Below are 72,089 nucleotides of genomic sequence, written 5' to 3'. Positions count from 1 at the left end.
ACCGCTTCTGGGGGAGGTGGGACCTGTATAAGGGTTGCACCTCAACAGAGCCGGGACCAATATCCTCACGGGGGCGGTTGCTAGAGCTGTTGGGGAGGGTATAAATTAGCTTGGCAGGGGGATGGGAACCTGAAAATAGATTCAGTAAGGAAGGGAGTAAAGTTGGAATTAGAAAGCAAAAATGAAGAAAGTGAGTTTGAAGGACAGAGAAAACAAGCAAGAAAAAAGAGTAAAAATACAAATTTAAAAGCTCTTTGTCTAAATGCACGTAGCATTCGTAACAAAATAGATGAGTTGATGGCACAAATAGATACAAATGGGTATGATCTGATAGCCATTACAGAGACATGGTTGCAAGGTGACCAGGACTGGGAACTAAATATTCAGGGTATTTGACAATTCGGAAGGACAGACAGAAAGGAAAAGGAGGTGGGGTAGCACTGTTAATAAAGGATGGGATCAGTGCATTAGTGAGAAACGATATTGGCTCAGAGGATCAAGAGGTTGAATCAGTTTGGGTGGAGATAAGGAATAATAAGGGGGAAAAGTCGCTGGTGGGCGTAATCTACAGGCCCCTTAACAGTAGCTACACTGTTGGACGGAGTATAAATCAAGAAATAATGGAGGCTTGTAAGAAAGGAACGGCAATAATCATGGGCGATTTTATGCTTCATATTGATTGGACAAAGCAAATTGGCCAGGGTAGCCTTAAGGAGGAGTTCAGAGAGTGTATCCGGGATAGTTTCCTTGAACAGTACGTGGCAGAACCAACCAGGGGGCAAGCTATCTTAGATCTAGTACTGTGTAATTTGGTAGGATTAATAAATGATCCCATAGTAAAAGATTCGCTAGGAATGAGTAACCATAATATGGTTGAATTTCAAATTCAGTTGAAGAGAGAGAAAGTTGTATCTCAAACCAGTGTCCTAAGCTTAAATAAAGGGGACTAAAAAGGTATGAAGGCAGTGTTGGCTAAAGTGGACTGAGAAAATAGATTAAAGTATGGGACGGTTGAAGAGCATTGGCAGATATTTAAGGAGATATTTCATAACTCGCAACAAAAATATATCCCAATGAGAAGGAAAGACTGTAAGTGAAGGGATAACAATCCGTGGCGAACTAAGGAAATAAGGGAGAGTATCAAATTGAAAACAAGGGCATACAATGTGGCCAAGTCTAGTGGGAGAACAGAGGATTGGGAAATGTTTAAAAGCCAGCAGAGAACGACTAAAAAAATGATTAAGAAAGGGAAGATAGATTATGAAAGTATAAAATATAAAAACAGATAGTAAGAATTTCTACAGGTACATAAAAAGGAAAAGAGTGGCTAAAATAAATGTTGGTTCCCTGGAGGATGAGACTAGGGAATTAATAATGGAGAACAGGGAAATGGCAGAGACGTTGAACAAATATTTTGTATCGGTCTTCACGGTAGAAGACACTAAAAACATCCCAATAGTGGATAATCAAGGAGCTATAGGTAGGGAGGAACTTAATACAATCACTATCACTAATGAAGTAGTAGCTGCACTCGATTAAATAATGGGACTAAAGGTGGACAAGTCCCCAGGACCTGATGCCTTACATCCTAGGATCTTAAGAGAAGTGGCTGCAGAGATAGTGGATGCATTGGTTGTAATGTACCAAAATTCCCTGGATGCTGGGGCGGTCCCAGCAGATTGGTAAGCCGCAAATGTAAAGCTCCTATTTAAAAAAGGAGGCAGACAAAAAGCAGGAAACTATGGACCAGTTAGCCTAACATCTGTCATTGGGAAAATGCTGGAGTCCATTATTAAGGAAGCAGTAGTAGAATATTTGGTAGAGCATGATTCAATCAAGCAGAGTCAGCATGGTTTTATGAAAGGTGTCATGTTTGTAACATTCACATAACTGTAACCTTTATGTAACAACACTGTACACTGTATACACCTGAGAAATGCACACCTTGACCACAGGGGGTGAACTTGTGGGAGACACTCCTCACCTGGTCATCCAAATATATAAAGGGAGGTCCCACGCAGGGTCAGCACTTCTTGGTCCTGTGAATAAAGGTACAGGTCACAGAGTGACCTTGTTTCCAGTATGTGCCTCGTGTTGATTTGCTGTAGTGTGTAAGGACACAACATTTGTCGACAAGAAACGGGAATCAACGACTCAAGAGAACGGCCACCGGTAACACGGAGGAACGGTACTGTGTTGGTGAGGACTGGGACGATTTCGTTGAGAGGCTCCAGCAGAGCTTTGTCACGAAGGACTGGCTGGGAGCGGCAGTGGCTGACAAGTGAAGGGCCCACCTACTGACCAGCTGTGGACCTAAGATGTACGCGCTGATGAAAGGCCTGCTCACACCCGAGAAACCGGCGGACAAGACCTTCGAGGAGCTCAGCAAACTGATCGGTGAGCACCTCAAACCGGTGAGCAGTATACACATGGCCCGACACCGATTCTATATGCACCGACATTGGGAAGGGCAGAGCATACCAGACTTCGTTGTGGACCTGCGCCGCTTGGCCAGCCTCTGTAAGTTCACAGACATCTGCAGGGGGGAGATGTTACGGGATTTCTTCATTGAGTGCATTGGTCATGCCGAAAATTTTAGAAGCTAATTAAGACAAAGGACTTGACCTTGGAAGCAGCGGCGTTGATGGCTCAAACCTTCATGGTGGGGGAGGAGGAAACCAAGATCATATACACGCGCAACTCTGCTCCCAACGTGGCGATGGAGCAGGGAGTTAACATGGTAAATGCGACTCAGAACCCCGCAGGCAGGCAAGGGCAATTCGACACCAACCAGGCAGTAACAGACTATAGGGTGGGTCCTCAACAGAGACAATGGCAGGTTGAACGAACATTTACACCATCACAAAGGACAATACGTCCCGGGATGGGACCATTGACACCCACAAACAGAGTGCTCAAGAGTAATCAATCAGAGAGGAATGCCTGGTAACAGTTCTTTTGTTCACAACAATCTCAGCTCATGCTGGAGGTGCGGGGGCAAACATGCTGTGAAGACCTGCCGGTTTCAACAATTCATCTGTAGAAATTGTAACTTGAGTGGACATTTATCCAGGATGTGCAGGAGGCCGCAGCGAGGCTGGTTTACGAAGTGGATGAACCACAAGAGGGGTCTGCGAGGCAGGGGTATGCCTGGGACACAGCAATGGACGCTGACGTTCAGCGGGTCCAGGTGGCAAACATCCACAGCTCACACAAAAACGCCACCTATGATGATGAGCGTTCTGTTAAACGGCATCCCGCATGGAGCTGGACACAGGAGCCAGCCAGTCACTTATGAGTGTCCAACAATTCGAGAAACTGTGGCCACTCAGAGCTAGCAGACCCAAACTAGAACGCATTGACACGCAATTATGGACGTACACCAAAAAGGTCATCCCAGTGCTAGGCAGTGCAATGTTTCTGGTCACACATAATGGATCTCAGAACCGGCTGCCATTCTGGATTGTCCCGGGAAATGGTCCCGCGCTTTTGGGGAGGAGCTGGCTAGCCGAGATGAACTGGAAATGGGGGGATGTGCACGCCATTTCATCTGTGGAGCAAAGTTCATGCTCACAGGTCCTACAAAAGTTCGAGCCATTATTTCAAGCTGGCGTCGGGACTTTCAAAGGCACCAAGGTAAGGATACGCATCACCCCGGACGCCACACCAGTGCACCACAAAGCCAGAGCTGTGCTGTATGTGATGCGGGAGAAAATTGAGAGTGAGTTGGACAGGTTGCTAAGAGAGGGCATAATTTCGCCCATTGAATTCAGCGACTGGGCAAGCCCCATCGTCTCTGTTCCAAAAACGGATGGCTCAGTCAGGATCTGTGGCGACTACAAGGCCACCATCAACCGAGTGTCCCTTCAGGACCAATAACCGCTTCCGAGAGCAGAGGATCTTTTTGCCACACTGGCAGGCGGCAAGCTGTTCACCAAGTTGGACCTCACTTCGGCCTACATGACCCAGGAACTGGCCGAAGAATCCAAGCTACTGACCACCATCACCACGCACAAGGGGCTGTTTGTCTACAACAGGTGTCCGTTTGGCATTTGTTTAGCAGCTGCTATCTTTCAGAGGAACATGGAAAGCATGCTCAAATCCATCCCCGGAACAATTGTATTTCAGGACGACATCCTTATCACGGATCGAGACACCGAGGAACACCTCCACAACCTGGAGGAGGTGCTACGCCGACTGGACCGGGTAGGCCTGCGACTAAGGAAGTCCAAGTGTGTGTTTTTGGCCCCAGAGGTCGAGTTTTTGGGCAGGAGGGTTGCCGCAGAGGAGATCCGGCCTACCGAATCCAAAACGGAGGCGATCCGTCGCGCGCCCAGGCCCGGCACCACATCAGAGTTGCGTTCATTTCTGGGACTATTGAACTATTTCGAGAACTTTCTACCGAACTTAAGTACATTGCTGGAGCCGCTTCACGTACTCCTGCGTAAGGGTTGCAATTGGTTTTGGGGGGACTGTCAGGAACGGGCTTTCAATCGGGCGTGGAACCTGCTTTGTTCTAATAAGTTATTGACCCTGTACGACCCCTGTAAGAAATTGGTTTTGACATGCGATGCATCATCCTATGGGGTTGGGTGCGTGTTGCAGCAGAGTAATGATGAGGGCCAACTCCAACCTGTGGCTTATGCCTCCAGGTCCCTCTCCCAAGCAGAAAGGGGGTATGGGGTGGTTGAAAAGGAAGTCTACGGGGTGAAAAAGATGCACCAGTACCTTTTTGGCAGAAGGTTTCGAGTTAGAAATGGACCACAAGCCATTAACATCCCTGTTGTCCGACAGCAAAGCTGTCAATGCCAATGTGTCAGCTTGCATACAGCGATGGGTGCTCACGCTGGCTGCGTATGACTACACCATATGGCACCGGCCAGGCACCGAAAATTGCGCTGACGCGCTCAGCAGGCTTCCACTGGCCACCACTCAGGGGGCAGCGAAGCAAAGCGCAGAGATGGTCATGGCTGTCAATGCCTTTGACAGTGCAGGCTCCCCCATCACAGCCCACCAGATCAAACCTGGACAAACAGAGAACCCCTCCTATCTCTGATTAAGAAATGTATCCTGACTGGGGATTGGGCGCCTGCACACGGAACATGCCCTGAAGAGGTCAGACCTTTTCACAGACGGATGGATGAGCTCTCCATCCAAGCCGATTGTTTACTATGGGGCAGCCGGGTAGTCATGCCCCAGAGGGGTAGGGAAGCATTCATCAGGGAACTCCACAGTGAGCACCCAGGCATCGTGCTTATGAAGGCCATTGCCCGGTCACATGTATGGTGGCCAGGAATTGATGCAGACCTGGAACTCTGTGTTCGCAGGTGCACGACGTGTGCCCAGCTGGGCAATGCCCCCAGTGAGGCCCCACTCAGCCCGTGGCCCTGGCCCACCAAGCCATGGTCACATATACACGTACACAAAGCGGGCCCGTTCATGGGAAAAATGTTCCTCATTGTTGTTGATGCGTACTCGAAATGGATCGAGTGCATCATATTGAATTCGTGCACAACATCCACCACTGTGCAGAGTCTGCGTGCGGTCTTTGCAACCCACGGCTTGCCGGACATCCTGGTTAGCGACAACAGCCCGTGTTTCACTAGCTATGAATTCTGGGAGTTCATGTCGGGTAATGGCATCAAACATGTCAGGTCAGCTTCCAATGGCCAGGCGGAACGTACGGTCCAAATCATAAAGCAAGGCATGCTCCGGATTCAAGGACACTCCCTTCAATACTGTCTATCGCGCCTCCTGCTGGCCAACAGGTCCCAACCGCACTCGCTCACGGGGGTCCCGCCAGCAGAACTACTCATGAAACATACACTAAAAACTCATCTGTCCCTCATTCATCCAGTCTTGTCAGACATTGTTGAGGGCAAGCGCCAGTCCCAAAATGAGTGCCACGACCGTAACTCAAAGGGGAGATGGATAGAAATCGATGAGCTGGTATTTGTTCTTAATCACGCTGTGGGGCCCAAGTGGCTCGAGGGTACTGTAATTGGTAAAGAGGGGAATAGGGTCATAGTGGTCAGACTCAACAATGGGCAGATATGCTGCAAGCATCTGGAACAAGTTTAAAAAAAAGGTTCACCATGGACACTGAGGAACCTGAGGAAGATCATGAGATGCTGCCCACACCACCGCCAGTGAATGAGCAACAAGAACTTTCAGCAGCATGCACAGTCCCTGCGGCCAGCCCGGACAGGCCGGAATCACCACAGGTGACAAAGACGCATGCCAAGGCTCAACAACCAGAGCCCCAACTGCGGCGCTCCATGAGAGAGCGTCGACCACCTGAAAGACTCAATCTTTGACCCAAAGACGTTGGGGGGAGGTGATGTCACATAACTGTAACCTTTATGTAACAACACTGTACACGGTATACACCTGAGAAATGCACACCTTGACCACAGGGGGTGAATTTCTGGGAGACACTCCTCACCTGGTCATCCAGGTATATAAAGGGAGGTCCCACGCAGGGTCAGCACTTCTTGGTCCTGTGAATAAAGGTACAGGTCACAGAGTGACCTTGTCTCCAGTATGTGCCTCGTGTTGATTTGCTGTAGTGTGTAAGGACACAACAAAAGGGAAATCATGTTTGACAAATTTGCTGGAGTTCTTTGCGGATGTAATGAACAGGGTGGATAAGGGGGAACCAGTGGATGTGGTGTATTTGGATTTCCAAAAGGCATTCGATAAGGTGTCACATAAAAGGTTACTGCACAAGATAAAAGCTCATGGTAATATATTATCATGGATAGAGGATTGGCTAACTAACAGAAAATAGAGATTTGGGATAAATGGGTAATTTCCGGTTGGCAAACAGTAACTAGTGGAGTGCCGCAGGGATCGGTGCTGAGTCCTTAACTATTTACAATCTATATTAATGACTTGGATGAAGGGAGTGAGTGTAACGTAGTCAAGATTTGCTGATGATACAAAGATGGATGGGAGGAAGATGCAAAAAATCTGCAAAGGGATATAGATAGGCTAAGTGAGTGGGCAAAAATTTGGCAGATGGAGTATAATGTGGGAAAATGTGAGGTTATCCACTTTGGCAGAAATAATAGAAAAGCAAATTATAATTTAAATGGAGAAACATTGCAAAGTGCTCCAGTACAGAGGGACCTGGGGGTCCTAATGCATGAAACACAAAAAGTTAGTATGCAGGTCCAGCAAGTAATCAGGAAGGCAAATGGAATGTTGGCCTTTATTGCAAGGGGGATAGAGTATAAAAGCAGAGAAGTCCTGCTACAACTGTACAGGGTATTGGTGAGGCCACACCTGGAGTACTGCGTACAGTTTTGGTCTCCGTACTTACTTGCATTGGAGGCTGTTCAGAGAAGGTTCACTAGGTTGATTCCAGAGATGAGGGGGTTGACTTATGAAGATAGGTTGAGTAGGTTGGGCCTGTACACATTGGAGTTCAGAAGAATGAGAGATGATCTTATTGAAACTTATAAGATAATGAGGGGGCTCGACAAGGTGAATGTAGATAGGATATTTCCATCCAGAGGGGAAACTAAAACTAGTCTTAGAATAAGGGTCACCCATTTAAAACTGAGATGAGGAGAAATTTCTTCTCTCAGAGGGTTGTATATCTATGGAATTTTCTGCCCCAGAGAGATGTGGTGACTTGGTCATTGAAAATATTTAAGGCGGAGATAGACAGATTTTTGAGCGATAATGGAGTAAAGTGTTATGGGGAACGGGCAGGGAAGTGGAGCTGGTTCCATGATCAGATGAGCCATGATCTTATTGAATGGCGGAGCAGGCTCGAGGGGTCGTATGGCCTCATCCTGCTCTTATTTCTTATATTCTTATGTTTTTATGAGCGTGGAGAGTTCAAGAGAGGAGATCTGAGAGAAATTGGAGAAAGATGCGAGTTCAGGGCTAGGGCAGGTGGTAGCCTTAGAGGATGATTGACCCGGTGATCTAGGGGAAGGGAGGGAAGTGGCAGAGACAGCTGAGTGAATGGTCTCAATCTTGGAGGCAAAGAAGTTCATGAGCTCCATTAAACCCTCATTACTAGACCCTTGCGGGATTTATATGTGCATAAACACCTATAGAATAATAATTTAAAATACAGCTGTTTTACAGATTTCCCATCTCCCTATGGGTAATAGCAGTGCAACTTCAGAACAAAATCAATTTCTCACTCAGTGAAAGTGGCAAGTTTCCTCTTTTCCCCTCTAGTTGCGGTTGGGAGAAAGTACATTGCAAGTGTCCTCTCAATAACGAAATTGAAACAATTGATAAACTGCTTTACTAATCCCCGTTTGGTGAGACTGATACTTATTTTGATGACTTTACTGAATGGAAATGCATAGACGCTAAAACAAACTGGCAAAAATGCTCTGCTCAGTACTACGAAGCTCACGGGTGAATTATTCAAACGAGCTCAGGTGCCTTCATCGGTTGTAATGTTTCAATTTCACTTCTATGTGAGCTAAATAATGTTAAAACTTGCTGAATGATGCTTTGAATCTTTTGAAGTAACCCCTTACACTAATGCACACATGTCCTTCGTCTGTTTACATCAGTCATAACATTTTTGCAAGTAATTGCTGGGCAATTGGTGGGCAATTAGCCCAACTCTGCACCAGGAATGAGGATTTGCCCATCAGCAAGCACATGTGAAAATTGCGAATCTGCTGTCCATTTCAAAGGTGATATGATGGCATACTTTGAGAGTACACCTTCATACCCAACGCAAATTCTGGCCCAATATTTCGAAGTGGATGAGAGCAAATAAGGCTTCAATGATCGAGTGTGATTAAGGTACCTGGAGTTATGAGAGCATGAATGTGGTTGTCAAAATTATGTTCCTTTCAACTTAAGATTGTGCCCCCAGAACGTGATAGATTTAAGGAAAAGCTTTGTTCTTTCATGAAAGTATTTGGCTTTACATATTTTATATTAAAAACATGTGGTATGGATTTATTTTTAGTGTAATTTACATTATACTGCTGTTAAAATGCAGCTTTGGAGAACTACAAAGTTACAGTTGAATTCTTGAAAGCACTTTTTTTTAAATTGGTTTAGCAGCACGTCTGAAATTGTTATTGTGTTGACTGACTCTTCCCCACCCCAAGGGTTTTTCACAGGAAACATGTAATTAACCCCTTACTTCTATTTGCCACATTGAATGGCTGAATGTAGAGACATGCTGTATTTGTTTTTTAATGATCAACTTGAACACACTCACGACTCTGAAAGCTTGAGCAACAAGTTCTTTCTAGGTGGGGAGATCAATAGTGATAATGGAGCACGAATTGTGGGCCAGGTCATGAAACAAATGTGCACTATATTAGGGATAGAACAGAAATCCCCATCCCCTAGCACCCGCAAGTGTCAGGCTTGGTGCAAAGAACAAATAGAATGGTTAAAACTATGTTGAAGAAATTAGTCAGTGAAGCTGAGATCTTAAAATACCCCAGCTTTTGATGGCAATTCGAGGAACTGTGTCTAAAGCACTGAACGAACGTCTTTTGACTTTTGAAGCCATGATATGCCATGAAAGAGCAACTCCGGAACACATCAATGCTGTCCCAGTGACTGATATATTAAAGTAAACTGTTGCTACTGAATCTTTTCAGGGACACCGACTGTTGAAAGGCCTTCCCCTTTCTGTTCGTCAATTCGGTTAATTTCTGATTAAATTTTAATCGGTGTAGGGGGTTATTTCTTTTCAGATTGAAAGAATGGTGTGGAAGTTCCTTGATGCTCTGATGGATTTTGTCATAACCACTCAGGAAGGAGGTACCAGAATACCTGAATACTTCTCTTACTAATAACAATTGCAGGTACAAGGCAGCTCAATATTTATCTGGCAGAGTGCTGCACCCAAAACATTAAATTTTTCATATTTCTGGCAGCGACATGATGGCAAATAAATTAATGTTGATCAACTATGGCATATTTGAATTGTGGACTCAGGTTAAAGGCAAACAGCAAGATCCCATATGTCACAACATTAAATTGGATTAGGGTAAATCAACAGAATGTCTGAGACAAGGAAAAGGACTAAATAATGGATTGGCAGTGATTTTCAATTCAGAAATGTTCCTACTTTGTTAAATGTTCCTTTTGTATCTTTGCCTTCTGATTTATGTAATGATGTATGTAAAATGTAATCATGTGCTGCTAAGAGAATTGGTACAGAATTTTACTATGCGCAATTTAGGAAAAGAATCAGATGAATTGACATAACGAGAATGTGGGAAAGTGATAAAACAACACACAAGTAATTAAAGGGACTGTTTAAAGGACTACATAGGCAGAACACTATTAAGAACTGATCTCAACGATATTATGTATGGAGGGTTTTTCTACTGAAATCAGATGCAAAAAGGGTTAAATGATAGCGAAAACAATTGGATACCAAATTTTATAATCGGGAAACAAATAAGAATCTGTAAATCGGATGGGAATGTGGATTGGTGTAAAGTGCGAAGATTCAAATTGGTGTATTATGCCAGGAAGCCTGCAAGAAGAATGATATTATTTTGGACTCATTTCTGTGATAATAACCTTTGTTATCTGTCAATGTAAGATGGATAGATGTATTCAAAGTGGACTTGATAGACTTGTTGGAAGATGACATACAAAAGGAGTTCATAAACTATCCAAGCATACTAGTTCGAAAGAATGAAGGAATCGGGAATGCCCCAGATACTTATTGCTATTCCAGGAAAAGTGGTACCTAGCAATACGGCTGTGATGTGCTGCAGAGCTCATCGCCAGCATGTGGCTTCACCTTTGATGAAGAATCCCCTAACTTCAGTATACAGGTTGATCGCTGGAACTCAAAGAGAACTAATCTTCAGAGAGAGAAAGGTATTGCGTTACATCGAATATGTATGGTTTGGCAAACATTTTTGGATTTTCGCTGACTTTGCGACCGGGTTTTCGCTGCGATTTGACCCTCTGTGGCAAAAGACCCCATTCGGCGCGATCCTTGGGCACCTCTTTGCAGCTGTGTTTCCACGTACTGCTGGGGAGAGGTGCACCGACGTAAAATGACATGCAATGCCGAGGACTGCATTACCGTCATACTTTCGACACTCTCCCGAACCTCACGCAATGCCCAGAATACTGACAGGGTCAAACCGGCCAGTGCAGCCCTGCCAGTAGCGGTAAGTATGAAGATCTGCAAAAAGGTAAGTTAAAGTTTTTATTTTTAAATTATTTTTCACCGATTTAGTAGGTAAGGGTTTTTTGAATGTTTTGTGAATAGTTTTTGCAATTTTTTTGTTTTTTGTTTCCCCCCCCCCTCCCAAGGGCTCTCTCACAGCGCTACCGGCCCCGGACTAAAATTGACGAAACTCGTGGTTTGCGCCTCGAATCCGCATGCAACAGTGACTTTACCGATGCCGCAGACGTAAAGGCCGAAAGTTAGGTCTACAAATGGTAGCGCAGCGAAAAAGGTAATTTTGGCATAAAACTACCGTTTTCGACAAAAACTGAAAATCTAGCCCTTTACACTGACCAAAACTAAAATTGGGGATAAAATAATGGTGCCTGATGAGGCCCGTAATATTACAGAAATTGAAGTAAACATTACCCTTCAGACAGAAGCCTTATGAGCAGTTGTAAATTTTAGCCATCTAATTCTGTCCCTTTCTTGAGTTTTAAATCTATATTGCAATGCACCAGCACTGACAATGGCTGGAATTTTGCCTACCTGGGTGGATCTGGTGCGAATGGTACCAATGGCGGGGCACGACCCCTCTGCTGGCTCCATCCCACTGTTGAAAGTGAACTTACCTTAATGGGGCCTATTAAGCCCACCCAGCGTGTTACCTGGCCCAATTTGATGGAGCAGGTTTGGTGACATCATTCATGACGCGTTTACAGCCAGGATCTTTAAAGGGACCATGGCCACATTAGATTTGGAGTGCTGCAAACACTGACAGTGATTGCACAGAGGCAGAGGGCTGTACCCAGGTTCTCCAATGAGCACGCAAGGAGGTCCTCTTCCCTTCCAATGAGCAGAAGAAACCTCACCAAGAGACCAAGACAACCTGTTTGTAGAATACAGAGGAGGTCACAAGTAGGGATGTGGTTAGGAGGACCTGGGTGCAGTGCCACAAACTTTTCAATGATCTCATTAGATCAGGAAACGTTCGTACAAAGCCACACTCAACTACATCCTGCTGTGCCTCGCATCACATCCCCATCACTCTGCCTTCCCTATCCTACTCCTGCACACTCTTACTCACACCAACATACCTTGCACCTCCACCCATCCCTCTATCTTTATTGACATTATCACATCACCACCTCACTAGCCAACCTTCATGCTCACCCTCATCCTAATGCAATCATATCCACTAACAACACACAAGGGTAGCCATTTGGGCGTCTTATCCAAATTTTATGTAAAGTTTGTGTTAAAGGAGCTTGAGCACAAAAATCCAGGCTAACACTCCAATGCAGAGATGAGGGAGCTGTTTTAAGATGATACATTAAACCAATGCCCCGTCTGCTCTCTCAGATGGATGTAAAAGATCCCATGGTACTATTTTGAAGAAGAGCAGGGAAGTTATCCCTGGTGTCCTGGCCAATATTTATCCCTCAATCAATATAACAAAAACAGATGTTCTGGTCATTATCACATTGCTGTTTGTGGGATCATGCTGTGCACAAAATGGCTGCCGCGTTTCCCCGCATTCCAACAGGGACTGCACTTCTAAAATACTTCAATGGCTGTAAAGCACTTTGAGACATCCGGTGGTCATCAAAGGTGCTACATAAATGCAGGTCTTTCATTTTCTTTCTTCTTTAATGTGGTGTCAAACAAAAATAAAAATCTTTATTTTCAACACTTTTCAGTCTTGGACAGATTTGTGTGCACCTTTGGAAGTGGCTTAGTGAGTTGCAGTGAATGGTGAGACATAACGGTACCCACACAATGGTGATGAGTGTGAAAGGAATGGCTTAGTCATTGTAAGATACTTTATGGTGTTGCTGTGGGGTGGTGCAAACGTGGTGCATCATGTGGCAGTGTAAAGTTACCTAAATCTGGCCTTCCAGGTAGCAATGTGCTTGGGTGTTGATGCCCTCTGTCCTGTGCAGCATCAGGTGATTGCAGAGAAGGTTAGTTTTGTTGTTGGTGTGCCTGGTGCTGCTGGTATTGGGGTTCATTGTGATCTAATTCTGAAGACCAAGGTGAGACAGTCTGAACGGCACCCATATTGATGGAATAGATGGCAGGTGAAGTACAGATGACAGAAGCGATCTGCCAATGGTGAGAGTTCTTCCAATAAGATGACATTGAATGGAGACTTTGCTGGAAACATTTCAGCCTTCAGAATCTGCACTGGAGCAACAGCTTCTGCCTGAGGAATATGATCATCTGTCAGGTGGGAGCTTTTTCTGTACATTTTATGCTGTCAAGTAATCAGCTGGAGTAATGGCCATGGAACTCACGTCTCAGGTTGACAGACGTGGTTCCTGAGCAGCCTGAGTCCTGTGGCCATACAGGGAAATTTTAAATGTAAATGAAAAAAGGCTCTTAAGTGCCTGTAAACTACCCGATAATGATTTCCATTGGATCCCCCACCGCTGTCGGTTGGGTCGGCTCCACGATGACAGACGCGCCTGGGGAAAGGTGTGTGGGGAGGGGATGATAGCAACTTCCCGACCTGCTGCCAAAAATACCAACTTTCTGACCCGACCCACCGCCAATCATGCTCACTACCACCCTGGAAAATTCCAGCCAATGTTTCTGTCAATAATAAATTAAGTGAATTATCAGACATATTATTATCTCTAGTTTTACGAATCTGTTTAAAGAGTAAAGGAATTATCCAACAATTTATTAATCCATTGGAGGCAAAAAGGTGTAACCTGATGAACACTTTATATAACTTGTGTAACATATTGCTACAGAACGATCCAGTTTATTAGCATGGTATTCAGTGGGTTCTTAATTGGGTACATGCCACTGTAAGGTACAGCGCGAGCTGGTGTAGGAGGGTGATGGCAGCGAAGAGGGCAACTGGATTGGACATCATCAAGGTCCAGGTCGCTGATTGGAGCGTGAGCAGGCACAGCAGGAGTGGCGAGGTCGGAGCGAAGGAGCGGCGAGAGTTCATGGAGCGATGTGATCGGGGCCCAGGAGAGGCGTGAGTTCGGGGCCAGGAGAGGCAAGAGCCCGGGGCAGCACAGGCCAGCCCACTCTGCGATATGTGCGCTATCTAGGTTTGTGCAGCAGAGCCGGTCTCCAACTGTCTCGGGTAATCCTTGCCACTGGACTAAGACCTAGCTCCGTCATGTCCGTGTGGTGGCTGGTGTGCAACGGCTAACCTATGTTAAAAAAATCCACACACAGGCATCTTCCCCCCTTCAACATGTAGTTCAGGACCAGAAATATCAGGTCCCTCATTGAAACACCTGTGAACTCATCCTTTTTTGGCATGGGAGCAAGTCATCCTCATTTCGAGGGACTGCCTATGATGATGATGATGAATTGGGTACAGGAATTTAGATTCATGTGACAGTAAGATGTTTATCCCTCTCTCTTGTTTACAATTTCAGTGACGGTCTCCAGGCACTTCCTGGAGTGAAGTGATATTCATCATCATAGGCAGCCCCTTGGAATCGAGGAAGACTTGCTTCCACTCTTAGCATGAGTTCTTAGGTGGCTGTGCAGTCCAATACGAGAACCACAGTCTCTGTCACTGGTGGGACAGATAGTGGTTGAAGGAAAAGGTGGGCTACTGGATGGAGGTGTTTCAAAATCAATTCAAGAGACAGAAAGAGGTAAATTATAACATTCTAGACAATCAAATGAATAGAAATACTAATTTAAATGCAGGGCTAGATGAAGACTAGTGGGACTAAATTGGATAGCTTTTTCAAAGAGCCGGCCACAGGCAGGACGGGCTGACTGGCCTCCTTCTGTGCTCTATGATTCTAAGAATGTTGAATTGTTTGAGTGTTTCAAGAAAATATCAAACAGGTTGTTTTGCAATTGTTTGTTTTATTTACTGCTGGATTAAATCGTTACAATCACCACAACACAGCAACTCTACCACTTCAAGGCAATTCATTCTTCTGAAGGGTGCATGAAGTATTATTGCATTTTGTTGACTTTAGACAAGCTTGTAGGTACAAACAAAAGGTAGTTCTTCAGTACAGTCTGTATCACTCCATCTATTGCCAACATCTGGAAGAAAAAGCTACAGTTGAGATACAATAATCTCTCTCAAATGTTATTGATCAGTTAATTAGACTGCTGTGTGTCAAACGGTTTGATTTGTTTTTTTCTTTCAATATTAATATTTCTTTCATTTTGTTTGTATGAAAGGTGCCTTTGAAATACAGTCTAAAATGCTAACATACCTTCAGAATTAATGCTCACACAATTCTCATTTCCGTTTGCATTTCCTTTCGCATTGTCAGGTTGGTCAACATTCCATTTTACGAAATCTAGTGGAGATCCATCACTCCACAGAAAAAGGCCCTCCTGTTTGAGAAATGATCGCATTATTTTAATGTCTATGTTTCTGTGAAAAAGCAAGCCATTTGTAATGTTTATTTTAAAAGGGTGAAAGCCATTAGTGTGAATATTTTAAGTAGTTCTATGAAAGCATTGCTCACAGTAATGTTAAGATTAGAAGAACTAAGGCAACTTTACCTCATAACAATCACTAAGACCAATCCACATTCTTGTTTGTGATGAGTCCTCTGTCTTAGTCAGATTTTGAATTAACTGATTGTGTTCATTCCAGTGTATGGAGGCAAGGTGACCATTCGCCATAAATTGTCGGCATTGCAGCTTCAATAGAAAAGAAAATAGGTTCAGATCTTTGGCTTGTTTTTTTTCTAATTATCATGCTCAGTTCTGTTGCTCTTGTTATATGATCAACCCTTGGATTGATGAAGGTTTCAGGGAATGCTGGCCTAACTGTCCTGGCCATTTTTTTTTAAAGCTCATAGACTATGGCACAGATACAACATTAATGACACAGTAAAAATGCAACTCACATTATTAACCATAAGCAGCTAAAATAAACACTAACATTTTACATCTGCTTGCCTTTGCCCTTTTTTTCTCGCCATTCTCTATTCTTCATTCTCTTTCTCTTTTATTTAATTTTACTTTTATTTAAAAACCTAACAAATAATAACAACAACTTGAATTTATATCGCACCATTAAAGTAGTAAAATGTCCCAAGATGCATCACAGGAGTATTATAAGACAAAAAATTTGCCATCAAGCCACATATGGAGAAATTAGGACAGATGACCCAGCTTGGTCAAAGAGGTAGGTTTTAAGGAGTGTCTTAAAAGAGGAAAGAGGGGTAGAGAGGCGGAGAGGTTTAGGGAGGGAATTCCAGAGCTTAGGCAACAGAAGGCAAGGCTGTCAATGGTTAAGCGATTATAATCAGGGATGATTAAGAGGACAGAATTAGAGGAGCGCAGATATCATGGGGGAGTGGGGCTGGGGGGGGGGGGCGGAGGGGGGCGGTTGTTGGGCTAGAAGAGATTACAGAGATAAGGAGGAGCGAGGCCATGGAGTGAATTGAAAACAAGGATGAGAATTTTGAAATCGAGGCATTAATTAACCGGGAGTCAATGTAGTTCAGCGAACACAAGGGTGATGATTGAATGGGTCTTGGTGCGAGCTAGGACACAGGCAGCCAAGTTTTGGACAACCTCAAGTTTATGTAGGGTAGAATGTGGGAGATCAGCCAGGAGTGCATTGGAATAGTCAAGTCTAGAGGTAACAAAGGCACGGATGAGGATTTCAGCAGAGGATGAGCTGAGGCAAAGGCGGAAACGGGCAATGCTATGGAGATGGAAATAGACTGTCTTATTTATGCCACGGATGAGGTTGGCATCTCATTGCAGGGTCAAATATGACACCAAGGTTGTGGACAGTCTGGTTCAGCCTCAGACAGCTGTTGGGGAGAGGGATGGCATCAGTGGCTAGGGAATGGAGTTTGTGGCAGGGACCGAAAACAATGACTTTGGTCTTCCCAATATTTAATTGGAGAATATTTCTGCTCATCCAGAACTGGATGTCGGACAAGCAGTCGGACAATTTTAGAGACCATGAAGGGGTCGACAGAAGTGGTGGTGAGGTAGAGCTGAGTGGCGTTAGCGTACTTGTGGAAACTGATGCTGTGTTTTTGGATGATGTCGCCAAGGGGCAGCATGTAGATGAGAAATGGGAGGGGACCAAGGATAGATCCTTGGAGGACATCAGAGGTAACAATATGGGAACGGGAAGAGAAGCCATTGCAGATGATTCTCTGGCTATGGTTAGATAAATAAGAATGAAACCAGGCAAGTGCAGTTCCACCCAGCTGGATGTTGGTGGAGAGGCGTTGGAGAAGGATAGAGTGGTCAACCATGTCAAAGGTTGCAGACAAGTGAAGAAGGACAGGAAGAGATAGATTACCTTTGTCATAGTCACATAGGATGTAATTGTTGACTTTGATAAGAGCCGTTTCAGTATTCTGGCAGGTGCAGGCTGTGGGCCATATGGCTCCTCACGTCTCGTCTGCCATTCAGTAAAATCATGGCTGATCTTCGAACTCAACTCCACTTTGCCTCCTTATCTCTATATCCCTGGATTCCCTTAGAGACCAAAAATCTATTGATCTCAGCCTTGAATATACTCAACAACTGGGCACCTAAATGCCTCTGGGTTAGAGAATTCTAAAGATTCACAACCCTCCGAGCGAAGACATTTCTCCTCATCGCAGACCTAAAAGGACGACCCCTGATCCTGAGACTATACCCCGAATATGTAACATTTCTACTTAAAAAATATATAATTTATCAGTCTAAATACTTTTCTTATTTTTTTGCTGAGATAACTTTGTACTTTCTGCTGAGGCTGCAATCTGACTTTCTACTTTGGAGACTGGACATATATCCAAAATATTGGGTCTCTGGTTGAAGCTGTCTCCAAGGGCTGATTTTTTAGTCAGTTGACCACAAGATCTTAAGGCAAATACGGATGAGGAAGGCCTTTCAGCCATCTAAAGAAATCCATATCTACCCACCACAGCAACCAACAATCTCTTAAATGCTTCCAGGGTTTTAGCCTATAGTGCCCTACTTGATATCCATTCCAAAATGTTGGTCACACTTTGCATGAATAATTTTCTATTTTCAGCCCTACTTAAGCCAGTTTGAATCTATGCCCCCTTTATCGTACTGTCAAAGTTTACCTTGAGGCAACATCCTGGAGTTATCTTTTCCATACCATTTTAATATCTTTTATGTATCTCGGTAACCCCCAATAATAGTTGAGGAACCCAAGTTTCTCCAGTCTTTCCAAATAACTCAATCTACCAATGCTAGGAACCAGCTATTTGATCTTCTCTGCACCGTCTCCAGGGCTTGAATGTTTCCTTTCAGTCTCAGTGACCAGAACTGGATGCATTACTCAAATTACAGTCTGACTTCCAAAATGTAACTGCATCGCGTTACTTTATCCCTGCTATCTGCAGCCTCACTCCAGGGCGAGGACAGCGCAGCCAATGGCTGTGAAGGTATCCGAGGCCCCAAAATTATTTGCGTTGGAATCCTTCCAGGCTTGAGCAGGCAATATCTGTAACATTTCCCAGTTTGGAATCCACTGCTGCATAAGAGAGGTGACACATGCTCTTTATGCCAGGAGAGCATAAAGAGTTTTTTCATTGCCTTCTCCCTGAAAAGAGAGAAGCAGACGGAGCTTTTCGTGGCTATGGCAGGATAACAGACTTCCCCCTGGTGCAGGGCACCATCAGTTGCATGCACGTGGCCTTGCGGGCACCGTAGATAAATGCTGCAATGTACCGCAACTGCAAAGGTTGCCATTCGCTGAATGTGCAGTTGGTGTGCGACCATGGTCAGCATATCATGATGGTGAATGCCCAATATCCTGGCAGCAGTCATGATGCTTTCATATTGTGCTAGTCCGCTGCTCCCTCAGTCTTCGACCCATCAAGACAAACCAAAGGGTGGCTACTGGACGACGAGGGCTAACCCTTGACCTCCTGGCTCATGACTCCACTCCGCAACCCAACCACATGTGGGAAGCATGTGCATAATGAGAGCGATGCTGCCACGTGAAACTTCATAGTACAGACCATTGGCAGCCTAAAACAATGCTTCCACTGTCTGGACTGCTCTGGAGGAGCCCTACAGTATTCACCAGAGCGTGCGTCCCGATTTCTATACTCTGCTGTATTTTCCACAACCTGGCGAGCATGAGAGCATAGCTCTTGCCACCAGATATATGGCCACCAGCTCATAATCAGAAGAGGAGAAAGAGGAGGAGTAGGAGGAGGAAGCAGAAGGAAGGAGGCATCCCAGACAGCACCTTTCTGGCTGGGATATGCGAAATCGAATCTTCCGACTGCGGTATGAGTAACCACAACCCCAATTCCCCATTCAACATTAGTGCCACACCTTCCCTGTGTTATTGACCATCACAGCATCATCTTGGCCACGTGCTGAAATAAAAGCCACCACAAAGCAAATATTTAAATCAAACTTTATCCATCTATCCTTCCAAAAGTTCATCAAAATATCAACTGATCATTCTTGTGCATTCCCTTAGTGACTGTCTTCCGTGTGCCTTTGCCTATCCAAGTACTTCTATGCAGTGCTATCCCAGTGGCTGCAGCATGGTTGTGACAGGCTGCTGACTTTTAATGGGGGACATTGTAAATGGCCTTGCAGGATGACCTTGAGGAGCTCTAGGCCTATTAGGTCCGGGCTCGGCATGGGCGGCATGTCTGACTGACAGGCAACAGCAAGGACACTGGTGGAGTGGTAGTGGTGGGCGGACGAATGCTGCCATCCTGAGAGAGGACAGCAGGTTTGTCCTCCACAATACATTGCCACCCTCGGGGTTTGTGCTTCAACAATCCAAATAATCTGATGAAGTACAAACTGCTCGACTGCTGTGACAGCTTCCAATGTCCTTTGAACACTGGTAAACCCAACCACAATGGCAGCAGTCTGTGCCGGCATGACTACAATATAAGCTTCCATTACAGCACTTCTGCTGATTACCATCGACTGCCCTTCTTCAGCTGATGAATCATTACTCCCCCATGTTGAACACCATTTGGAAGAAGCACTGAGGGTAGCAAGGGCACTGAATGTACTCTGGGTGGCGGACTTCAATCTTCAATGTCCATCACCAAGAGTGGCTTGATAGCACCACTACTGACCGAGCTGGCTGAGTCCTGGAGGACATAGCTGCCAGACTAGGACTGCGGCAGGTGGTGAGAGAACCAACATGAGTGAAAAACCTACTTGACCTCGTCCTCACCAATCTACCTGTTGTAGATGCATCTGTCCATGACAGCATTGGTAGCAGTGACCACCGTACTGTTCTTGTGGAGATGGAATGTCATCTTCACACTGAGGGCACCCTCTACCATAGTGTGAGGCACTACCACCGTGCTAAATGGGATAGATTGAGAACAGATCTAGCAGCTCAAAGCTGGGCATCCATGAGGTGCTATGGGCCATCAGCAGCAGCAAAATTGTATTCCACCACAATCTATAATCTCATGGCCTGGCATATTCCTCACTCTACCATTACCATCAAGGCAGGGGATCAACCCCGGTTCAATGAGGAGCGCGGAAGAGCATGCCAGGAGCAGCATTAGGTGCAGCTAAAAATGAGACGCCAACCTGGGGTAGCTGCAACACAGGACTACATGCATACTAAACAGTGGAAGCAGCATCCTATAGAGTAAAGCGAGTCCACAATTAATGGGAGTCAGAGGAGGCGCGGCCCATAAAAGGCAGCAGTTCGGGAGGCCAGCGGGAGTCGGAGGAGGCCAGCTGGTGCAGGTGCAGAGGCAGAAGGTAAACAAAGAAGTAGAAAGAAATCGAAGGATGACGACACAGGCAAGTGGGTAAGTGATTGGCTCTTGATTGGTGAGTAGTTTATCTTTTTTTCTTCTTATTATTTTCTTATCAGTTAGTAACCTTTGACATTGTTGCCAAATTAAGTTAATCTAAGGGTTAAGTCATAGCAGGAGAGCCCAGACATGTGTCATGCTCCTCCTGTGCTATGTGGGAAATCAGGGACGCTTCCAGTGTCCCTGACGACTACATGTGCAGGAAGTGTATCCTGCTGGAGTTCCTGACAGACCGCATTGCGGCACTGGAGCTGCGCATGGATTCACTCTGGAGCATCCGCGATGCTGAGGATGTCGTGAATAGCATGTTTAGTGAGTTGGTTTCACCGCAGGCAAAGGTTACTCAGGCAGATAAGGAATGGGTGACCATCAGGCAGAGCAGTGGAAGGAAGGTAGTGCAGGGGTCCCCTGCGGTCATCCCCCTCCAAATCAGATACACCGTTTTGGGTGCAAGACTCATCAGGGGAAGGCAGCAGCAGCCACGGTCATGGCACCATGGGTGGCTCTGCTGCACATGAGGGCAGAAAAAAGAGTGGGAGAGCTATAGTGGAAGGGGATTCTATTGTAAGGGGAATAGATAGGTGTTTCTGCAGCCGCAGTCGAGACTTCAGGATGGTATGTTGCCTCCCTGGTGCAAGGGTCAAGGATGTCTCGGAGCAGCTGCAGGAAATTTTGGAGGGGGAGGACGAACAGCCAGTTGTCGTGGCGCATATAGGTACCAACGATATAGGTAAAAAAAACGGGATGAGGTCCTACAAGCTGAATTTAGGGAGCTAGGAGTTAAATTAAAAAGCAGGACCTCAAAGGTAGTAATCTCAGGATTGCTACCAGTGCCACATGCTAATCAGAGTAGGAATTGCAGGATAACTAAGATGAATACGTGGCTTGAGGAGTGGTGCAGGAGGGAGGGATTCAAATTCCTGGGACATTGGAACCGGTTCTGGGGGAGGTGGGACCAGTACAAACCGGATGGTCTGCACCTGGGCAGGACTGGAACCAATGTCCTAGGGGGAGTATTTGCATGTTTGCTAGTGCTGTTGGGGAGGGATTAAATTAATATGGCAGAGGGATGGGAACCTATGCAGGGAGACAGAGGGAAGTAAAATGGGGGCAGAAGCAAAAGATAGAAAGAAGAAAAGTAAACCTGGAGGGTAGAGAAACCCAAGGCAAAAATCAAAAAAGACCAAATTACAGCAAAAGTCTAAAGGGACAAAGTGTGTTAAAAAGATAAGACTGAAGGCTCTGTGCCTCAATGCAAGGAGTATTCGTAATATGGTGGACAAATTAACTGCGCAGGCAGCAATTAATGAATATGATATAATTGGGATTAGGGAGACATGGCTACAGGGTGACCAAGGCTGGGAACCCAGCATCCACGGGTATTCAACATTCAGGATGGATAGACAGAAAGGAAAAGGAGGCGGGGTAGCGTTGCTGGTTAGAGAAGAAATTACTGCAATAGTAAGGAAGGACATTAGCTTGGATGATGTGGAATCTGTATGGATCTGCGGAATACCAAAGGGCAGAAAACGCTAGTGGGAGTTGTGTACAGACCACCAAACAGTAGTAGTGAGGTTGGGGACAGCATCAAACAAGAAATTAGGGATGCGTGCAATAAAGGTACAGCAGTTATCATGGGCGACTTTAATCTACATATAGATTGGGCTAACCAAACTGGTAGCAGTATGGTGGAGGAGGATTTCTTGGAGTGTATTAGGGATGGTTTTCTAGACCAATATGTCAAGGAACCAACTAGAGGGATGGCCATCCTAGACTGGGTGATGTGTAATGAGAAGGGACTAATTAGCAATCTTGTTGTGCGATGCCCCTTGGGGAAGAGTGGCCATAATATGGTAGAATTCTTTATTAAGATGGAGAGTGACACAGTTAATTCAGAGACGAGGGTCCTGAACAAAAGGAAAGGTAAATTTGATGGTATGAGATGTGAATTGGCTAGAATAGACTGACGAATGGTACTTAAAGGGTTGACGGTGGATAGGCAATGGCAAACATTTAAAGATCACATGGATGAACTTCAACAATTGTATATCCCTGTCTGGAGTAAAAATAAAATGGGGAAGGTGGCTCAACCGTGGCTAACAAGGGAAATTAGGTATAGTGTTAAATTCAAGGAAGAGTCATGTAAATTGGCCAGAAAAAGCAACAAACCTGAGGACTGGGAGAAATTTAGAATTCAGCAGAGGAGGACAAAGGGTTTAATTAGGAGGGGGAAAATAGAGTATGAGAGGAAACCTGCTTGGAGCATAAAAACTGACTGCAAAAGCTTCTATAGATATGTGAAGAGAAAAAGATTAGTGAAGACAAACGTAGGTCCCTTGCAGTCAGAATCAGGTGAATTTATAATGAGGAACAAAGAAATGGCAGACCAATTGAACAAATACTTTGGTTCTGTCTTCACGAAGGAAGACACAAATAACTTTCCGGAAATACTAGGGGACCGAGGGTCTAGTGAGAAGAAGGAACTGAAAAAAATCCTTATATGTCAGGAAATTGTGTTAGGGAAATTGATGAGATTGAAGGCCAATAAATCCCCGGGACCTGATAGTCTGCATCCCAGAGTACTTAAATAAGTGGCCCCAGAAATAGTGGATGCATTGGTGATCATTTTCCAACAGTCTATTGATTCTGGATCAGTTCCTATGGACTGGAGGGTAGCTAATGTAACACCACTTTTTAAGAAAGGAGGGAGAGAGAACACGGGTAATTATAGACCAGTTAGCCTGACATCAGTAGTGGGGAAAATGTTGGAATCAATTATTAAAGATGAAATAGCAGCGCATTTGGAAAGCAGTGACAGGATCGGTCCAAGTCAGCATGGATTTATGAAAGGGAAATCATGCTTGACAAATCTTCTAGAACGTTTTGAGGTTGTAACTAGTAGAGTGGACAGTGTAACCAGTGGATGTGGTGTATTTGGACTTTCAAAAGGCTTTTGACAAGGTCCCACATAAGAGATTGGTGTGCAAAATTAAAGCACATGGTACTGGGGGTAATGTGGATAGAGAACTGGTTGGCAGACAGGAAGCAGAGAGTCGGGATAAACGGGTCCTTTTCAGAATGGCAGCTCGTTACAATATACATCAATGATTTAGATGAAGAAATTGGGTGTAATATCTCCACCTTTGCAGATGACACTAAGCTGGGTGGTGGTGTGAGCTGTGGGGAGGATGCTAAGAGGCTGTAGGGTGACTTGGACATGTTAGGTGAGTGGGCAAATGCTTGGCAGATGAAGTATAATGTGAATAAATGTGAGGTTATCCACTTTGGTGGCAAAAACACAAAGGCAGAATATTATCTGAATGGCGGCAGATTAGGAAAAGGGAAGGTGCAACGAGACCTGGGTGTCATGGTTCATCAGTCATTGAAGGTTGGCATGCAGGTGCAGCAGGTGGTGAAGAAGGCAAATAGCATGTTGGCCTTCATAGCTAGGGAATTTGAGTATAGGAGCAGGGAGGTCTTGCTGCAGCTGTACAGGGCCTTGGTGAGGCCTCACCTGGAATATTATGTTCAGTTTTGGTCTCCTAATCTGAGGAAGGACATTCTTGCTAATGAGGGAGTGCAGCAAAGGTTCACCAGACTGATTCTCGGGATGGCAGGACTGACATATGAGGAGAGACTGGATCGACTGGGCCTGTATTCACTGGAGTTTAGAAGAATGAGAGGGGATCTCATAGAAACATTTAAAATTCTAATGGGACTGGACAGGTTAGATGCAGGAAGAAGGTTCCCGATGTTGGGGGAGTCCAGAACCAGGGGTCACAGTCTAAGGATAAGGGGTAAGCCATTTAGGGCTGAGATGAGGAGAAACTTCTTCAGTCAGAGAGTTGTTAACTTGTGGAATTCTCTTCCGCAGAGAGTTGTTGAGGCCAATTCACTAAATATATTCAAAAAGGAGTTAGATGTAGTCCTTACTACTAGGGGGATCAAGGGGTATGGCGAGAAAGCAGGAATGGGGTACTGAAGTTGCATGTTCAGCCATGAACTCATTGAATGGTGGTGCAGGCTCGAAGGGTCGAATGGCCTACTCCTGCACCTATTTTCTATGTTTCTATGTTTCTATAGTGGGGTGCCGCAGGGATCAGTGCTGGGACCCCAACTATTTACAATCTATATTAATGACCTGGAAGAAGGGAGTGAATGTAACATAGCCAAGTTTTCTGGCGATACAAAGATGGGAGGAAAAGCAATGTGTGAGGAGGACACAATAAATCTACCAAAGGGCATAGACAAGCTAAGTGAGTGGGCTAAAATTTGGCAGATGGAGTATAATGTTGGAAAGTGTGAGGTCATGCACTTTGGCAGAAAAAAATCAAAGAGCAAGTTATTATTTAAATGGAGAAAGATTGCAAAGTGCTGCAGTACAGCGGGACCTGGGAGTACTTGTGCATGAAACACAAAATGTTAGTGTGCAGGTACAGCAAGTGATCAGGAAGGCCAATGGTATCTTGGCCCTTATTGCAAAGGGGATGGAGTATATACAGCTATATAAGGTATTGGTGAGGCCACACCTGGAATACTGCATGCAGTTTTGGCTTCCATATTTACGAAAGGATATACTTGCTTTGGAGGCAGTTCAGAGAATATAATGAGGGGGTTGACGTATGAGGAAAGGTGGAGTAGGTTGAACCTCTACTCATTGGAATTCAGAAGAATGAGAGGCGATCTTATCGAAACGTATAAGATTATGAGGGGGCTTGACAAGGTGGATGCAGAGAGGATGTTTCCACTGATGGGGGAGACTAGAACTAGAGGGCATGATCTTAAAACAGAGATGAGGAGAAATTTCTTATCTCAGAGGGTTGTAAATCTGTGGAATTCACTGCCTCAGAGAGCTGTGGAAGCTGGGACATTGAATACATTTAAGACAGAAATAGTTTCTTAAGCAATAAGGGGATAAGGGGTTATGGGGAGCGGGCGGGGAAGTGGAGCTGAGTCCATGATCAGATCAGCCATGACATTGAATGGCGAAGCAGGCTCGAGGGGCCGTATGGCCTACTCCTGTTCCTATTTCTCATGTTCTTATGTTCTTATCGGCCTCCTCATTAGGTCCCCATCTCAGAAGCCAATCTTCAGCCAATTCGATTCACTTCACTTGATATCAAGAAATGGCTGAACACCCTGGATACAGCAAAGGCTATGGCCCTGACAATATCCCGGCTGTGTGCTGAAGACTTGTGCTCCAGAGCTAGCCGCGCCTCTAGTCAAGCTGTTCCAGCACAGCTACAACACTGGCATCTAACCGACAATGTGGAAAACTGCCCAGGAATGCTATGTCCACAAAAAGCGAGACAAATCCAATCTGGCCAATTACCGCCCCATTGTTCTACTCTCAATCATCAGCAAAGTGATGGAAGTTTTTGTCGACCGTGCTATCAAGCGGCACTTACTCACCAATAACCTGCTCACTGATGCTCAGTTTGGGTTCCACCTGGACCATTCAGCTCCAGATCTCATTGCAGCCTTGGTCCAAACATGGACAAAAGAGCTGAACTCCAGAGCTGAGGTGAGAGTGGCTCCCCTTGTCATCAAAGTAGCATTTGACCGACTGTGGTATCAAGGAGCTCTAGTAAAATTGAAGTCATGGGAATCAGGGGGAAAACTTGCCACTGGCTGGAGTCATACCGAGCACATGCCTTACGCTAAACATCCATAAGACAAAGGTCCTCCACCAGCCTGTCCTCGCCGCACAGCATTGCCCCCCAGTCACCAAGCTCCACAATGCGGCCATGGACAACGTGGAACATTTCCCATACCTCAGGAGCCTCTTATCAACAAGAGCAGACATTGACGACGAGATACAACATCACCTTCGGCCGCCTGAGGAAAAAAGTGTTTGAAGACCAGGCCCTCAAAACTGTCACCAAGCTCATGGACTACAGGGCTGTAGTAATACCCACCTTCCTGTATGGCTCAGAGACATAGACCGTGTACAGTAGACACCTCAAGTCGCTGGAGAAATATCACCAACGATGCCTCTGCAAGATCCTACAAATCCCCTGAGAGGACAGATGCAACAACATTAGCGTCTTCGACCAGGCCAACATCCCCAGCATTGAAGCACTGACCACACATGATCAGCTCCACTGGACAGGCCACATTGTTTGCATGCCAGACACGAGACTCCCAAAGCAAACGCTCCACTCAGAACTTCACGGCCAACGAGCCAAAGGTGGGCAGAGGTAACGTTTCAAGGACACCCTCAAAGCCTCCCTGATAAAGTGCAACATCCCCACCAACATCTGGGAGTCCCTGGCCAAAGACCACCCTAAGTAGAGGAAGTGCATTCGGGAGGGTGCTGAGCACCTCGAGTCTCATCGCCGAGAGCATGCAGAAATCAAGCGCTGGCAATGGAAAGAGCACGCGGCAAACCAGTCCCATCCACCCTTACCCTCAACGACTGTCTGTCCCACCTGTGACAGGAACTGTGGCTCTCGTATAAGACTGTTCAGCCACTTAAGGACTCATTCTAAGAGTGGAATTAATTCTTCCTTGATTCCGAGGGATGATGATGATGTGCCGTAACCTACAGGGTTACGGACCAAGAGCTGGAAAGTGGGAGTAGGCTGGATAGCTTTTTGTCGGCCGGTGTGCAGACGATGGGCTGAAATGCCCTCCTTCCGTGCTGTAAATTTCTATGATTCTATGATAAGTTCAGAAGTGCGATGTTCGCTGATGATTGCACAGTGTTTAGTTCCATTCGCAACTCCTCAGATAATGAAGCAGTCCATGCCAAAATGCAGCAAGACCTGGATGACATTCAGGCTTGGGCTGATAAGTGGCACATAACATTCGCACCACACAAGTGCCAGGTGTAATATATATAGCTTCACCCAGTGGACTACTGTGGCATTGCAGCCATTGCTGTTTACAGAATAAACAGGTCAGGTCACCTGACAGGGTTCCTGAAATTATCAGCCATCTTAGAGCATGTGTATGTTTGTGAGGTCATACTGAAAACATAACATTTGGCAACCAAGATAGAATAATCGGATAGCCTAGCTGAAATTTTTGTTGGTGGATGATTCAGCCATCTGACAGAGAGACTTTGAGAGCTTCTCTGTTTTGATTACCAGCTAAAAATCCAAGGTAAATTACAAGCATACTTGGCTGAACTGCCAGGGTCCAGATGGCCATGCCTATGGGAATATTAGGGCGCTTGGGGGGGGTTTCAATGTGATCGTGAAAGTTTTGGAGCATATGTGGAGTATCATCGAAGTCCCCAATGATGAAAACCATAAGTGGGTGATGTTGGAAAGACAACAGGTTATTTTCTTAACTGAAGCAGAGCCCGAGGTGTATGAAACCTGGGAAATTTGCTTGTGCCTGACAAGCCAAAGGACATAGCTCTTAAGCAGATTCTAACTAACTTAGAACAGCACTACAGTCCTGAGCCCCTGGAAATTGATGAAAGTTAACTGAAGAAAGTATCAATGAGTACATTGTAGCATTAAAAAAGGTATCTATCCACTGTAATTTCGGAAACTTTCAGGTCCAAGCGTTGCATGACTGCTTTGTTTGTGGGATGAAAAATGATGCGATCAGAAGAAAGTTATTGACAACTCTTAACTTGACTTTTGATTTAGCTTATCAGACAGCTATGTCAATGGACATTGCTGACCAATATTCCTGAGAATTTCGTACCATTTCCAGTCATCAGACAACCGAGATGAATCGCCTGCAGGTTAAAAGTAAAAGGCAGTTGGGCCCCAAGTTCTCAGCAACTTGCAATGGTAACAGAGCAGTGAAGTAATGCTATCAGTGTCTGGGACAACACATTGCTAAAAGTTGTCCATATGTGAAGGCAGAGAGTTTCTTCTCTAGGAAAACTGGGCATCATGCGAAGGTATGCCGACTGAAGCGTAAACCAACTTTCAAAGCTACAAGTAGAAATCTCCAGAGACTACATAGCATGGAAGAAGAGCAACAGGACGAGAAGGTTTTAGAACTACACATCATCAGCAGTATGAGGGTAACTAACAGCGATTCAAAAAGTATCATCCACGTAGATGTTGCAGGAACCAAGATACCCATGGAACTCGACACTGGTGCATCCGTGAGTGTAGTACCGGAATCGCTTAACCTCGATAAATTGAGTGACTGTTTGCAAGTGTGAGTTATTTCAAAACTCAGTGGAATACTTAGGGTACAGAGTAGACAAACTTGGTTTACATCCAACCAAGGGAAAGCTGGATGCAATCAGAAATGCACCCACTCTCAAGAATGTCACTGAACTTCGATAATTTTTGGGTCTTTTGAACTATTGTGGAAGTTCCCACCAAATTTAGCTACAGTGTTATATCCATTGAATGAACTATTGAAAAAACAGGTCCATTGGAAGTGGTCAGAAGAATGTGACACAGCATTCAAGGAGTGTAAAAGCAAATTGGTAGAGAGCACCATGTTAGTTCACTCTGACGTATCTAAGGAGATCAAGCTAACATGTGACGCCTCTCCGAATGGAGTTGGGGCAGTGATCTCTCATGTACTACATAGTGGGGAGGAGAGACCAATTGCTTTTGCTTCACACACTCTCAGTGCCAGTGAGCGTAATTATGTGCAAATCGAAAGGGACGCTTTGGCATTAATTTCTGGGGTCAAGAAGTTCCACAAATACTTGTATGGTCATAAGTTTATCATCGTTACGGATCATAAGCTCCTGACAGTAATCCTCCATCCAAAGTCCCCATTTCCAACATTAGCTGCAGCCCGAATGCAGAGAAGGGCTTTTATTTTGTCAGCATATGCATATAATATTGAATACAGATGATCAGCTGATCACAGTAACGCTGCTGTTATGTCTAGATAGCCTTCCCCATCACAAGTTACACCCGATAGTGAAGAAGTGTTCTATTTTTCATACATGAACTGCCAGTCACAGTTGAAGAGATTGGTAGAGCAATCAAACGTGACCCAGTTATGTCAAAGGTGTATGATTCCATCGTAAATGGCTTCCCTAATCAGGTAACAGACAAAGATATTCCTCCATTCTTCATTCGTAGGAATGAATTATCAGTCGATAAAGATTATATCATGTGGGGTGCAAGAGTGGTTATACCAAATAAATTCAGGTCCAAATTATTATGAGATCTTCATGACCAGCACCTGGGAATGTGCTCGACCAAGAATTTTGCACACAGTTATTTATGGTGGCCAGGTCTTGATAAAGTTATAGAGTACATCGTCAGTCACTGTACGACATGTCAATCGGTAAGCAAGAAACCACCATAAGTACCACTCGTGCCACGGAAATGGCCTCCCAGGGTGTGGCAAAGGCTACATATCGATTTTGCTGAGCTAGAAGGACAACAATTGTTCATTGTGATTGATAGCCATTCAAAGTGGGTCGAGGTGTTTCCAATGCAGAAAATAACAGTAAAACATTAGACATTTTGCGAAGATTATTTTCTTCATTTTGCCTCCCAGAAGAAATCTGATAATGGACCACAATTCTGTTCAGAAGAATTTGCACAGTTCACGAGCAAAAATGGTGTGAAACATACCACCCTGCTTCAAATGGTGCAGCAGAGCGTACTGTACAAATTATAAAACGTGCCCTCATCAAACAGATGTTGGACCAAAAATTGGCTAATTTTCTAATTACATATCATAATATTCCTCATGCAACTACTGGTAGAAAAAACACCAGCAGAGTTGTTTCTCAAACGATAGCCACGAATCAGATTCTCATTGTTAAAACCAAAATTGGCACAGTTCGTAGAAGAGAAACAATTAAGACAGAAAGAGAATCATGATAGAGGTAGAGTAAAAGAGAGAAGTGTGAAATTAAATCAGAAGGTGAGAGTGAAGAACCATCACCATAAATGGTTAAAGTGGTTACCAGGAAGAGTGGTGAAGATATGTGGTCCTCGCACATATTTGGTCAAGATGTTTGATCATGGACAGGTTAGGTTTGTTCACATTGATCATATTTTACCTACAGACGTGGAAGGAGTTGAAGGTTGGAATGATTCGATTATTTCTGACTCATCAGATAGTTTTGATACAAGTAAAGTACCAAGTAGCATATTCTATGTCAAGTGTACTGGAAACAAGTTAAAGAGAAAGTCAGAATTTAAGTCTGAATCCGAGTCAGGCAGACAAACAGTCTGAAGGTACAGAGAGTTCAAATGTAAATCAAGGGGATCCCTTGGAGGAAATCTTTCCTCGGGATCAGCCTCGAATGAGTTTAAGTTCAACACCGTGTTTGGAAGGTTCTGTTCGAGAGCAAAGATATCCTCTTCGAAACAGAAAACAAGTGGTTAAGCTTGTTTTGTAAATATGCCAAAATAAGTCCATATCCTTTGTTATGTATAACCATGCAAGTTATGTATGATGATTGTTTGTTATAATTACTGCTCCTTTAAGGAGGGAGAAGTGTAATATATATAGCTCCACGCAATGTGGCATTGCAGCCATTGCTGTTTACAACAATAAACAGGTCAGGTCACCTGACAGGGTTCCTGACGTTATCAGTGTGTGTTTGTGATGTTGTACCAAAAACTTAACACCAGGTAATGACTATCTCCAACAAGCAAGAGTCTAACAACCGCCCCTTGATATTCAATGGTATTTCCATTACTGATTCCCCCAACATCAATATCCTAGGGGGTCACCATTGACCAGAAACTTAACTGACCCAGCCATGTAAATCATCATCATCATCATAGGCAGTCCCTCGGAATCGAGGAAGACTTGCTTCCACTCTTAAAATGAGTCCTTAGGTGGCTGAACAGTCCAAAATGAGAGCCACAGTCCCTGTCATAGGTGGGACAGATAGTCATTGAGGATAAGGGACAGATTTGCCGCACACTCTTTCTGCTGCCTGCGCTTGATTTGTGCATGCCGATGAGACTCAAGGCGCTCAGCACCCTCCCGGATGCACTTCCTCCACTTAGGGCGGTCTTTGGCCAGGGACTCCCAGGTGTCAGTGGGGATGTTGCACTTTATCAGTGAGGCTTTGAGGGTGTCCTTGTAACGTTTCCTCTGACCACCTTTGGCTCGTTTGCCGTGAAGGAGCTCCGTGTCTACAAGAGCAGGTCAGAGATGGGTATTCAGTGGTGAGTGTCTTGTCTCCTGACTGCCAAAACCTTTACACCATCTACAATGCACAAGTCAGGAGTGTGATGGAATACTCACCACTTGCCTGGATGAATGCAGCTCCAACAACACTCAACAAGCTCGACACCATCCAGGAAAAATGCATCCCAGTTGATTGGCACACCATCCACCACCTTAAACATTCACTCCCTCCACCACAGCGCAACATGCCTGCAGTATGTACCATCTACAAGAGGCAAGGCTTCTTCGGCAGCACCTCCCAAACCTGGAACCTCTACCACCTAGAAGGACAAGGGCTGCAGACACATTGGAACATCATCACCTGCCAGTTCCCCTCCAAGTTACACACCATCCTGATTTGGAAATATATCGTCATTCCTTCATTGTCGCTGGATCAAAATCCTGAATCTCCCTCCCTAACAGCACTCTAGGAGCAACTTCACCACAAGGACTGCAGTGGTTCAAAAAGGCGGCTCACTATCAACTTCTCAAGGGCAATTAGGGATGAGCAATAAATGCTGGCCTTGCCAGTGATGCCGACATCGAATTTTAAAAACTCAGACATTGGGTGGCTTCAACTTGCGGTGCAATGGAAGCTGAGACTTTGGCTATCAGACACGGCATGATGGTTGGGATCATCAAATGCTTTAACAATCTGCCCAGCCCTCCCATGCTGAAAAGGATGGGATCCAAGCTCTGCCCAAAGTCCTGTGCAAGGCTGGAGCTGGACATGCCATGCTCCTTGGCATTGCATTCAAGCTTTCTGGCAGGCCTGCCAAAGCACCAACATTTCATTGTACATACCCATCAGCATTCTTCAGTAGGCCGCCCCATCGAGGACTTCGCCTCAGTGCTGTGCAGCAGTACTTATGTGTGACCTTGCCCTCTGTGGAGCTGGCACCTAAACTAGCCGTTCCCCCTGTCCTGGCTGCAGGCCAGTCGTGTCCGGTGTCTCAACATGTGCAGATCCTGCGTCTAACCTATCCACAAAGTACACGGAGTGTCAGTATCTGAGCTGGTGACTGGGAGTGTGAAATGGAGTGATGGAATTTCTTTTTCTTCACTCTCCTCCCACTCTTGCTGTTCGACCACTGGCTGGGCAGGCTGGATTTCCTGAGTGTCTGAAATGAGAAAGGCATAAGGGTAGAGTTGTGGTGAGGGGAGGTAGGGAAGCAAGAGGTGTCTGCTTACACCATGTGCAGATTATAAATCAGAAGAGATTGTGGGATGAGGGGAAAGAATGATGTGAGAAGGAGGATACTGTATTCTTTCAGCCATGCCGCTGGTCAAGGGCTCAGCCATGCCCCTGCCAAGAATGGCCAGCACCCTCTCCTGCAAGTGAGCCTGTCCCCCACCGGTTAAGATCTGCTGTCATCTGTTATTCACACACCAATTCCTGCAAGAGAAAGGGAAGTGTGTCAGTGAGTGTGGTGTAATGTGTTTGGGTGATGTGCCTGTCATGGTTGAATAGCCGACAGTGTGTTCAAGCTGAAAGATGTGGGTGTGATGCTTGCAGCCTCATGTGGGGGTGAGATGAATCTATGAATGTGAGATATGAGTCGTGTTTGGTAAAGATTGTTAGTGGGTGAGCTGATGTGTATTGAGCAGCGTGTGAGGTTAATGGTGCAGATGGTGGGATATGACATTTGAAGATGAATTCACTGACCTTAACAACTCGTATGAGCTCATTAAACTTCTTCGTGCGCTGAGCCCACTTGCGGCTCTACTGCTAACATTGACCACATTGGTTATCTGCCCCACTGCAGTCTTGTCTGTTGCCTGGTGGGTCTCCTGGCCTCCTGTGGGAAGAAGACATCTCTCCTGGAGTTGATCTCCTGGACCAACCCCTCTAGTGCTGCTTCAGAGAATCTTGGAGCACTTTCTTTGGCCTGTTGAGCCATTACACACTCTTCTTTTTCTGCTAGTGGCCTCCACAAGCAGTTCCAGTCCCCATTCCAGGCAGAAGGCACCTCCCCTTTAAGAGGTGCAGATTGCCTTTAAGTAGTGCAGGCTAGCTAGCCTCACATGAACTTGGGTCCCCTGCTGAGCATTCAGCCACTCAGCAGCACGTTCAGTGCTTGGCTGAATGCTACAATCATGCAAAGCAGCAGGCAGCACAAATTTTACGTGCTCCTGCAATCATCCGAATGGGTGCGGGTTGCGATCGCATTGCAATCCCTGCACCCATTTTTGTGGGATACCGAATTTCTAGGCCTATACATTTCAATGCCTGCTTCAAAAGGGTATCTGCAGCCTTCTTTATACAATGGTGTCCAGCGGCTTGCTTGGTGTGACTTAGGTCACCTGAGGCTGACTGAAATAAAACAGTGGTGTCAAGAGTCAGAGTTGTGATCACTGACAATCAGTGTCCCATGTTGATCTGAACTGCAAGTCTGCGGCCAGCAGCTGGCATAATTCCACAAGTGCTTCTGAGGGAAGCAAAGCCTTCTCAAAGACTGCTTCATGAAAAGTCATGGCTTGACCTCCTGGGCCTGTATATCCTATGGAGTGTTTATCAATGGGTAGGATGTTGAAGCTTTCTGTGATGCCTCACTCTCCTTGCTTCCACCCTCCTACATCATAATAGTGACGACACTCCAAAAATATTTCATTGGCTGTAAAGTGCTTTGAGATGTCTGGTGGTCATGAAAGGTGCTATATAAATCCAATACATCCTTTTTTCTTTAACATCATTATCCCCTAAATACACAGGAACAAGGGAATTCCCAAAGGAAATCTATTACTTGTCCCCAAACTGTTGATATATTTAAGTACTTGCTCTAAGATTCGATGGACTATTAACTGCCTGCGATTTAAATAATCTCCAAAACTTGCAGTCCCTTCTTGGTCTGTAAAAGATCTGAAGATCTGAAGAGATTACACAAGTATGAAGACAGAGTAGGCTATAGTGGACTGAGAAAATAGATCAAAGTGTGGGACGGTTGATAAGCAGTGGCAGACATTTAAGGAGATATTTCATAACTCTTAACAAAAATATATTCCAGTGAGAAGGAAAGACTTTAAGATAAGGGAGAACTATCCGTGGCTAACTAAGGAAGTAAAGGATTCTATCAAATTGAAAACGATGGCATACAAAGTTGCCCAGATTAGTGGGAGGCCAGAGGATTGGGAAACTTTTAAAAACCAGCAAAGGACAACGAAAAAATAATATAGCAGGAAGATAGATTATGAGAGTAAACTAGCAAGAAATATAAAAACAGACAGCAAGAGCTTCTACAGGTATATAAAAACAGAACAGCTAAAGTAAATGTTGGTTCCTTAGAGGATGAGACTGGGGAATTAATAATGGGGACCAGGGAAATGGCAGAAATGTTGAAGAAATATTTTGTATCGGTCTTCACGGTAGAAGACACTAAAAACAACCCAATAATGGATAATCAAGGGGCTGTAGGGAGGGAGGAACTTAAAACAATCACTATCACTAAAGAAAAAGTACTCGGTAAAATAATGGGACTAAAGGTGGACAAGTCTCCTGGACCTAATGGCTTGCATCCTAAGGTATTAAAAGAAGTGGCTGCAGAGATAGTGGATGCATTGGTTGCAATCTACCAAAATTCAGTGGGTCCTGGTGAGGTCCCAGCGGATTGGAAAACCACAAATGTAATGCCTCTGTTTAAAAAAGGAGGCAGACAGAAAGCAGGAAACTATAGACCAGTTAGCCTAACATCTGCCATTGGGAAAATGCAGGAGTGTATTATTAAGGAAGCAATAGCACGACATTTGAAAAAGCATATTACAGTCAAGCAGAGTCAGCATGGTTTTATGAAAAGAAAATCATGCTTGACAAATTTGCTGAAGTTCTTTGAGGATGTAACAAGCAGAGTGGATAAGGGGGAACCAATGGATGCGGTGTATTTGGATTTCCAGAAGGCATTCGATAAGGTGCCACATAAAAGGTTACTGCACAAGATAAAAGTTCAAAGGGGTTGGGGTACTATATTAGCATGGATAAAGGATTGGCTAACTAACAGAAAACAGGGAGTCTGGAAAAATGGGTCATTTTCTGGTTGGCAAATGGTAACTAGTGGGGTGCCACAGGGTATGGTGCTGGGGCCTCAAACATTTACAATCTATATTGATGACTTGGATGAAGGGAGCCAAGTTTCCTGATGATGCAAAGATGGGTGGGAAAGCAAGTCGTGAGGAGGACACAAAAAATCTGCAAAGTGATATAGACAGGCTAATTGAATGGGCAAACATTTGGCAGATGGAGTATAATGTGGGAAAATGTGAGGTTATCCACTTGGGCAGGAAAAATAAAAAAGCTAATTATTATTTAAATGGAGAAAAATTACAAAATGCTGCAGTATAAAGGGACCTGAGGGTCCTTGTGCATGAAACACAAATAATATGCAGATACGGCAAGTAACCAGGAAGGCAAATGGAATGTTGGCTTTTATTGTAAAGGGGATGGAGTATAAAAGTAGGGAAGTCCTTTTACAACTGTACAGGTGAGGCCACACCTAGAGTAGTGCATACAGTTTTGGTCTCCTTATTTAAGGAGGGATATACTTGCATTGAAGGCAGTTTAGAGAAGGTTCATTAGGTTGATTCCTGAGATGAAGGGGTTGACTTATGAAGAAAGGTTGAATAGGTTAGGCCTATACGCATTAAAGTTTAGAAGAATGAGATGTGATCTTATTGAAACATTCAGAATAAGGGGTCACCCATTTAAAACTGAGATGAGGAGAAATTTCTTCTCTGAGGATTGTAAATCTGTGGAATTCTCTGGCCTAGAGAGCTGTGGAGGCTGCGTCATTGAATATATTTAAGGTGGAGATAGACAGACTTTTGAGCGATAAGAGAGTGAAGGGTTATGGGGAGCGGGCAGGGAAGTGGAGCTGAGCCCAAGATCAGATCAGCCATCATCTTATTGAATGGCGGAGCAGGCTCGAGGGGCCAAATGGCCTACTCATGCTCCTGTTTCTTACGTTCTTATGAAGGTATTCTGTAGCATTTTCTGAAGCAATGGCCTCAACTCTGCTCTTCTGCCTCTGTACTGGCCTTCACACCACCATCTTTGTAGTGGTTTTATTTCCCCTGGGCAGTATGGGGTGGAGAGGGATATAAAGCAGAACACATAACTATACACACCCTCAGCGTGAGTAGCAATGCAGCACCCGGAGAGGCGAGGCCAGAGTTAAAGGACGGGATGAACCCGAAGACTGACGGAGCTGCAGCTATGTGGATCTCGACAGTGACCGAGGCCTATGCAGGTAATTAACTGGGAACCATATTGGAGGAAGAGAAGGCCACTACAAGGAATTCTCCTTCTACTGGGGGAAATCCAGGATCACTAAAGACGCAATAATTTGAAACCTGTAAAGCTCTGATTGGACCCCCTTGATGACAAGTCTTAATTGCTGATTGGTGCCCTTGGAGGATAAGACACAAGCAGCAGATTCTCTTTGCAAAGTGTAATTCCTGCCATTCTGACCGTTGACTCGACAGATCAGACCGCAGTTGGAACAGACAGAGGTCACTCTCACGGGTTAAGACCTTCTCCCAGCCACCAAGTTCCGAACTCCTCCCCCCAGCCCCAGTTTCTGATCTTCTCCCCGCTATCCAAGCTCCTGACCTCCTCGCCTCCCAGCCTAGGTTTCTGACCTCCTCCCAACACCTAAGTTCCTGACCTCCTCCTCCCTTACCATCATCCCCCCCAGGTTCCTGACCTCCCCTGTCCAAATTCGTCCCCCACGGATTCACGACCTTCTCCCCCCCAAGTTCCTGATTCACCCACCCACCCGCCCAGCCATAGATGGTGAATTGTGTGTGGGTCACGGATTGTTAACGGGTTTCTTGGGTATGAAGTGAACAGTGACAAGTGTCGAGACTTCCGGATTTCGTCCAGTCTTACCATTTGGATCATGTTCTCGCTCCCAACACCCCTTTAGACCTCATTCTTCTTTAGATTACATTCTTCCACTATGCTCACTGTGCTCTCTGTACTCTTTACCTCACCCACCGAGATCCTGGGTCCTTCTCTCCACCTCTCTCTCCCGATCATCCCCCTCTCTCTCCGACCCCCCTCACTCTCTCTCTGACCCTACTCTCTCTCCGACCCCCCCTTTCTCTCTCCGACCCCCCCTCTCTCTCTCCAACCGCACCCCCCCCCCAACCCTACTCTCTCTCCGATGCTCCTCTCTCTCTGACCTCCCACTGTCTCTCTCCGACCCCCATCTCTCTCTCTCTGACCCTACTCTCTCTCCGAACTCCCTCTCTCTCTTTCCGACCCCCCCTCTCTCTCTCCGACCGCCCCCCTCCCCTGACCCTACTCTCTCTCCGATGCTCCTCTCTCTCTGACCTCCCACTGTCTCTCTCCGACCCCCATCTCTCTCTCTGACCCCCTCTCTCTCTCTCTCCGACCTACCCTCACTCTCTCCAACCCTCCTCTCTCTCTCTCACTCTCTCTCTCTGACCCCCCATCTCTCCGACCCCCCCTTCTCTCCGACCCCCCTCTTCCTCTCTCTCCGACACCCCTCACTCGCTCTCTGAGCCCCTCACTCACTCTCCGATCCACCTCTCTCTCTCCGATCCCCCCCTCTCTCTCCGACACCACCCTCCCCCTCCGATCCGCCCTTCTCTCTCCTACCAATCCCCCCCCTCTCCGATCCCCCTCTCTCTCTCCGACACCCCCCTCTCTCTCCAATCGCCCTCTCTCTCTCCTACCAACCCCCCTCTCTCTCCAATCCCCCGCTCTCTCTCTCCGATCCCCCCCTCTCTCTCCATCACCCCCCTCTCTCTGATCGCCCTCTCTCTCTCCTACCAACCCCCCTCTTTCTCCAATACCCCCCTTTCTCTCTCTGATCCCTCTCTCTCTCTCCCCATCCCCCTCTCTCCCCATCTACCCCTCTCTCTCTCTACCATCCCCCCCTCTCTCTCTCATCCCTCTCTCTCTCTCCCCATCCCCCTCTCCCCATCCCCCCTCTCACTCTCTCTTGACCATCCCCCCCCTCTATCCCCCCATCTCTCCCTCGCTCTCTCTCCCATCGCCCCCTTTCTCTCTCTACCATCCCCCCCTCTCTCTCTCTGATCCCTCTCTCCCCCCATCCCCCCCTCTCTCTCTCCAATCCTCTATTGTCGCCACAGATCCAGTGAGGGGCCTTCTCCCAAGAGGCTGACATTGTGCGGCCCACGCTGCACTGCAACCCTAACCGCATGTGTGGCTGGACCTCGGTGATAGCGCGCACGCGCAGATAGTCACTTCGGATCACTGATACCGTCTCCTAGGGCAACGGCGGGCAGCAGGCCAATGGTTTCAGCAGCCGAGTGTGGTAAGCACTGAGCTCCTGGCAGGGCTAGGGATGCTGGCCGGAGCAGTGAGGGGTAGTAGGAAACATGGCCGTCATTTTCCAGCATTCCCCACCATGATTATGCCCGAAATCAGGCCGGATAGTGGAGGAGAATCCTGACCAGAATCCAAATTATTGATATCAGTTAGAAAGAGTAAAGGCCCCGCCAAAAGTTCACACCACTCAGGACTTTCCCGTGTCCCAGATTTCCCTCGCTAACATGTACCCACCGCTTTCTTTCCTTCAGGCTAGTTTTTAAACTATTTCTAGGTTTAACTTTAAATTCACTTTCTTTTAAGCTTATTTAGCAGCCTTCTTTACAGCATTTTATCAGTGCCTTTTTGGATATCTTAAGGCTTGGTAGTATGAAGATTGAATGGTCGCCCTATAATGATACCAGAACAATACTGACTCAGTAGAGTTGATTTTGACCTTTGGTTGCACTACAGCTCCTCCTGGCCCACAAGGAATGCTCTAAAAAGCACTTACCTGCTGGAGCTGGCTGCTCCAGTCTTCCTTTCACTGCGGTGTTTTCCGAGCCCTGGGAAACCTGGTCAGGAGCAGTTACATTTGAATCAGGCTCCAAACTGCACTGTGGGAGCCTGATTTAAATATTATAACAAAGTGAACGCATGCCATGCAACCCGCTGCTGCAGAAATGGCGGTAGGAGCGTAAATGAGTTGACGGCACAAATCATTACAAATGGGTATGATTTGGTGGCCATTACAGAAACGTGATTGCAGGGTGGCCAAGACTGGGAATTAAACATACAGGGGTATCTGATGATTCGGAAAGATAGACAAGAAGGGAAAGGAGGTGGGGTAGCTCTGTTAATAAAGGATGATATCAGGGCAGTTGTGAGAGACGATATTGGCTCTAATGAACAAAATGTTGAATCATTGTGGGTGGAAATTAGAGATAGTAAGGGGAAAAAGTCACTGGTGGGTGTAGTTTATAGGCCCCCAAATAATAACTTCACAGTGGGGAGGGCAATAATCAAGGGAATAACGGAGGCATGTGAAAAAGGAACGGCAGTAATCATGGGGGATTTTAACCTACATATCGATTGGTCAAATCAAATCGCACGGGGTAGCATGGAGGAGGAATTCATAAAATGCATATGGGATTGTTTCTTAGAACAGTATGTTACAGAACCTACAAGGGAGCAAGCTATCTTAAATCTGGTCCTGTGTAATGAGACAGGAATAATAAACGATCTCCTTGTAAAAGATCCTCTCGGAATGAGTGATCACAGTATGGTTGAATTTGTAATACAGATTGAGGATGAGGAAGTAGTGTCTCAAACGAGCATACTATGCTTAAACAAAGGGGACTACAGTGGGATGAGGGCAGAGTTGGCTAAAGTAGACTGGAAACACAGACTAAACGGTGGCACAATTGAGGAACAGTGGAGGACTTTTAAGGAGCTCTTTCATAGTGCTCAACAAATATATATTCCAGTGAAAAAGAAGGGTGGTAAGAGAAGGGATAACCAGCCGTGAATAACCAAGGAAATAAAGGAGAGTATCAAATTAAAAGCCAATGCGTATAAGGTGGCCAAGGTTAGTGGGAAAATAGAAGATTGGGAAAATTTTAAATGACAGCAAAGAATGACTAAGAAAGCAATAAAGAAAGGAAAGATAGATTACGAAGGTAAACTTGCGCAAAACATAAAAACGGATAGTAAAAGCTTTTACCGATATATAAACGGAAAAGAGTGACTAAAGTAAATGTTGGTCCCTTAGAAGATGAGAAGGGGGATTTAATAATGGGAAATGTGGAAATGGCTGAGACTTTAAACAATAATTTTGCTTCGGTCTTCACAGTGGAAGACACAAAAACCATGCCAAAAATTGCTGGTCACAGGAATGTGGGAAGGGAGGATATTGAGACAATCATTATCACTAGGGGGGTAGTGCTGGACAGGCTAATGGGACTCAAGGTAGACAAGTCCCCTGGTCCTGATGAAATGCATCCCAGGGTATTAAAAGAGATGGCGGAAGATATAGCAGATGCTTTCGTTATAATCTACCAAAAGTCTCTGGACTCTGGGGAGGTACCAGCGGATTGGAAAGCAGCTAATGTAACGCCTCTGTTTAAAAAAGGGGGCAGACAAAAGGCAGGTAACTATAGGCCGGTTAGTTTAACATCTGTAGTGGGGAAAATGCTTGAAACTATCATTAAGGAAGAAATAGCGGCACATCTAGATAGGAATAGTGCAATCAAGCAGACGCAGCATGGATTCATGAAGGGGAAATCATGTTTAACTAATTTACTGGAATTCTTTGAGGATATAACGAGCATGGTGGATAGAGGTGTACCGATGGATGTGGTGTATTTAGATTTTCAAAAGGCATTCGATAAGGTGCCACACACAAGGTTACTGCAGAAGATAAGGGTATGCAGAGTCAAAGGAAATGTATTAGCACGGATAGAGAATTGGCTGGCGAACAGAAAGCAGAGAGTCGGGATAAATGGGTCCTTTTCGGGTTGGAAATCGGTGGTTAGTGGTGTGCCACAGGGATCGGTGCTGGGACCACAACTGTTTACAATATATATAGATGACCTGGAAGAGGGAACAGAATGTAGTGTAACAAATTTTGCAGATGACACAAAGATTAGTGGGAAAGTGGGTTGTGTGGAGGACACAGAAAGGCTGCAAAGAGGTTTAGATAGGTTAAGCGAATGGGCTAAGTTTTGGCAGATGGAATACAATGTCGGAAAGTGTGAGGTCATCCACCTTGGGAAAAAAAACAGTAAAAGGGAATATTATTTGAATGGGGAGAAATTACAACATGCTGCGGTGCAGAGGGACCTGGGGGTCCTTGTGCATTAATCCCAAAAAGTTAGTTTGCAGGTGCAGCAGGTAATCAGGAAGGCGAATGGAATGTTGGCCTTCATTGCGAGAGGGATGGAGTACAAAAGCAGGGAGGTTCTTCTGCAACTGTATAGGGCATTGGTGAGGCCGCACCTGGAGTACTGCGTGCAGTTTTAGTCACATTACTTAAGGAAGGATATACTAGCTTTGGAGGGGGTACAGAGAAGATTCACTTGGCTGATTCCGGAGATGAGGGTGTTACCTTATGATAGATTGAGTAGACTGGGTCTTTACTCGTTGGAGTTCAGAAGGATGAGGGGTGATCTTATCGAAACATTTAAAATAATGAAAGGGATAGACAAGATAGAGGCAAAGAGGTTGTTTCCACTGGTTGTGGAGACTAGAACTAGGGGGCACAGCCTCAAAATATGGGGGAGCCAATTTAAAACCGAGTTGAGAAGGAATTTCTTCTCCCAGAGGGTTGTGAATCTGTGGAATTCTCTGCCCAAGGAAGCAGTTAAGGCTAGCTCATTGAATGTATTCAAGTCACAGATAGATAGATTTTTAACCAATAAGGGAATTAAGGGTTACAGGGAGCGGGCGGGTAAGTGGAGCTGAGTCCACGGCCAGATCAGCCATGATCTTGTTGAATGGCGGAGCAGGCTCGAGGGGCTAGATGGCCTACTCCTGTTCCTAATTCTTATGTTCTTATGTTCTTATGTTACACAGCAGGTTGGGGGGAGCTTTCCCCAATCTTTTTAATTTATACCCCCAACGCCCCTGGTTTTTAATCTATCGTAAATAGATGTTACCTAAGATTGGTCCATAGGATTTTAATTTAGCAGAATAGAATTAATGTTACAGGAATAACAATAAGCTCCATGATGGGTCACTTGATAAATGCACCCCATAGTTGGACAGAGCCATACGGATTAGAAAGGTTTTCAAAAGGAACTGGGTGTTATAATGCATGAATCTTTGAAAGTTCATGACTAATGCCACTAGGAATAAAGGAACATAAGAACAGGATTAGGCCATTCAGCACCTTGAGCCTGTTCTGCCATACAATTACATCATGGCTGATCTGTACTTTAACTCCATTTACCTGCCTTGGTTCTGTAACCTCTAATACCCTTCAGTTTTGAAATTTTTAATTGCCCCCCCCCCTGCTTTTTGGGAGAGAGTTTCAGATCTCCACTACCCTTTGGGTGAAGAAGTTCTTCTTGACATTATCCCTGAATGACCTAGCTCTAATTTTAAGGTTGTACCCCCGAGTTTTGTACTCCCCCATCATAGAAACAGCGCGATAGGAGGCCATTTCGGCCATCGTGTCCACGCCAGCCGACAAAGAGCCACACGGCCCTCGGTCAACAGCCCTGAAGGTTACATATAAATCTATGAACAATGAACAATGGCAGAAAGGTAAAGAGCACCCAGTCCAACCAGTCCGCCCTCCACAACTGCGACACCCCTTACACTAAAACATTCTACATTCCACCCCAAACCGAGCCATGTGATCTCCTGGGAGAGGCAAAAACCAGTTCAAAACCCAGGCCAATTAGGGAAAAAAAATATCTGGGAAACTTCCTCTCCAACCCATCCAGGCAATCAAAACTAGTCCAGGAGATCAACCTGGCCGAAATCAGAAGAAATCGTTTCCATCTGTCTACTCTATTGAATCCTATAGTGATCTTAAACTCTTCGATTAGATCACCCTTTAAATCCTTTATATTCAAGAGAACACAAGCCTAGTCTATGCAACCTGTCCTCATAATTTAACCCTTTTAGCCTCGGTATAATTCTGATAGGCAATTGAAAAAGCAAATAGAATGCTAGGGTATATTGCTGGGACAATTAAATACAAGACTGTTCCTGTACAAAGCCTTGGCTAGGCCTAATCTAGAATATTGGAGCCTATTTTAAATCCCAGTGGAAAGCCAGTGGGAGCGGGCAGAAATTCTGCCAGAGGCCTGTCAGATTTTAATTGGGAGGGAAATATGGGGATTGTAGCCCAGGGCAGTAGAGTCCTGGAGGGTTATTTTGGCCAAAGGGTGAAAATAGGTGCCAAATAAGAAACAGCTGTTTGAAACTTTGGATTTAACAGGCAAGGGGACCCCAAGCAAGGTGCCCATGACCAAGCACTTATTTTCTCCTGGCGACTCCTATTAGGTGTCCAATAAGGTGGGGGAGCACAGCACTTACTCTTTTTCGGTGACGTCCTCTCAGAATTTCTGGAGTAAATGTTTGAGTGTTGGTCTCAACAAATTATCCCAGAAAATCTCCCGATGTGACTAAGGGGTGCTCTTTTAGTTTCAGTAGCAATGATCATGAAATGGTGAGTATCCCTTTAAGTAGCGCCTGAAATCAACATCAACACCGTGTTTACTCCCAAATAGCTGGTTGCTATTACAAGAGGGCATTAGTTGATGCACTAGCCACCAAAATGCTGTGCAGTCTCTTTAATGAGCATTAGCAGACATTTTACGTCTGCTAGGATGGCTGTTCCTAGCTCTGGCTTCAACTCCTTTACCAAGACAGTGTCTTGCACTAAACACTGGCTAAAGCAGCATTTTAGCTTAAGATCCCATCTTGGCCACCACTTTACCTCTTTAGTATCTAAAGTGCTCAGCAAAAATCACGCCCCCCCCCCCCCCCTGGATTTTCCTTGTCTGGCTCGGAAGACAACTCCTGCGCTTCTGGCTCCACTAAGGAAAACTCTTTTGACTTGCCTTCGAGGGCATCACTGGCTTCCCGACAGTTTTACCTGGACGGGGGGGGGGGGGGGGGTGGGGCCACAGTGGGCCCACTCAGGAGTGGGTTAACGTGCCATTGGGTTTACGCTAGAGTCTGAAGGGAGCCCCAACTGCCGCCAAAACCAGGAGAATCAGTGGAAATAGAGCTGCTCCATTTAACTGCTCTAACTCTCCTTTCCTGCCAATTGATGATAGTTAAAATTCCTCCGGCTGTGTCCAGTATCATTCCCATCACAAGGCCAGTGATTATAGAGGTCCTGGAAAAGATTCAAAGGATGACCACTACATTGATATCTAGTTTAATGGCCCTCAGTTACTATTATAGGCTTCGAGAGCTGGGTCTTTTAACTCTAGAAATCATAGACTTTATGGAGATTTGATTGTGTTCTTTAAAATAGAGAAAGGATTATATTCCGTCAATGTGACTATTTGAATTAGCTATGTTAGGAAGAAGTAGGTGACATGAGTATAGGACTAGGTTAGAGGTCAGGAGGTACTTTTTTCCAAGGGTCATCAATCTCGGGACAAAATTTCCAGCTCTTACAGTAAGTGTGGATTCATTGCAAACATTCAAAAAAGAGCTGGGTAAATTTTTGAGTGTGGTCAACATAATTCCTTATCGAAGAAGGTAGGTGGCATCGAGGGACTAATCACCATGATATCCTGGAACTTGTTTGATCGCTTTCAAGGATCAGGGTGGAAAATTGAAACCTGCCACTGTGTGCCAAAATTGGCTTTGGTTTCTGTCATGAGATTTTTTTGCCTCTCGAAGGAAATTGTGTAACTGGTGGGTGAAGGAGAAATCATTATGTAAGGAAATTAAATCATGACAGTATAGAATATACTCGATGGACAAGCTGGCCTTGTCCTTCATTTTCATATGTTCATGTGTAAGTGCACTTGTATGGATGGACATTGGGTACTATTATGGTTGTGTTCAGCTGTAAGGCCTCCATGGTTGAATCGGCTGCTGATGCATGAAGAACAGCATTTTCACGAAGTACTACAGAGTAGCCAATGCTCTTGAAATTATATCATTACATGACTGTCTGCAAGAAAGGAGAAGAAAAGTTGGAGGAAGAAAATACGATAAAGAAAAGAAAGACTTGGATTTATTTGGCGCCTTTCACGACCACCAGATGTCTCAAAGTGCTTTATAGCCAATTAAGTACTTTTACAGTGTAGTCACTGGTGTAATGTAGGAATGTTGTAATAACAGGATAATTCTGAAATCTCAATAGCTTTTTTATCGTCCCATTAATGAACTGAAAGCTAACCAAGCTAACAGCAATCCAGCCACCCAAGGACTTCCCATGAACCCATGAGCAGTCTAATCGGAAGTTTCATGCTGGGAAATTCTTCTCTGCTAATAGTGAGGTTGAGAGATTGCAAATTCAAATAAAAGAACATTTTTCAAAACTGAAATCTTTTAATGCTCCCACTAATTATTTGTGGCTGCGTGTTCCCTTTAATGGGCTGCGCGGCCCATCCAAATTTCCATTGATAAGCCACTGAGCAGCTTAATGGGAACATTGCTTTCAAAGTGTGGGAGCTCACCAATACCTCATCACTAGTGCCACTTATTTTTAGACTTGATGAGTCACCCACTCACTATAAGCTCCATGTTTTGTCACCATAGCATATGATACATGAATCAACAGAAATATTATGTAAATGCAATGAACAATTTATGTCCCTTTCTTAACTGTACCAATTAATAAATTACAATCATCAAGTCTCCCACTGTCAACATCCTGGGGGTCACCATTGACCTGAAACTCAACTGGACCATCCACATAAATTCTGTCATTACCAGAGTAAGTTAGATCTGTGTATTCTGTGTTGAGTGGCTTGCTTGTTGACACCCCAAAGCCTCTCGCCACCAACAAATCACAAGTCAAGAGTATGATGGAATACTTCCACTTTCCTGGATAAGTGCAGCTGGAACAACACTGAAAAAGCTCAACATCATCTAGAACAAAGCAGTCTGCTTGGTCAGCACCTCTAGCTTGAAAATCCATCCCCTCTGCCATCGGCGGAACATCACTGCAGTGTGTACTCCCTAAAGGATACATTGCTATAATTCGTGAAGACTTCTTCAGCAGCACCTCCCAAACCCTTGATCTCCACCATCCTGCAAGGGCAAGAGCAACACCATCATCTCCCAGTGTTCATCAATGTCACTATCCATCCTGACTTGGATATATTTCACCGTTCCTTCATTGTCACTCGGTCAAAGTCCTAGAACACCCGACCTGACAATATTGTGGGAGTGCCTTCACCAAACAAATTGCAGCGGTTATAGAAAGCCCACCACCAGCTTCATGAGAGCAGTAATTGCTGGCTTTGCCAGCAATGCTCACATTCCAAAAATGAATATATTAAAAAAAAAAGAAAATTGAGATATTTTTTGTCTTACCTCAGCTTCTATCCAAGTTAGTTTCATGGGGAAGAACTGATAACAGGATGATAAGTAATTATAATGAGTCCATCCAGGTAGACAGGATTGCTTGTAGTTCTGAACTGGTACTTCAGAATGAGAATCGGGCATTACGCCAAGATAAGGATACATCGGAGCTGCCACTTCAGGGTAAGGCGGAGGTATAGTTTCAGGATGAGATTCCATTTTAGGATAAGGCGAGGGTTTCATTTTAGGATAAGGCAGAGGTTTCATTTTTAAATAAGATGGAGATTCCATTCGAGGATAAGGTGGAGATTCCATTCTAGGATAAGGCGGAGATTCCATTCTAGGATAAGGCGCTGGTTCCATTCTAGGATAAGGCGGAGATTCCATTCTAGGATAAAACGGTGGTTCCATTCTAGGATAAGGCGCTGGTTCCATTCTAGGATAAGGCGATGGTTCCATTCTAGGATAAGGCGGAGATTCCATTCTAGGATAAAACGGTGGTTCCATTCTAGGATAAGGAGGTGGTTCCATTCTAGGATAAGGCGGTGATTCCACATTAGGATGAGGCAACGGTACCCTTTTAGGATAAGGCAAAGGTACGACTTCTGAGTAAAGTTGAGATGCTACTTCACGATAAGGTAGTGATATTATTTCTTGATGAGGAAGTGGTGCTACTTCAGGATTAGGCAGAGATATCATTCCAGAATAAGGTGGAAATGCTACTTTAGTGTATGCCGGTGGTATCACTCCAGGATGAGGTGGAGATACCACTTCAGGATGATGCTTAGGTGCCACTTTAGGATAAGGTGGAAACATTTCAGGGTAAGGTGGATACATCACTTCTGGATTAAGTGGATACATCACTCCAGGATGAAGCTGAGGTACCACTTTAGGATAAGGTGGATACATTTCAGGGTAAGCCGGAGACATAATTTCTGGATTAGTTAGAGTTATCACTTCAGGATGAGGCTGAGGTGCCACTTTAGGATAAGGTGGATACATTTCAGGGTAAGGTGGAGACATAATTTCTGGATTAGTTGGAGATATCACTTCAGGATTAAGTGGTGATATCACTTCTGGATTAGTTGGAGATATCACTTCTGGATTAGTTGGAGATATCACTTCTGGATGAGGCTGAGGTGCCACTTTAGGATAAGGTGGTAACATCATTTCAGGATAAAGTGGTAACATCATTTCAGGATAAAGTGGTGACATCATTTCAGAATAAGTCAGAAACATCCCTGCAGAAGAAGGTGGAAGCATCACTTCGGGTGATGACGGAGACGCCACTTCAGGGGAAGGGGGAGGTGCCACTTCAGGGGAAGGGGGAAGTGCCACTTCAGGCGAAGGGGGAGGTGCCACTTCAGGCAAAGGGGGAGATGCCACTTCAGGCGAAGGGGGAGGTGCCACTTCAGGCAAAGGGGGAGACGCCACTTCAGGCGAAGGGGGTGATGCCACTTCAGGGGAAGGGGGAGGTGCCACTTCAGGCGAAGGGGGAGACGCCACTTCAGGCAAAGGGGGAGACGCCACTTCAGGCGAAGGGGGAGGTGTCACTTCAGGGGAAGTGGGAGATGCCACTTCAGAGGAAGGGGGAGGTGCCACTTCAGAGGAAGGGGGAGGTGCCACTTCAGGCGAAGGGGAAAACGCCACTTCAGACGATGTCGGAGCCATGACTTCAGGTGAAGGGAAAAACGCCACTTCAGGCGATGTCGGAGCCATGACTTCAGGGGAAGGGGGAGGTGCTACTTTAGGTGAAGGGGGAGATGCCACCTCAGACGAAGGGGGAGGTGCCACTTTAGGGGAAGTGGGAGGTGCCACTTCAGGCAAATGGGGAGGTGACACTTTAGAATTATGCGCTGGTTCCACTTCAGGCGAACGGGGAGGTGCCACTTCAGGTGAAGGGGGAGGTGCCACTTCAGGGGAAGGGGGAGGTGCCACTTCAGGGGAAGGGGGAGGTGCCACTTCAGGGGAAGGGGGAGGTGCCACTTCAGGTGAAGGGGGAGGTGCTACTTCAGGGGAAGGGGGAGGTGCCACTTCAGGGGAAGGGGGAGGTGCTACTTCAGGTGAAGGGGGAGGTGCCACTTCAGGTGAAGGGGGAGGTGCCACTTCAGGCGAACGGGGAGGTGCCACTTCAGGTGAAGGGGGAGGTGCCACTTCAGGGGAAGGGGGAGGTGCCACTTCAGGGGAAGGGGGAGGTGCCACTTCAGGGGAAGGGGGAGGTGCCACTTCAGGGGAAGGGGGAGGTGCCACTTCAGGTGAAGGGGGAGGTGCCACTTCAGGGGAAGAGGGAGGTGCCACTTCAGTTGAAGAGGGAGGTGCCACTTCAGGGGAAGAGGGAGGTGCTACTTCAGGCGAAGGGGGAGGTGCCACTTCAGGCGAATGGGGAGGTGACACTTTAGAATTATGCGCTGGTTCCACTTCAGGCGAAGGGGGAGGTGACACTTCAGGCGAACGGGGAGGTGACACTTCAGGCGAACGGGGAGGTGCCACTTCAGGCGAAGGAGGAGGTGCCACTTCAGGCGAAGGGGGAGGTGCCACTTCAGGCGAATGGGGAGGTGCCACTTCAGGCGAATGGGGAGGTGCCACTTCAGGTGAAGGGGGAGGTGCCACTTCAGGCGAAGAGGGAGGTGCCACTTCAGGCGAAGAGGGAGGTGCCACTTCAGGTGAAGGGGGAGGTGCCACTTCAGGCGAAGAGGGAGGTGCCACTTCAGGTGAAGGGGGAGGTGCCACTTCAGGCGAATGGGGAGGTGACACTTCAGGCGAAGAGGGAGGTGCCACTTCAGGGGAAGTGGGAGGTGCCACTTCAGGGGAAGTGGGAGGTGCCACTTCAGGCGAAGGGGGTGATGCCACTTCAGGGGAAGTGGGAGGTGCCACTTCAGGCGAAGAGGGAGGTGCCACTTCAGGGGAAGTGGGAGGTGCCACTTCAGGCGAATGGGGAGGTGACACTTCAGGAGAAGTCAGAAATACCCCTGCAGGCAAAGCAGACAACATTTCCGGATAAGGAGTAGACATCACTTCAGGATAAGGCAGAGGTGCCTCTTCAGGATATGGCGATGATGCCACTTCAGCATAAGACAGAAATGCCTCATCGGGATACGGTGAAGACACCACTTCAGAAGGATGAGATAGTGCTTTAGGATAACTCTGTTGCTCTATTTCATGATTACGGACAAGGACCAGTTTAGGATCAGTGATTGGGACTATTTGAGGATCAAGAAGAGAATCCACCATGTGATTAAAAGGATGTATCACTGCAGGAAAAGGATGGGATACTTTTAGTTTCTCATTATCAGGAATAGGAGAAGATACTCCTTCAGGAAAATGCTGAGGGTAACTTTGTTTGTTGTCTGCATATTCATGATAAAGTACTACAGGATAAGGATTTGGTGATACTTTATGATATGGATGCTTTGCTTGTTCAAGATCATGATGAGAATTCTCACGTTTCTCGTTCTCTGGATAAGGTTGGTGTAATGATTGTCGCTTCTTCAACACAACCGATAAGTTCAGAATATTGGAAGCTGTGGTCAAATTAGATAAACAAGCTGAAATAATCACAAGTAGAAATCGCCACAAATATTATCACTTATGTCCTAAAGTAAAGCTTAGGCTAATATGACTTAATACCATTTTGAAACACCTGCAGAATGTCAGTCACAGAGACAACAGGAACTGCATATTAAAAGGGGAATCAACATTTTAGCTGCAAGAAAAATTATAGATAATAGATGCAACTTTTTGATTGTTCATGATTAAACATTTATTAATAGCATAATTGAGCATTTAATAAAGTCTAAAGCATATTTCATATTACTTCTAGAAAACACAATATCATTCAACGAGTTCAAGGGACACATACAACATGCACACAGGCACTTGCATTTACACAGATACACTTCTGTTTATTTATCATTAGTAATTAAAGTTTAATTGAGTTGAAGGAGTTAGTCAATTAAGTGATTTGAAAACAGGATGTGTTCTTTATTTAACAGGGTGTTTTATATTTAATATGCCATTACACAATCAAACTTGGATCAAGGTTGTGGTATTAAAATATAAAGCTTAATGTTTTCATTTCAATGCAAAGAGCATTTAGAATAAAAGCCCGAAATTAGCGATGTATGCAGCTTGTGGAAATATAGACATTGTTAGTTATCAGAGAAAAGGTGTGAATCTGAAAAGGGCTAAAAATAAGAATTAATATAAAATGGTAAATAAACTAAACCATTATTTCCTCTAAATATTTAAATGAAAAATACTGACGAGCATGTCTTCTATAACTAGTGCCAAACCAGTTAGGATTAATGGGCTAGATTTTGCTGTGACAATAACTGTGATGCTAACAGCGTTCACCAATACTAATATATAAATCGAACAGCAACTTCCAGCGCATGCACATGTGCAGTTAAATGCGAAAATCTGGAAATTGCTGTCCGAGATGTGCCTCTCATCCGTACGTGGCGCGAAAGAGGCATCTCGCTGTCCGGCGCCCTATTCAAATGTATTGAATGGCTTGAAGTTCCTGTACTGACATTGTAGACACGGACTAAACTCGCCACACAAAATTAAGTCTAATCATTCCAGGCTAATACAAAAGCAAAATACTGCAAATGCTGGAATCTGAAATAAAAGCAGAAAATGCTGGAAATCTCAGTGGGTCAGGCAGCATCTGTGGAGAGAAACAGAGTTCATGTCTAAGTATTCTTTTAACAGTATGGTAGGTCTTACTTACTGCCAAACAACCTCTCTGGCACTGAAAATTCACTATTTAACAAGGGTGGAGTCCTGTATCTTCAGATTTTAATAATTGTTGGAGTTTTCTTTTCAAGTAAATACATTTATTTACAGGTTGCCCTGTAGAGGGTCCTGTGCCATTTGTACCTCCAACTGACAGGAACTTGCCATGCAAAACCCCATGGAAAGTCTATAGACAAGGATATACCGATGGATGTGGTGTATTTAGATTTCCAAAAGGCATTTGATAAGGTGCCACACAAAAGGTGACTGCAGAAGATAAAGGTACGCGGAGTCAGAGGAAATGTATTAGCATGGATAGAGAATTGGCTGGCTAACAGAAAGCAGAGAGTCGGGATAAATAGGTCCTTTTCGGGTTGGAAGTGGGTGGTTAGTGGTGTGCCACAGGGATCGGTGCTGGGACCACAACTGTTTACAATATACATAGATGACCTGGAAGAGGGGACAGAGTGTAGTGTAACAAAATTTGCAGATGACACAGAGATTAGTGGAAAAGCGAGTTGTGTAGAGGACACAGAGAGGCTGCAAAGGGATTTAGATAGGTTAAGCGAATGGGCTAAGGTTTGGCAGATGGAATACAATGTCGGAAAATGTGAGGTCATCCACCTTGGGGGAAAAAAAAACAGTAAAAGGGAATATTATTTGAATGGGGAGCAATTACAACATGCTGCAGTGCAAAGGGACCTGGGGGTCCTTGTGCATGAATCCCAAAAAGTTAGTTTGCAGGTGCAGCAGGTAATCAGGAAGGCGAATGGAATGTTGGCCTTCATTACGAGAGGGATGGAGTACAAAAGCAGGGAGGTCCTGCTGCAACTGTACAGGGTGTTGGTGAGGCCGCACCTGGAGTACTACGTGCAGTTTTGGTCACCTTACTTAAGGAAGGATATACTAGCCTTGGATTGGGTACAGAGACGATTCACTACGCTGATTCCGGAGATGAGGGGGTTACCTTATGATGATAGATTGAGTAGACTGGGTCTTTACTCGTTGGAGTTCAGAAGGATGAGGGGTGATCTTATAGAAACATTCAAAATAATGAAAGGGATAGACAAGATAGAGGCAGAGAGGTTGTTTCCACTGGTCGTGGAGACTAGAACTAGGGGGCACAGCCTCAAAATATGGGGGAGCCAATTTAAAACCGAGCTGAGAAGGAATTTCTTCTCCCAGAGGGTTGTGAATCTGTGGCATTCTCTGCCCAAGGAAACAGTTGAGGCTAGCTCATTGAATGTATTCAAATCACAGATAGATAGATTTTTAACCAATAAGGGAATTAAGGGTTATGGGGAGCGGGCGGGTAAGTGGAGCTGAGTCCACGGCCAGATCAGCCATGATCTTTTTGAATGGCGGAGCAGGCTCGAGGGGCTAGATGGCCTACTCCTGTTCCTAATTCTTATGTTCTTATGTTCTTATGTCTCATCATCATCATAGGCAGCCCCTCGTAACGAACAAACTGCTGGAACCCTTTATTCGTTGCTCACAACAAATTCCAGCCCATTGACTTCACCAGTAAGCATTTTTGGCAATGCACTGCAATGAAAAAGTAAACAAAAAGCGGCACAACAAACCATGATTGTTATATGACGACAGCAGCTAGAGCATACATTACACCTCTTACTAAAAAAGGGGGGCAGGTACAGACACGATGGGCTGAATGGCCTCCTTTGTGCCATGAAATTCTATGATTCTATGATAAATAAGGTCTCAGGCAGCTTACAAATATTTAAAACAAATAAATCCTCACGGATATATGGTATTTATCCTACGCTGGTAAAACACAAGGGGCTAAAAATTCGGGTGATTTGCACCACCCGTTAACTGGCAAAAAATAGCAAAAAGACAGCGGCCTCTGCTCATTTGCCAGGTGGTGTTGGGTCCAGCTGCATCCACGATTTTCCAAGGTCCGGCAGTACTGCCGGTAAGAGCGATGGCCCTGCAAATTTAAATTAGGGAGAGGTAACGTCACCTCAACGAAGTTCAACCATAGCACTGAGTTCAGTGCTGCATCCCACGCTCACCACGAAAACCTGCTGTCAGCATCTCTTAAAGGGACACACATATCTTTCAGGTTAGTTTGCTGTTAAGCTTTTGGACTGGGTCTTTTTGATTTTAATGAAGTAATGGCTTGTTGCAATACATGTTAAAAGTTTTTTTTTAAGTGTTTAAGGTGTGCTGCTGGATGTTTGCAAGGCCTTGAATGGTAAAGGAAGCCCTCTGAGAAGACAGAAAATGTTGGAAATACTCAGCAGGTCAGGCAACGTCCTGGCCCCTGTGGGTAGAGGACCTCTCTTGCAGTGTTGACCCCCTGCACAAAGCTGGAGTGCTGCGTGCAAGACCCTGGGTGCCCCTTCCCTGGCTTGCTGAGCCATTTATGCTGGTGCTGAAGCTCTTTTTCCATTTTTTTAGATGCAGAAGGGAATTCAGCTTTAAGAGCTGAAGGCTTCCATTTCTTTTTAATGTTTTTTTTTAAAGGCTGTAAGGGCTGAAAACTGCATTGTTTTACATCATTTTTATTTTTATCCATTCAGAACACATTGCCCTTTTAATGCTTTGCCCTTTTAATGTCCCACAATGCCTAGCAAACTCGTTGCCTCGATTCCAGAGACTGTTGAAAGATGGAACACTGCTTCTGGATGCCAACTTCGTTACCAATGCCTGTACTAATGCCACCATGAGGGCGTTACATGGTGAGTTAGTGCTGGGTTAAAAATCATTAGTCACCAGCGCAAATTTTTCTCTCCAATCGCCTCGACCATTTCCAGCTGCTGTTAACTGGAGGCCATGGTTACACCGGCAACTTTCGTGGCAACCACAAATTTCTAGGCCAAGGGATCAGTTAGTTATAAATGAGTGAGATGGTGAATGCTGGGAAGCACCTGTTAGACATTAAACATGGTGCATCTTTTTACAAAAACGATAACAAAACAGACACGGGTAACTACAGATCAGTCTCACATCAGTAGGTACATAAGAATGAACAGGACTGGAAAACACCATTGTGGTCCATCTGGCTGTTCCCAAGGAAATACTGGAATTGATTAGCAGCAGTAAGTTTAGAATTACCACTGTGATAATAATCCAGCAAACAGCAGCTAACATGGATTCAGAGGGGTAGATCCAGCCTGACCAGCCTACTTGACTTTTCTGAGGACGTGACATCTCAAATAGGCTGGAAAATTCACATAATGTCCCCAGACTAACCCAAAAGCATTTCTTAAACTTCATCACAAAAGCTTGCTGCTTGAATTTGAAATGGTGGAGATTGAAGGTAAAACCTGGGAGTGCATAAACCAAAGGCTAAAGGTTAAAATGCGGTGGGTACTTGTTAGGGGATTGATGTCAGGGTGGGGGGAGTGCCTCATCCATTAATGTTGGCACTGCAAAATGAGTGACAAAATATGAAAATACAGAAGCTAAATACTGTGGATGCTGGATATCTGAAATAAAAACAAAGTGCTGGAAATACTCAGCATGTCAGGCAGCATCTGTGGAGAGTGAAACAGAGTTAATATTTCAGGCCGATGGCCTTTCATCAGAACTTTAAAAATTTAGAGGGAAGGTCTGTGATAGAGTGGAAGGCAGGAGAGATTAAAGGGCCAAAATTACCTCCCTCCTTAAGCTCCATCATCACCTCTAAGAGGCGGCAATGGAGCAGATAGGCCTTACTGACCGAGAGCAGGGGGATGGGCCGACCCTTCCTCTATTGCCCCCGAGCCGAGAGTGGTGGGAATGTGTTTCCGTGCCACCCGTTTTGCTGCTAACCGGCGGCGAGCCCCTTTCCACCCCCCCCCCCCCCATGGAAAATTGTCCCGTGGGAAATTGCCCCGCGTTAGCGGAGCGAGCACCGGTTGGTGCCACTGACCGCTCCCCCCTGCGGGAAGCTATGTATGCCTGGGTGGCGTGTTTGCTCTTAAAGGGGAGGGCGCGCTGCCATGGTCCTCAACTTATTTTAATTGTCGGCCCGACAATAGTGCCCACAGGTTCGGTCGGGCCACCAACCGGCAGCCCGGCACACCCTCTTGGGTACCAGGCCACTGGTCCGGCCAAAACCCTCCTTGGTGGCCCAGTGGGCCTAACTAAACCCCATGGAGAGTTTGCAGCGGCCCTCCTCTTTAACTGAAGGGGAGGGATGCTGTCATCATCAGCGCAGCGCTGATGACCGAGAGGGACGGCCGCCCCACTCCAACAGCACTTCTGTCCCTCAACACCACTCTGACGGGAAATAAACACCAAAGAGATGAATATCGGTCCAATCTCTGCCCCAAGGATTGGGGTGGAGACGGACCTAAGGAATCATGAGTGCGCTTACTTTCTGGTCATGGGGCAATTTCGGCCCCTAAATGAGAAATTAAGGCAAAAGGGGATGCTAATGGTACAAGTAAATAAACAAAAGTGGGTCTAGAAGAGGTGTAAATGGGAATAGCAGAATTATCAACAACTGCCCTTTGAAAAAATGGGAACTGAGGTTATGATCTGAAATTGTTGAACTCAACACTGAGTCCAAAAGGCTGACATTATCAGACATTGTTCCAACAATATGTAAACTGTAGGGCTGTCCCACTCCAGGGCACAAAAATCTAGGCTGACACTCCAGTGCAGTGCTGAGGGAGTGCTGCCCTGTCAGAGGTGCTGTCTTTCGGATGATACATTAAACCGAGGCCCCGTCTGCTCTCAGGTGGATGTAAAAGATTTCAAGGCACTATTCCAAAGGAGAGTAAGGGAGTTATCCCCGGTGTCCTGGCCAATATTTCTACCTCAATCAACATCACAAAAACAGATTATCTGGTCATTATCACAATGCTGTTTGTGGGTGCTTGCTGTGCACAAATTGGCTGCCGTGTTTCCTATATTACAACAGTGACTACACTCAAAAAATACTTCATTGGCTGCAAAGCGCTTTGAGATGTCTGGTAGTCGTGAAAGACGCTATATAAATGCAAGTCTTTCTTCTAGGGCTCGATTTCCCTCGATGCCTGATTTACTGCTGGAAGTGCACCAGACTTGCACTTAACTACCAATGTGGTCCCACTGTGACCCTATCCTACATTCCTAGATCAAGTTCTATTTAATATTGTTACTGAGTTCCCAGTGCTATTTGTGCTCTCTGTTTGAAGCTTGTCTCTAGGTGGAAAAGATATTTGTTGCTGCTGCAGCATTAAACTGTCTGTAGCAGTATATACGATTTCCCTTCCATCCAAGTGGTGCTCTTTGCTCTTCCTCCTCTTGGGCAGGAATCTGGAGTGTTCTTTAAAGTGCCAAATTATGGAGCACACAGCACATCACCATAATATGAAACATCCTTGCTTTTCTTCAATTATTTCAAGACTCTTACTTGGTTGCTGCAAGGGACTTCATTTGATAATTGTGAGTGTTGGCAAGCCAGAAGCATTCATATTCTGGCTTTTCTCAGAGAGTAAAGGCCTGATTTTAACAGGTGGGGAGGGGGGCAGGGTTTGTGTGGGCAGGGGCCGAGGTGGATAATAAACCAACTGTTCCTCCGCAATGTGGAGCCCGGGAGTCTCCCGCCCAAACCCAACCAGAAGCAGCAGCTGGATGGCCAGAAGGAGCAGGATGATGGTCTGCAGGAGGCCGAAGGAATGGTCTCGGGCACTCGGATAAGAGATTGGGAGGGAGGATCGGGAATGCCATGCAGTCAGGGAAGGGGAAGGGAATCCCAGGGCAGGGGAGACCCAAGATTTCCTTGTGGGGCCCGGAGGAATAGTTCTGCTCCTCCGAGCCCACAAGGAAAATTTAATAAAATGAAATCCATTTACCTTTTTGGACATCGTATTACCCCGGCATCTCTTGACGTCAGCTGGGGTCTGACATGGAAACCACAACAGCTTCTCTACGCAGGCCTCCGGTTGAAATTACAATCAGGCCTTGATTAGATTATCATAACTCGATCCATATATTTAAAGAAGGACTCTATGATTCCTGTGAACTGGGATCTTTCACAGAAATGCCTTTCCTGAATGGTCAGCCAAAAGGAGACAATTCTCAAGAGCCAAAGAACCCTGTTGACTCTGCAAAATCCTCCTCACTAACATCTGGAGACTGGTACCTGATTTGGGAGAGCTGTCCCACAGACTAGTCAAGCCCAGATTCCTCCATCAACATTGCTGGATATGTCCTGTCCCTGCCAATAGTGACCCCAAAGCCAAATTGGCAACCATATGTGTTGTGTTCCTAACACAGATGAGACTGCACACAGGGAGGTTAAAGTAACAGTGACTTCAGTCTTTATTAAGACACTCCAGAGTGAGTAACAGGCCTTAGGGGCCGGCTTATATACAGTGCTCCCAAGGGATGCTGGGCTCCCTTGGGACTTCAGGGGATGCGCTCCCTGGTGGCGGAACATGGGAGTGCATGCTTTACAGATACACAACCTCACTCCCCCCCAAAGTCAAAGTGAAAACTATTTACAAGGTGAGGCGGTCGGGAGCCTTTCTTTCCCTGGTGAACCGCCTCGGTACAAATGTCTGTTCTGGTGTGTTGGCTGTGTCCTCACTGGGCTGGCGTCTTGTTGGCCCTGCAGGGCTGCTGGGTGAGCCTGGCCTTGCTGGGCTGTTGGGCGTGATGGGTTCGATTTCCTGGTCTGGCGTGGTATCGTTGATCCTTTGGGTGTGTGTTGTGGGCTCGAAAAAGGTGGTGTCTGCTGTGGGTTGTTCAGGGCAGTATGTGAACCGCAGCCTCGTTTGGTCCAGGTGATTTCTGCAAATTTGTCCATTGTCCAGTTTGACTACAAACACCCTACTCCCTTCTTTAGCTATCACCGTGCCCGTGATCCACTTAGGACCATGTCCATAGTTTAGCACATACACAGGGTCATTCAGATCAATTTCCCGTGACACAGTGGCGCGACCATCGTTTACATATTTGTTGCTGCCGCCTGCTCTCTACCTGATCATGCAGGTTGGGGTGAACCAGCGAGAGTCTGGTTTTAAGTGCCCTTTTCATGAGTAGCTCAGCCGGGGGCACCCCTGTGAGCGAGTGGGGTCTCTTGTGGTAGCTGAGCAGTACTCGGGACAGGCAGATTTGGAGTGACTCGTTTGAGGCTCTGTTTGATGTTTGTACTGCCCACTCTGCCTGCCCATTGGAGGCTGGTTTAAACGGGGCCGTTGTCACTGACCAGTATGTCAGGCAGGCTGTGGATGGCAAACATGGCCCTCAGGCTTTCAATGGTGGTGGTGTCGGTGCTTCCCGACATTATTTCACATTCAATCCATTTTGAAAAAGCATCCATCACCACCAGGAACATTTTACCGAGAAATGGGCCTGCATAATCGACATGGATCCTCGACCATGATCTGGAGGGCCAGGACCATAAACTTAGTGGTGCCTCTCTGGGCACGTTGCTCAACTGAGCACACATGCTGCATTGCCGTACACAGGACTCTAAGTCAGTCGATACCGGGCCACCACATGTGTGATCTGGCTATCGCTTTCATCATTACTATACCCAGGTGTGTGCTATGGAGATCCGAGATGAACGTCTCCCTGCCCTTTTTGGATAGCACTACGCGGTTACCCCACAACAGGCAGTCTGCCTGAATGGACAGCTCGTCCTTTCACTACTGGAACGGCTTGATTAGCTCTTGCATTTCAACGGGGATGCTGGCTCAGCTCCCATGCAGTACACAGTTTTTTACTAGGGACAGCTGAGGATCTTGGCTGGTCCAAGTCCTAATCTGGCGGGCCGTGACAGGTGATTTATCATTTTCAAACACTTCCATGACCATCAACAAGTTTGCAGGCTGCGCCATTTCCACCCCCGTGGTGGGCAATGGTAGCCGACTGAGAGCATCCGCACAGTTCTCGGTGCCTGGCCTGTGGCGGATGGTATAGTTAAACGCTGATAGCGCAAGTGCCCACCTTTGTATGCGAGCTGAGGCGTTAGTATTTATCCCCTTGTTTTCAGCGAACAGGGATATGAGCGGCTTGTGATCGGTTTCCAGCTCAAATTTGAGGCCAAACAGGTACTGATGCATTTTCTTTACCGCGAACACACACGTTAATGCCTCTTTCTCAATGATGCTGTAGGCCCTCTCGGCCTTAGCCAAGCTCCTAGAAGCATAGGTGACAGGTTGTAACTTCCCTGCAACGTTAGTTTGTTGTAAAACACACCCGACTCCGTACGACGACCCGTCACATGCTAGCACAAGTCTTTTAACACGGGTTATACAATACAAGCAGCTTGTTGGAGCATAAAATGTTTCTGGCTTTCTCAAAAGCAATTACTTGGTTTTTTCCCCATACCCAGTTCTCACCTTTACGCAATAACACATGTAGGGGCTCTAAGAGGGTGCTTAACACCGGTAGGAAGTTACCAAAATAGTTGAGGAAGTCCCAGGAACGACCGCAGTTCTGTGATGTTCTGTGACCTGGGCGCGTTCCTGATAGCCTCTGTCTTGGCGTCTGTGGGTCGAATGCCATCCACCGCGATCTTTCTCCCCAAAAACTCCACTTCTGTTGCCATGAAGACGCATTTCGACCTCTTCAGCCGCAGCCCTATGTGATCTAGTCGCTGGAGGACCTCCTCCAGGTTTTGTAGGTGCTCAACGGTGTCCCAACCCATGACCAATATGTCGTTCTGAAAAACCACTGACTTGAGTAGGCTCTCCATGTTTCTCTGGAAGATCGCTGCAGCCGACCGAATTCCAAACGGGCATCTGTTGTAGATGAACAGTCCCTTGTGCGTGTTGATGCAGGTGAGGCCCTTCGAAGACTCCTCCAGCTCCTGCGTCATGTAGGCCGAAGTCAGGTCGAGCTTGGTGAACATCTTGCCTCCTGCCAGCATCGCAAATAGGTCGTCTGCCTTCGGTAGTAGGTATTGGTCCTGTAGCGAGAAACGATTAATAGTTATTTTATAATCACTGCAAATCCTGACCCTGCCATCACTTTTGAGTACTGGAACAATTGGGCTGGCCCACTCGCTGAATTCCACTGGGGAGATGATGCCCTCGCATTGCAGCCTGTCCAGCTTGATTTCCACTCCCTCATCATGTGAGGTACCGCTCGCGCCTTGTGGTGAATGGGTCATGCCTCTGGGACCAAGTGGATCCACACCTTCGCCCGGAAACGTTTCTAATGCCTGGCTCAAAAAGGAAGGAAATTTGTTAAGAACCTGGGTACATGAGTCCTCATCGACATGTGATAGCACTCGGATGTCATCCCAGTTCCAGTGGATTTTGCCCAGCCAGCTCCTTCCAAGCAGTGTGGGGCCATCGCCCGGGACAATCCAGCGTGGCAGTTCGTGCACCGTGCCCTCGTAGGTGACCTTGACCATGGCGCTGCCCAGGACAGTGATAAGCTCTTTGGTGTACGTTCTCAGTTTCGTGTGGATGGGGCTCAGGGCTGGTCTGAGTGCCTTGTTGCACCACAGTCTCTCAAACATCTTTTTACTCATGATGGATTGGCTAGCGCCAGTGTCCAGTTCCATGGCTACGGGTAAGCCATTCAATTTTACGGTTAGCATTATAGGTGGACATTTCGTCTCAAATGTGTGCACCCCGTGTTCTTCAGCATCTGCCTCCTCTCTCTGAGGCTCGAAATTGCTATGGTCCACCATGGACCGATCTTCCTCTGCCACGTGGCGGTTAGCAGGTTTTGCAGAGCTTGCAGCTCGTCTGCAAGCTCATTGGAGGTGCCCCATTGTTTCACAGCTCTTTCAAACATACCCTTTGAAGCGGCATGAATAGACTGAATGGAAGCCTCCACAACACCAACAAGGTGTGAATTGCCTTGCATTCATCCTTTGTTGCGGACTCTGAGTCAGCTGGGTCACCTGAGGCCTGCTGGCAGTTGTAGACTCGTGGGTTTTGCCCTGTACATTTCTGCTCACAAACACAGTTCCAGTTAATTTATGAACATTGCTAGCACTTGTGTGCTGAGAGATTTGTTTGGTGTTATCACTGGTGGACATAAACGCCTGTGCTATCGCAATGGCCTTACTGAGGGTCAGTGTCTCTACAGTCAGAAGTTTTCGTAGGATTGTCTCGTGGCCAATGTCCAGTGCTGGGATCCCTTGGGACTTCAGCGGATGCGCTCCCTAGTGGCAGAAAATGGGAGTGCATGCTTTCCAGATACACAACAACATGAGTCTCCAGGGCAGCTGTGAGAGCTGTCAGGGGAAGTTCCATGAAGGTGTGCATCACTGTAGTGTTGATGGAACCAACTGCTCAGTCAATGTTGGACAGAACCATCTCCATGCTCGGCACGAAGCCTTGACACAATTTGGAGCTGGACTCCTGCATGCTCTGAGCAATTTTGTGCAAACTTGATGGCAGACTGCCCAGTGCACTTAGCATTTCCTGGTATATGCCCATCAGCCTTCTTTGCTAGTCTGAACTGTCTATGTCAGCATCTAGGCATGTCCTGGTGATATCTTCCCACTGGCAGCAGAGTTGTTGTCTGGAGGGCTTTCTGCCCCCTTTGGGGAACAGGATCTCCCTCTTCCTGTCCATCACATGGACCAGGGCCTCCAAATTAACATTGGAGAATCTGGCTGTCCTGTCAGTGCTTTTCCAGTCATATCTTTCTTCAGTCTGTTGCAAGAGTATACCTCCCATTTAAGAGGTGCTGCCTGCATATAAGTGGGATCAGAGACATCCGATTATTGCACTCCCTATTGCACGGATAACATGGCTACATGCCTGATGCACAATGAGGTCCCAGGGCACATATAATGTGCTGCCTGGGACCATGTGAACAGTCACATGCAATGTGTGCCCTGCTCCCTGCATGCCTGTTTTTGGGCCCAATCGAATTTCTAGGATGGCCTGTACACACAAAGCAGGTCAAATCGAACCCGGTGGATTACCGCCGCATCAGCTTACTTACAGTGACTGCACTCCAAAAATACTTAATTGTCTGTAAAATGCTTTGAGATGTCGGTGGTTGTGAAAAGTGCTAAATAAATCCAAGTCATTCTTTCAATCATCAGCACAGTGATGAAAGGCGTCATTAACAGAGCTATCAAATGGCACTTACTCGCCAATACTCTGTTCACCGATATTCAGATCCTGCCACAACAACTCAGTTCCAGGCTTTGGTACTAACATGGACACAAGAGCTGCATTCAGAGGTCTAGCGAGTGACTGCCCTTGATATCAAGGCAGCATTTGACTGATTATGGTACCAAGGAGCTCCAGTAAAACGGAAGTCAATAGGGATTAAGGGGAAAACACTCCAGTGGCTGGTATCAGACCTGACACAAAGAAGGGTGTTTGTGGTTGTTTGAGGCCAATCAGCTCAGTCCTCGGACATAACTGTTCCTAAGAACAACAACTTAGGACTAACTATCTTCAGCTGTTTCATCAATACCCTCCATCATAAGGCCAGAAGTGGAATTGTTCACTGATGAGCGCATAGAATTCAGCTCCATTTGCACTTCCTCAGATAATGAAGCGGTCCATGCTTGTATCAAGACCTGGATAACATTCAGGCTTGGGATGAAAAGTAACATTCGCACCACACAAATGCCAGGTAATGATCATCTCTAACAAGTGAGAGCCTAACCACCTCCCCATGACATTCAGTGGCTTAATCACCTTTGAATCCCCCACCAAAACATCCTGGGGCTCACCATTGACCAGAAAGTCAATTGGACCAGCTACATAAATGTCTTGATGACTAGAACAAGTCAGATGCTGGTTATTCTGTGGCAAGTGGCTCTCTTCCTAACTCCCCAAGGCCTTTCTACCACCTACAAAGCACAAATCAGGAGTGTGATGGAATATTTGATACCTCCAATATTTCATCATCCAGTTTACAAAAAAATATAAACTAAAATATTCTAGGGGAATTTTAACTCCCAAAAATGGGTGGATTTGGGTCAGTGGGATGTAAAAAATTTTTAAATCTCAAACCCAAATCGAACCCGCCCAATTCTGGTTTTAGCAAAGGCGGGTCTGAGGGGGCGGCCAGCCAACCCGCTCCCAGGAGGCGGGTTGCTCATTTAAATTTTTTAATGCGGCTGCGTGACTCTCATTTTTGCTCAATTTTAAATTTAACCCTAGTTGGCCTGGTTTCCCGGGCCTCGAAAGGCAGGCGAGGAGTGCTGCATGGAAGAGGTAAGTGCCTCTGCAGCACTACTTGTAGGGCAGGAGGGCGAGGAGTGCTTCCACCTAGCCCCCCAAGCTAACCTGCTTTGCCCCCCGTGATTGGACAGTCATAAGAACATAAGAACATAAGAATTAGGAACAGGAGTAGGCCATCTAGCCCCTCGAGCCAGCTCCGCCATTCAGTAAGATCATGACTGATCTGGCCGTGGACTCAGCTCCACTTACCCGCCCTCTCCCCGTAACCCTTAATTCCCTTATTGGTTAAAAATCTATCTATCTGTGATTTGAATACATTCAATGAGCTAGCCTCAACTGCTTCCTTGGGCAGAGAATTCCACAGATTCACAACCCTCTTGGAGAAGAAATTCCTTCTCAACTCGGTTTTAAATTGGCTCCCCCATATTTTGAGGCTGTGCCCCCTAGTTCTAGTCTCCCTGACCAGTGGAAACAACTTCTCTGCCTCTATCTTGTATATCCCTTTCATGATTCTAAATGTTTCTATAAGATTACCCCTCATCCTTCTGAACTCCAACGAGTAAAGACCCAGTCTACTCAATCTATCATCATAAGGTAACCCCCTCATCTCCGGAATCAGCCTAGTGAATCGTTTCTGTACCCCCTCCAAAGCCAGTATATCCTTCCTTAAGTAAGGTGACCAAAACTACACGCAGTACTCCAGGTGCGGCTCACCAATACCCTAAACAGTTGCAGCAGGACCTCCCTGCTTTTGTACTCCATCCCTCTCGCAATGAAGGCCAACATTCTATTCGCCTTCCTGATTACCTGCTGCACCTGCTTTTTGGGATTCATGCACAAGGACCCCCAGGTCCCTCTGCATCTCAGCATGTTGTAATTTCTCCCCATTCAAATAATATTCCCTTTTACTGTTTTTTTTCCCAAGGTGGATGATCTCACACTTTCCGACATTGTATTCCATCTGCCAAACCTTCGCCCATTCGCTTAACCTATCTAAATCTCTTTGCAGCCTCTCTGTGTCCTCTACAAAACCCGCTTTCCCACTAATCTCTGTGTCATCTGCAAATTTTGTTACACTACACTCTGTCCCCTCTTCCAGGTCATCTATGTATATCGTAAACAGTTGTGGTCCCAGCACCGATCCCTGTGGCACACCACTAACCACCGATTTCCAACCCGAAAAGGACCCATTTATGCCAACTCTCTGCTTTCTGTTAGCCAGCCAATTCTCTATCCATGCTAATACATTTCCTCTGACTCCGCATACCTCTATCTTCTGCAGTAACCTTTTGTGTGGCACCTTATCAAATGCCTTTTGGAAATCTAAATACACCACATCCATCGGTACACCTCTATCCACCATGCTCGTTATATCCTCAAAGAATTTCAGTAAATTAGTTAAACATGATTTCCCCTTCATGAATCCATGTTGCGTCTGCTTGATTGCACTATTCCAATCTAGATGTCCCGCTATTTCTTCCTTAATGATAGTTTCAAGCATTTTCTCAGATGTTAAACTAACCGGCCTATAGTTACCTGCCTTTTGTTTGCCCCCTTTTTTAAACAGAGGTGTTACATAAGCTGCTTTTCAATCCGCTGGTACCTCCCCAGAGTCCAGATAATTTTGGTAGGTTATAACGAATGCATCTGCTATAACTTCCGCCATCTCTTTTAATACCCTGAGATGCATTTCATCAGGACCAGGGGACTTGTCTACCTTGAGTCCCATTAGCCTGTCCAGCACTACCCACGAGTGATAGTGATAGTCTCAAGGTCCTCCCTTCCCACATTCCCGTGACCAGCAATTTTTGGCATGGTTTATGTGTCTTCCACTGTGAAGACCGAAGCAAAGTAATTGTTTAAGGTCTCAGCCATTTCCACATTTCCCATTATTAAATCCCCCTTCTCATCTTCTAAGGGACCAACATTTACTTTAGTCACTCTTTTCCATTTTATATATCTGTAAAAGCTTTTACTATCTGTTTTTATGTTTTGCACAAGTTTACCTTCGAAATCTATCTTTCCTTTCTTTATTGCTTTCTTACTCATTCTTTGCCATTGTTTAAAATTTTCCCAATCCTCTAGTTTCCCACTAACCTTGGCCACCTTATACACATTGGTTTTTAATTTGATACTCTCCTTTATTTCCTTGGTTATCCACGGCTGGTTATCCCTTCTCTTACCACCCTTCTTTTTCACTGGAATATATTTTTGTTGCGCACTATGAAAGAGCTCCTTAAAAGTCCTCCAATGTTCCTCAATTGTGCCACCGTTTAGTCTGTGTTTCCAGTCTACTTTAGCCAACTCTGCCCTCATCCCACTGTAGTCCCCTTTGTTTAAGCATAGTACGCTCGTTTCTGACACAACTTCCTCACCCTCAATCTGTATTACAAATTCAACCATATTGTGATCACTCATTCCGAGAGGATCTTTTACTAGAAGATCGTTTATTTTTCCTGTCTCATTACACAGGACCAGATCTAAAATAGCTTGCTCCCTTGTAGGTTCTGTTACATACTGTTCTAAGAAACAATCCCGTATGCATTCTATGAATTTCTCCTCCAGGCTACCCCGTGCGATTTGAGTTGACCAATCGATATGTAGGTTAAAATCCCCCATGACTACTGCCGTTCCTTTTTCACATGCCTCCATTATTCCCTTGATTATTGCCCGCCCCACCGTGAAGTTATTATTTGGGGGCCTATAAACTACGCCCACCAGTGACTTTTTCCCCGTACTATCTCTAATCTCCACCCACAATGATTCAACATTTTGTTCATTACAGCCAACTGCCCTGATATCATCCTTTATTAACAGAGCTACCCCACCTCCTTTCCCTTCTTGTCTATCTTTCCGAATCGTCAGATACCCCTGTATGTTTAATTCCCAGTCTTGGCCACCCTGCAACCATGTTTCTGTGATGGCCACAAAATCATACCCATTTGTAATGATTTGTGCCGTCAACTCATTTACTTTATTTCGAATGCTGCGTGCATTGAGGTAGAGTGTTTTAATTCTAGTTTTTAAACCATGATTTTTAGTTTTGACCCCTCCTGCAGCCCCTTTATATTCAGTGGCCCTTTTTGTTTTTTGCCTTGGGTTTCTCTGCCCTCCACTTTTACTCATCTCCTTTCTGTCTTTTGCTTTTGTCTCCTTTTTGTTTCCGTCTGTCTCCCTGCATTGGTTCCCATCCCCCTGCCATATTAGTTTAACTCCTCCCCAACAGCACTAGCAAACACTCCCCCTAGGACATTGGTTCCGGTCCTGCCCAGGTGCAGACCACCCGGTTTGTACTGGTCCCACCTCCCCCAGAACCAGTTCCAATGTCCCAGGAATTTGAATCCCTCCCTGCTGCACCACTGCTCAAGCCACGTATTCATCTGAGCTATCCTGCGATTCCTACTCTGACTAGCACGTGGCACTGGTAGCAATCCTGAGATTACTACTTTTGAGGTCCTACTTTTTAAATTTAGCTCCTTGCTCCTTAAATTCGTCTCATAGGACCTCATCCCTTTTTTTACCTATGTCGTTGGTACCAATGTGCACCACGACAACTGGCTGTTCTCCCTCCCTTTTTAGAATGTCCTGCACCCACTCCGAGACATCCTTGACCCTTGCACCAGAGAGGCAACATACCATCCTGGAGTCTCGGTTGCGGCCGCAGAAACGCCTATCTATTCCCCTTACAATTAAATCCCCTATCACTATCGCTCTCCCACTCTTTTTCCTGCCCTCCTGTGCAACAGAGCCAGCCACGGTCAATGGCCCCACCCCCACGATTGGACACCTCCCTGCAATCGGTCCCCCCCGAGAGTGGATACCCCTTTCACGCTATCACTGACACCCACTATGATCATCAGCCCCCTCTGCTATCATCGATTCCTCCAATAATCACTGCCTCCCACCCCCCATGATCAATGATATCCCCCCACAATCACCGATCACACTCACGATCAGACCCTATCCATGATCAGACCCGACCCACAATCGGACCCTCCTCACGATCACCGGCCCACCCATCAATGCCCCTGATCTGTCTTCAGCCCCCCGCAATCACCCTCCGTGCTACAAGCCATGCTGTAGCCACCTCCCCAATCACAATCTCTACCCCGAGTAGCTGGATACCTACTTGCTCCTCGGCTGCGGCCTCTTATGCAGCATTCCCCACCTGACAGAGAGCCAAGCCTGTCAATCAGGTTGGCTTCCAGGCAGGGATCCTGTTGAGAAAAAAAGCACGCATGCTGTGGAGTTAGTGTTTGGGGACTTGACCAGAGCTTCACCGCCCCCCCCACCACCCCCATGACCCCGGCTTGGAAATCCTCCCCAGTAATAATTGGGGTCATTGCTCTTCACAGAGACACAATAGGCTGAAGTTTCCTCCCGATGGGTTCACTGCCAGAGAAAGGTCAAGGTGAGACTTCCACCACTGCCCCGGTCCATCTTCCAGTCAAGAGTCAATCGATATGCCGGCTCAGATCCCCACCACACAAAGGGTGCTGGCCAGTGGTGGCCAGGAAAATGCAGTGGCACTACAACAGGACATCCACTGCAGAGACTGAGGATTTAATGTTAAAGGGGGCAATACGCCCCAAAAATCTTTAAGGCCTTGGGCTGAGCTGAGGCTCATATGGATCAATGACTGTGAACAGAAGAGACAGGAAGATGTATATTACGAGGTCCACTCCTTCCTAAATGTCCTTCGCTGCTACCCCAGGGACGACTGCCACTCCTCTTGTAACAGACCCTGGGGCTGGCAGCAGCAATGATGGGAAACGGAGGAACTGTGTACCAGGATCCATGCTCCTGCTGTCATTTAAATAGGGTGGGATGGCCAAGGGTTGGGTGGCCTGGGGAAGGAGGGTGTAATGTATGCACCTATGAGTATGCTCACAGGTTTGTAGAGCTGGTGAATTGTGAGTGGCTTAGCTAGTCACGTGATGTTCACAAGACTCAATAAAACTCCAGTCAGTTGGGTTTAGGGTATCCACGATGAGTTATGCAGTTATGAGCCAAGTGGATGAACTGGTAATGTACAGTGTGATAGTTAAACCTTTGTTATTAAAAACTAGTTGGCTTATTAACAATGTGTTGCTATGAATTCTTAAGCATAAACCCATGAAACATAGAAACATAGAAAATAGGTGCAGGAGTAGGCCATTCGGCCCTTCGAGCCTGCACCACCATTCACCTCAGTACCCCTTTCCTGCTTTCTCTCCATACCCCCAATCCCTTTAGCCATAAGGGCCATCTCTAACGCCTACATCTAACGAACATCAACAACTCTCTGTGGTAGAGAATTCCACAGGTTGACAACTCTCTGAGTGAAGAAGTTTCTCCTCATCTAAATAGCTCACCCCTTATCCTTAGACTGTGTCCCCTGGTTCTGGACTTCCCCAACATCGGGAACATTCTTCCTGCATCTAACCTGTCCAGTCCCGTCAGAATTTTATATGTTTCTATGAGATCCCCTCTCATTCTTCTAAACTCCAGTGAATACAGGCCCAGTGGATCCAGTCTCTCCTCATATGTCAGGCCTGCCATCCCGGGAATCAGTCTGGTGAACCTTCGCTGCACTAGCAAGAACGTCCTTCCTCAGATTAGGAGAACAAAACTGAACACAATATTCCAGGTGAGGCTTCACTAAGGCACTGTACAACTGCAGTAAGACCTCCCTGCTCCTATACTCAAATCCCCTAGCGGGAGGCGGGAGTTCATCAGGCGAGCAGCCTACAAAAGGCCCAACAGTTCGAGGAGAGCGGCGGCAGTCGGGAGGCGAGCCGGTGCAGCTGCAGTGGGGAGAGAAGGAAAAAAAGAAGTAGAAAGAAATCGAAAGGTGACGTCACAGCCAAGGGGGTAAGTGATTGGCTGGTGATTGGTGAGTAGCTTTTCTTTTTTCTTTTCTTTATCAGTAAGTAACATTTAGCATTGTTGTTGCCAAATTTAAGTTTATCTACGGGTTAAGTCATGGCAGGACAGCTCGGACACATGTTATGCTCTTCATGTACTATGTGGGAAGTCAGGGACGCTTCCGGTGTCCCTGACGACGACGTGTGCAGGAAGTGTATCCACCTGCAGCTCCTGATGGACCGCGTTGCAGCACTGGAGCTGCAGGTGGATGAACTCTGGAGCATCCACGATGCTGAGAATGACGTGAAAGCACGTTTAGCGAGTTGGTCTTACCGCAGGTAAAGGGTACACAGCCAGATAGTAAATGGGTGACCAACAGGAAGAGCAGTGCAAGGAAGGTAGTGCAGGGGTCCCCTGCGGTCATCCTCCTGCAAAACAGATACACCACTTTGGGTACTGTTGAGGGGGATGACTCATCAGGGGGGAGCAGTAACAGCAAGTTCATGGCACCATGGGTGGCTCTGCTGCACAAGAGGGCAGGAAAAAAAGTGGGAGAGCTATAGTGATAGGGGATTCAATTTAAGGGGAATAGATAGACGTTTCTGCGGCCACAACTGAGACTCCAGGATGATATGTTGCCTCCCTGGTGCAAGGGTCAAGGATGTCTCGGAGTGGGTGCAGGACATTCTGAAAAGGGAGGGTGGACAGCCAGTTGTCGTGGTGCATATAGGTAGCAACGATATAGGTAAAAAATGGGATGAGTCCTACAAGCTGAATTTAGGGAGCTAGGAGCTAAATTAAAAAGTAGGACCTCAAAAGTAGTAACCACAGGATTGCTACCAGTGCCACGTGCTAGTCAGAGTAGGAATCGCAGGATAGCTCAGATGAATACGTGGCTTGAGGAGTGGTGCAGAAGGGAGGGATTCAAATTCTGGGACATTGGAACCGGTTCTGGGGGAGGTGGGACCAGTACAAACCGGACGGTCTGCACCTGGGCAGGACCGGAACCAATGTCCTAGGGGGAGTGTTTGCTAGTGCTGTTGGGGAGAAGTTAAACAAACATGGCAGGGGGATGGGAACCTATACAGGGAGACAGAGGGAAATAAAATGGAGACCGAAGCAAAAGATAGAAAGGAGATGAGTAAAATTGGAGGGCAGAGAAACCCAAGGCAAAAAACAAAAAGGGCCACATTGCAGCAAAATTCTAAAGGGGCAAAGTGTCTTAAAAAGACAAGCCTGAAGGCTCTATGCCTCAATGCGAGAAGTAATTGGAATAAGGTGGTCGAATTAACTGCGCAGATAGCAGTTAACAGATATGATGTAATTGGCATCACGGTCACATGGCTCTAGAGTGACCAAGGCTGGGAACTCAACATCCAGGGGTATTCAACATTCAGGAAGGATAGATAGAGAGGAAAAGGAGGTGGGGTGGCGTTGCTGGTTAAAGAGGAAATTAATGCATTAGTAAGGAGGGACATTAGCCTGGATGATGTGGAATCGATTCCGGTGGAACTGCGGAATACCAAAGGGCAGAAAATGCCAGTGGGAGTTGTGTACAGACCACCAAACAAGAAATAAGGGATGTGTGCAATAAAGGTATAGCAGTTATTATGGGTGACTTTAATCTACATATTGATTGGGCAAACCAAACTGGTAGCAATGCGGTGGAGAATGATTTCCTGGAGTATATTAGGGATGGTTTTCTTGACCAATATGTCGAGGAACCAACTAGAGAGCTGGCCATCCTAGACTGGGTGATGTGTAATGAGAAGGGACTAATTAGCAATCTTGTTGTGCGAGGCCCCTTGGGGAAGAGTGACCATAATATGGTCGAATTCTTTATTAAGATGGAGAGTGACACAGTTAATTCAGAAACTAGGGTCCTGAACTTAAGGAAAGGTAACTTCGACGGTATGAGGCGTGAATTGGCTTGAATAGACTGGCAAAGGATACTTAAAGGTCCCTTGCAGTCAGATTCAGGTGAAATTATAATGCGGAACAAAGAAATGGCAGACCAATTGAACAAATACTTCGATTCTGTCTTCACGAAGGAAGATACAAATAACCTTCCGAATGTACTAGGGGACAGTGGGTCTAGTGAGAAGGAGGAACTGAAGGATATCCTTATTAGTAGGGAAATTGTGTTAGGGAAATTGATGGGATTGATGGCCGATAAATCCCCA

The 72,089-nt window shown here is 45.9% G+C and overlaps 1 protein-coding gene across 1 annotated transcript; it reads right to left on the bottom strand.

The window, feature by feature from the left end:
- Window positions 1–15,031: 15,031 nt before the first annotated feature.
- LOC139281479 (brevican core protein-like) lies at window positions 15,032–47,829 on the bottom strand. Its single transcript, XM_070901650.1, has 4 exons — window positions 47,279–47,829; window positions 15,650–15,790; window positions 15,355–15,478; window positions 15,032–15,178 (listed from the first exon to the last, which is right to left on the bottom strand). The coding sequence occupies exons 1-4, from the start codon at window positions 47,795–47,797 to the stop codon at window positions 15,105–15,107; spliced, it is 858 nt and encodes a 285-aa protein (XP_070757751.1). The 5' UTR covers window positions 47,798–47,829; the 3' UTR covers window positions 15,032–15,104.
- Between the last annotated feature and the right edge of the window lie 24,260 nt (window positions 47,830–72,089).

The sequence above is a fragment of the Pristiophorus japonicus genome, chromosome 15 (assembly GCF_044704955.1).
Source record: "Pristiophorus japonicus isolate sPriJap1 chromosome 15, sPriJap1.hap1, whole genome shotgun sequence".
NCBI classification, from domain to species: Eukaryota; Metazoa; Chordata; class Chondrichthyes; family Pristiophoridae; genus Pristiophorus; species Pristiophorus japonicus.
The sequence above is the reverse complement of the archived record's forward strand: the minus strand, read 5'-3'. Positions and strand labels throughout refer to the sequence as shown.

What these genes read in the sequence shown, in the direction of transcription:
- LOC139281479 (XM_070901650.1), bottom strand. Translation starts at nt 47,797, where the DNA reads ATGGAACCACCTCCTTATCCTAGAATGGAACCACCGTTTTATCCTAGA. An exon ending in TAACTTGGATAGAAGCTGAG is followed by an intron (nt 15,791 to 47,278) that starts GTAAGACAAAAA and finishes TTTCTATTGAAG; the next exon opens with CTGCAATGCCGACAATTTAT. An exon ending in GTCTTAGTGATTGTTATGAG is followed by an intron (nt 15,479 to 15,649) that starts GTAAAGTTGCCT and finishes TTTCTCAAACAG; the next exon opens with GAGGGCCTTTTTCTGTGGAG.